The 72089-nt window shown below is 44.8% G+C and overlaps 1 pseudogene; it reads left to right on the forward strand.

Annotated features, from left to right (window-relative positions):
• The first annotated feature begins 43973 nt into the window (after positions 1-43973).
• Positions 43974-44438, forward strand: LOC114602563 (small ribosomal subunit protein uS19 pseudogene; annotated as a pseudogene).
• The last annotated feature ends 27651 nt before the right edge of the window (positions 44439-72089 follow it).

Genomic DNA, 72089 nt, shown 5'->3' on the forward strand with positions numbered 1-72089 from the left:
CTAGAGTGTCCAGGCAGCAGAATTCTAGCTTATCTTTTTCCCCTGACCTGCTGGTGTTTCATGCACATGAAATTACATTTTTTTAAAAAACAAAACAATGAAGGATCATTCACTTAACACGAGTCTAAAGCGGTATAGCACAGGGAGAAGTTTACTTGCTCGGTGGCAAGTAACCCTGAGATAGCTAAAGCAAGAAAGGACTGAAGCAGGGGTGTGAAACAATACAGGTGGTGCATCCGCAGCAGTGACCAGAGGGAGGAATGATGGCTGGGGAGAGTGCAGAAAGAACAAACGCTATGGTGCACCTGCAGCAGCACGACGCCTTCAACTGCCCCAGCTGCAGCAAAACATGTCCCTCCCGTATTGGTCTCTAAAGGCTCTGCAGGTGCTGTAACTCTCCAATGGTTTGACTTCACCCACAAAGACTTCACCAATTGTCTCCCGAGAAAGACGCCTGCCAACAAGTACAAATGAGATACAATTCAACCATCTCCTGCATCCAAAGAAGGATTCGTCTTATCGAAAACCCTTTTGACTTTTGTCAAAATCCCTTAAATGTTGCCTCCCGAAAAAACCCAAACAAATCCAGAGGAAGACCTGAACTTACTTGAATTTTATTATGAGTGAAACTCCAGTGACAAGTGTGGACAGAATTATAGGGTTGTATCCAGCATTAGCCCTATGAAGAGTACACCCTTTGATGTTCAGGGGCATGACTAAATTAGGTTCATTAAGTTCAATGGGTCTACTCAGAGTAGGGCTTAGTTTGAGTCAACCCATACTTCTTTTCAGAAAGAGTACTAGGGCTGTTATTGTACGAGTCTCTCCACATGCACACTGCAGAAGCGCAAAGACACTTCTGCACTCCTTCGAAGCCTAGCTGTAGATGTGCCCTTAGGGGGTCGATAAGCTTGCGTTTCCTTACAAGCCACCCTAAGCCTGCCTGCCACCAGCACCTCTTCTTCTCCCACTCCAGATATGTTCCGTCTGTGTGGCAGCTGCAATTTACCTGTCATTCATTCTGGCTGCTAATTATGACTACCCAAGATGGCTTAAGACACTGTATCATGCTGCCTGGTGCTTTTTACAAGCTGCCTACGAAAGATTTATCCTAGACAAAATTGGCAGGCGTGAAGATGGTGCCACCTCCACCTGGCATGTGCATGTCGCAGAACACACACTTCTCCTCTCGCACGCAAACTCTCTCGTCCACATGCATGCCCAGAAAAAAATAAATGAATAGATAAAGCCCGTCAGACATTCTAGGCATCCATTATTGCATAAGTGGGCTGTGTACAGTAATTTACTGTAGGAAAAGCACAACTCGATGGTCACAAAACATCACCATCATCCGTACCAGAAAACCTCAGGAGATAACGTCATCTCATCTGAGTGACTCTCCCAAACGCAAAATCATATATCACCAGCAGCAGAAACCACACAGAAGTTGTTATAAAAGCAAGCACGCATCCTTTCAACATTATCCCTTGGCACAATACTTGTTCGGAACCCAAACGCTGCATCTCCTGTGGGGAAAGTTTGCACGACATGCTTGAGAGATGCTACCTTGACAGCACCTAGGAACAACTCCACCACTGCCCCAAATCTGACAATGAGTTCTACTTCCCCACATACTCCAAAGCCCCAGTATTTGAACTCTGCTTTCATTATTTTCTGGCTATGAATGGGATGTGATTTACCAGAGATACATGTTCCGTAAAGCAATCAGCAAAACAAAGCAAAAACAAAACACCTCTCCCCAAACCACAAGTCTTGTTCTGAGGAACCTGCTTCGGAAAGGAACTATTCATCTCTGATCAAGAGGGAAAGCTTCATATTTTTCCAGGCAAAGAGGTTCACATCTTGATAACATGAGTCACTGAACAGAGCAGAGAAACCAATGCACACATACTTTTTACCCAAGATACATATATATAAATAACCACAGCTATCAACCTTGGCAAAAGCAAGGGAGAATAAGTCTGCCCTAGTTTACTCGCAGCCTTCTCACTTTAAAAGAAATTGCAGAAAATCTACCATGAGAGAGATTAAATCCACCTACTGTGTTTCTGCGGTAGGGTTCCTAAATCCATTGTCTTCTTAAAGCGATAAGACTTTTTTGTTGTTGTTGTTGTTGTTCAATTGCCTAGATTAGAATATAAATACTCCAGGCATTATCTCTCTTTTTTTCCTCGCTCGCTTGCTCACTTTCCCTTGCTGGGGCTCGGGAGTCAGCACTGTATGAGAAGGTAGTTTAAATTTCATCCCATTTATTAGCTCAGCCACTGAGGAGTCGCTGTCAGCTCCCCTTCTCTCACTCGCTCTTGATGTTGCATGCGTCTCTGCGATGCACAGCACTGGAGGAGCAGAGGGAGTGGGGGCTCAGCAAAAACATTTCGGCTTCTTCTATATTTATTTTGTTGTGTTGATTAACACTTTCCGAGCAGCGAGATGCTTCCTTTGCCCCAGCGAGTTGTTATCAGAATCTGCCACTCAGGGAATGTAAGCCCTGGGAGAATAGGAGGCTGCTTTGAACTGAGTTAGACTATTGGTCACAGAATCATGTAAATGTAGGGTTGCAAGAGATTCCAAGGGCCATCTAGTCCAACCCCCTGAAATGCAAGAATCACAGCTAAACAACCTCTGACAAATGGACATCCAATCTCTGTTTAAAAACCTCCAATCGTTGACATAGCATGGGGACGGTTGCCCTAGGTGCAAAATTGTTAAAGGTAAAGGTAAAGGGACCCCTGACCATTAGGTCCGGTCGTGGCCGACTGTGGGGTTGCACACTCATCTCACTTTATTGGCCAAGGGAGCCAGCGTACAGCTTCTGGGTCATGTGGCCAGCATGACTAAGCAGCTTCTGGCGAACCAGAGCAGCGCACGGAAACGCCGTTTACCTTCCCGTCGGAGCGGTACCTATTTATCTAATTGCACTTTGACATGCTTTCGAACTGCTAGGTTGGCAGGAGCAGGGATGGAACAACGGGAGCTCACCCCGTCGTGGGGATTCGAACCGCCAACCTTCTGATCGGCAAGTCCTAGGCTCTGTGGTTTAACCCACAGCGCCACCCGCATCCCTGCAAAATTGTTAAAGGTAAAGAGACCCCCGACCATTAGGTCCAGTTGTGACTGACTCTGGGGTTGCGGCGTTCATCTCGCTTTATTGGCCGAGGGAGCTGGCGTACAGCTTCCGGGTCATGTGGCCAGCATGACTAAGCCACAATTGTTACGGGGGTGCAAAATTTCAACACCCAGTGCTGCCTATCTCCAGGAAGGCCTGTGGCTGGTGACCCTGACAGCCTGTCCAGAGTTACACTTGCCATACCTCTGTCCATAACACAGGGACTTGAGGGTCTTCTTTTTAAATCACATAATTAACAGACAGAGGTGTCATCAAGCAGAGCAAATGCTTAACCCCCTAAGAACTTAAGAAGAGCCCCATTGCATCAGGATAAAGGCCAATTTCACCCTGAGCCCCTGGAGTGGGGGTTTGGAAGAACTCTGGAAGCCTGGATAGCTCAGTTGGTTAGAGTGTGGTGCTGATAATGCCAAGGTTGCAGGTTCAATCCCCGTATGGGTCAACTGCATATTCCTGTATTGCAGAGGGTTGGACTAGATGATCCCCAGGATTCCTTCCAACTCTACGATTCTGTGTTTCCATGATTCTATGCATCTCTGCCCACAGCTCCCACTGTAGGTACTGGGAACCAGTGTGCCAATTGTCCTAGTCAGAGGCAAGTGCACATCTCCACATCTGCATTTTGGGAATGACACCCCAGCAGAGAAGACTTCTGTTGTCTCCTTAAGTGAACAAATTAGAAAACAATTATTGCTGGAATGAAACCAAGCAGTTTAAACTGAATCGACAAACAAACATTCACTGATCTAATATTAGGTGGGTTTTTCTCTTCTTTTCTTTTTTGTCTCATAAGCATCTGCTCGTAAAAATATTTTTTCCTTCAGAATAAAAACAAGGCAGAGCTTGGAACCAAAACACTCCCCCTTAGTCTTTGTGATCTTCCTGGCTTCTAGAGGAATGGTGCTGCCTGAAATCTAAAATGCACACGATAAAAGGTTCTTGCAGCAATTCAACCAGGCTACCTGCCCCATTGATCATTGTGCATCTTGGATCATAAAAGCTAGCAAAGGTGGCGTGACTAGGTGGGTCCACACTGTGATTAATGCATCACTGCATGATGAGGAGGTTCCTGATGCTCTGAAGGAGGCAATAGTGAGGTCCTTCTCGAAGACTCTTTGATTTATAACAACAATTGCAAAGGTATTGAAGAGGGGGAGGCATTGGCTACCAACAACATACCACACCTGTGTTGAGGGAGCTGCATTTTCTGCCTGCACACTACTGAATTATCCTCACAGTCTTACTACTAGTCTTATAAACCCCTGAACAGCCTTGGGCCAGGGTTCTTAAAAGATCCTTTTAAAGTAGAACCTCGGCTTACGTTACCCTTGAGTAACATAAACTTTGGGTTGCAAAAGAGGCAAACCTGGAAGTGTTTTTCCGGGTTTTGCTGCTCGCACATGCGCAGAAGCTCGCTACGCACTGTGCGCATGCACAGAACAGGCATCTCCAGATGTGGAAACCTCATGATCCTACCAGAGCTCCGGAATGGATCCAGTCCGCAACTGGAGGTACCACTGTATACGCTCCCTTCTGCCTAGCAGTGTCAAACTCTCCTCAGCTAGAGGTTGTGCATTTAGTGTGGTGGCGCCAGGGCTATGGAACTCCCTGCCTCATGAAATTGAGCTAGTGTCATCTGTAATGTGTTTTAGGCACCAACTGAAGGGCTTGGTTATTTCATCAAGCCTGCTTCTGAAAACAATTTACTGTTTTTTTTATAACCTTCTTGGTCGGATGACCCATTCTGTGCTTGTGTTTCTTTTGATGTGTTTTGCTTTGATTTTACTTGTTACATTGCTTTGGTTTTAAATGAGGTCTTGTACACTGCATAGACATATTTAAATGAGCCTGCAGAAAATAAATGAATAAATAATAACAGATAGCTATGAAAGCTAGTCATGGAAGCTTCCTCTGGGTTCTCGTTTAGGACTCAGCTGATCACTAAAACAGAGGGGTTTTTAAAAATATATTATGTGGGCAAAACGTTTTGGTGCCTGCCTTCGTCAGTTGCTTTGATAAAAATGAACTGATGTTGTTTCCAAGGTGGAAGCTGTAGAGCTTTAGGGATAAAATGTTGAGAAGAGCTGAAGCTAAGTGAGGCTGGTTGGGGCCATGCACTGTAAATGAGCCCAGTGTGTATATCCAGAAATTCTCTCTCTTTGCTAACATTGTTGGACCTGTTGGCATCTTCGTAGCAATAATCAATAAGTTCGTCAGACTGTGGTTCTCAGAACTGAAGTGTTTAGTAACTCCAGGTTTTTTTGGTTGGAATTGCACATTTGTGGTCTCTGAAACGTGTGCGTAGGTCTGTTGCAGTTTTACCTATGCACTCTGGAGAGGTGGGCTTTGCGCTCAGTGATATAGATTACACTGCAGGATCTGCAGGTGAAGTTCTGTTTGATGTAGTATGTTCCACCTGGCCAGTTGGTTTTGAAAGTTACCGCCTCTATGTGATACACACAGGGGACACAACATTTGCAGTTACAAGGATGAGATCCTGGATGGCTAAGAGATGGCTTAATTACAGCTCTCATTGATAGTTTGCATAGATCTGGAAGCTGGTGAAATGCTGTAACAGGAGGCTTGTTGACAACTTTAGCAATATGTCCAGAGCTGGCTAACAATGGGGAGCTTTCCTTGGCAGGTGACAGGAGATGTTGTGTTGTCTACACAGACTGGCATTGGCTCTCCAGGGGTTCAGGCAGTGGTCGCTCCCAGCGCTGCCTGGAGACGTTGGGAACTGAATTTGGGACCTTCTGCATGCAAAGCACTGAGCAGCAGCCCTTTTTCGAGATGCATTTGCATGTAAAAGGTCCCAGGCTCCATCTCCAGCTTCTCAAGGTAGGAAAGATCCCCTCTGAGACCCTGGAGAAGCCCTCTCTGTTGGTCAGTACTGAGCTAGGTAGACCAGTGGTCTGACTCAGGATAAGGCAAGTTCCTTATGTGGTCCATAAGGATCAGAGATTGTGGGAAACAATCCTGTTCTGGGTGCACAAAGATGTGGTAGTTCCAGCCTGCCCCTGCTCCACATGAATCTTAAAGTTAAAGGGACCCCTGACCATTTGGTCCAGTCGTGACCGACTCTGGGGTTGTGACGCTCATCTCGCTTTATTGGCCGAGGGAGCCAGCATACAGCTTCCGGGTCATGTGGCCAGCATGACTAAGCCGCTTCTGGCAAACCAGAGCAGCACACGGAAACGCCGTTTACCTTCCCGCCAGAGTGGCACCTATTTATCTACTTGCACTTTGACGTGCTTTCGAACTGCTAGGTTGGCAGGAGCAGGGACCGAGCAATAGGAGCTCACCCCATCGCGGGGATTCAAACCGCTGACCTTCTGATCGGCAAGTCCCAGGCTCTGTGGTTTAACCCACAGAGCCACCTGCGTCCCTCCACATGACTCTTAGGTCCTGAAATAAAGGTTGCGTCTCATGCTTTGCATGCAGAAGGTCTCCAGGTAGGGCTGGAGACCTTCTGGGGAAGACTCCTGCCAGCATCTTAGGGAGCCAGTGCCAATCTGCGTACATAGACAATACCGAGCTCAATGGACCAGTGGTCTGATTCACTATAAAGCAACTTCCTATGCAGCAGCTTCTGTTTCTCTTTGATGCTTTCAATAGGTATTTCTCTGCTAAAATGAATGGTTGGGGTTTTTTACTCATAGGTTGGTTGGTTGTTGTTTTTTGAAAGAGAGGGACCTTCCTCTTTTCTCCAATGGTTTGTGCTTAATCCAATGCTCTCTCGCTCTCCTGCTCTCTATGCTGCTTCTCCCCTGAGCGAAATGGCTGGGCAGGACAATCTGTTTCTCTTCTTGACCCATTTTCCCCCTCCTGCAATTCTCCATAAAACCGCACAGCAGAAAAAGTGTTACCAAGAGATAGAAAGTGGTTTGTTTGTTTTCAAGAGCATCCTTGAACACTCAGGAGGTAGAGGGGAGATATACAGATAGAAAGAATAAGAGAGAGATGCTGCGGGGTTTTCATGAGGACTTTTCTTTCTTTAATTCCAAACTGATGTAGAAACGGGGGGAACTTAAGACTGGAATAATGAGAAACTGGGAGAATGCAAAACTGAAAGGTTCGCCTACCCCCACTAGAGCCCATAGCTCAAAAACTATACTAAAGTTATGCAGGGAGCACACCTGTCCGCTCCCTCTGTCCCTCCACCCACCAACTGCGAGGATTCAACAATATGATGTAGCTGCATCAACAGAAGTACAGTGTCCAGATCAAAGGACATAATTCTGCCTTGGACAGACCTCACTTGGAGTACTGTGTCCAGTTCCAGGCACCGCAATTTAAGAATAGCATTGAAAAGCTGGAAGGTGTGCAGAGGAGGGCAACCAAGATGATCAAGGGCCTGGAAACCTAGCCTTATGAGGAACGGTTGAGGGTGCCAAGTATGTTTAGGCTGAAGAGGGGACTGAGTGATGATAGGATAAGGTAAAGGTAAAGGGACCCCTGACCATTAGGTCAAGTCGTGACTGACTCTGGGATTGCGGCACTCATCTCGCTTTATTGGCCGAGGGAGCCGGCATACAGTTTCCGGGTCATGTGGCCGGCATGACTAAGCCGCTTCTGGCGAACCAGAGCAGCGCACGGAAATGCTGTTTACCTTCCCGCCGGAGCGGTACCTATTTATCTACTTACACTTTGACGTGCTTTCGAACTGCTAGGTTGGCAGGAGCAGGGACCGAGCAACGGGAGCTCACCCCGTCACAGGGATTCGAACCGCCAACCTTCTAATCGGCAAGTCCTAGGCTCTGTGGTTTAACCCACAGTGCCACCCACGTCCCAATGATAGGATAGCCATCTTCAAATATCTGAAGGGCTGTCATGTGGAAGATAGAGCAAGCTTGTTTGCTGCTGCTCAGAGGGTAGGGCCTGAACCAATGGATTCAAATGACAGGAAGGAGATGATGACTAAACATGAGGAAGAACTTCCTGGTGGCAAGAGCTGTTTGATAGTGCAACAGACTACCTCAGAAGGTGGTGGACTCTTCAGTGGATGTTTTTAAACAGAGGCTGGATGGCCATCTGTCAGGCATTCTTTAGCTGTGAATGCTACATTGCAGGGGCTGGAGCTGTTGACCCTTCCAACTCTACAGATCCACGATTCTATGAAATGCATTTGTAAAATAAAATTGTGGTTTTCCAGCCTTGCTTCTTGCACCTCTCCTTACACCAAGGTCTCCTCACACCAAGCTCTTAACTCTGTGGTTAAGAATCTGCCTGCCATACAAAAGCTCTTCGGTTTGATCCCAAAAACCTCCCCCTACCTGATAGCCTGGAGAGCTGCTGCCAGTCAGTGTTGGAAATACTGAGCTAAAATGACCAGTGGTCTGGCTCTAACCCTAAGACTCTAACCTGCGGCTTGACTGGTTTACAGACATCGCATGGCTCATTCATAGCAATCAAATGGCAGCTCACAAACTTCGAAACAAGCCCTTAATTTTTGCTGCGGCCTCAATATGCATGATGCTGCAAGAGGCAGCCGAGCAGGGAGAAAGCCTGTGATGATTCTCAGATGCATTACATGGGTTATCCTGTAACATGACTGAATGAGGGAAGCTTGTTACTCCCTGACAAATTTCTGCTCAGCTAGCATTATCTCTAAGGAGTTGTGAAGATCTTGGTCATTAAATGTGAGTAAGTCTGTCAATCAAGTCTCCTGGCAAAACAATACAATATTTAGAAACATTAAACAGGGAGAGACACCCTTTTGCTTCTCCTCTCTCATACAGTGCCTCTCGCATGAATTATTCGTGTCTACTGATAGTTCTGGTGAATTTAGCCCCATAAAGTCGCCGAATGCAGCTATAACCAAGCTATTCTTAGCAAATCTGCCTTGTGACATAGACTGGTCCCTGATTTACATTTAAACTCTGGTAAATAGTGTTTTTGATCTCTCTCCGCCCTCCTCTCCCCCCCCCCAACAAAATATGTGCTGTATTGAACAAAAGCCAGGGTCTCAAAGGATCACTCGTTCACCAACGGCCTTTTCTATCCTGGAAAGACTTTTCCCTGGGCCAGGCTTGTGCCAGTCATCATTCATCACAAAGGTAGATGAAACAAGGAGCTGCCTTATTTATTTATTTACTTTCTTGTTTATTTTTAAATTTGTATGCTGCTTAATATAGTAAAAGGTCCCTGTTTACACAAAAACACAAGCAACATTTAATGAAGTTTCCCAAAACAAAACACAACTCTATGACACAAATAAAAAGAATTGTTGGGCAGTTCCTCTTTGGGTTGAAAAGAGTCTGAAAGATACCAGACTTTACTGCGCAATCCGTACCCAAGATCTTCTAGGATTTGCAAGTTTGCAAGAGGTGTATCTCCAGCTGAGCAAGATAGCTCAGTTGGTAGAGCACGAGACTCTTAATCTCAGAGTCATGGGTTCAAGCCCTACGTTGGGCAAAAAGATTCCTGCTTTGCAGGGGGCTGGACTAGATGATCCTCGGGGTGCCTTCTGTGATTCCAGGTTAGCTGAAGATACATTGGGGTAAGGCCCCCATTCCAGATTATCTGAGGAAAGTCCTGGAAAAGGGGGTGGGGAAGGGCAGAGGGAGAGGTATGCCACTCTCAAACCCCTTTCAGCTCAGCCTCAGGACCTAACAACCCAGCGAAAACTACACTGGTAAGAAAATTGGTACGATTCTGTTTTAAAGGCTTGTTTTCTCTCTGTCAGGCTCCTGAACATAGTTTGGAATAGGGGTAACTGCCGGCTGCCTGTAGTTAGGGTTGCTTTGCTCAGTAGCAAATTAAAATCAAAGCAGAACACTATCTTGGAAACTATAGAATACACTCAGATCAGAAGCAATTTCTTGACTACTATTGGACAAAAACAGCCTTGCCTCTATGAATATTCAGCAATGGATTTGCTACACATCCAATAGCTTTTCCCGGTGTTCAAAATTCCACTTCGTACCTTTCTCCTTCCTCGCCACCACATCCGTTCGTGGGAACTGATTAATAGAGAGCATTCCTAAATGTACTTGACTAAATTTCAAAGTGTACCAAATAAATTACAGCCTATACATAGACACTAATCAATTGCTCAATTACATTAACCAAAGCACAGCAAATGTGGAGAGAATTTAATCTTCTGTTGCGGGAGACCCATTACTGCTCCACTGACATTAATTTATACATATATACATATTGCAGCTTGTCAGCTACATGCATGCATGCAGACTTACACACACACATCAGGCATCCCAATGCCTTAAGAGCTTCCTAATGGTTTATGGTGCTTTAATGGCACCCCATGCAACCAGTTAGTGTCACTCTTGCTCAACAAACCCTTCAAGCTGCTAATAACCATAGAAACTGCCAATAAGAAAGAAAGAGGACCTTTTGGATAAGTGTGTTTTAGTGCAAGATTGTCTGGATGTGAGAGAGTCTAATATCCCCCGTTCTGCCATGAGAAGTATGGTCTAGTGCAGGCACGTCCAACAGGTAGCTCATGATCTACTGGTAGAGCACTGTTCGTTTGTGGTAGATCACTGGCAGATCACCAGCTCCTCTAGAAAAAGCTCAGCAACTTTGACCTGAAGCCCCCTGAACTGCCAGTTTTTAACTCTGTGAGTAGATTGCAGTCTCTTGGGAGTTGGCCACCCCTGGTCTAGTGATTAAGAGTGCTGGACTCTGACCTGGGAGACCAGGGTTCAAATCCCCACTCAGCCCTGAAGCTCACTGGGTGGCCTTTCTTACACTGCTGAAAATCTCACCATCCTGCTAAGCTGATTGTTTGCTTATAATACTTATCCATATATTCAATAAACAGTATTCTTATATCCTTCGTCATTTTGATTTCTTATTCTAGTTGTCATCCCTGCTATTAGACCATCTCTGCATGGACTAATAATTCAATGTGCCCTTCCTCTTTTGTCAGTACCTAATCTGTTCTCCCATTTTGTGCTAATAACATACGGGCAGCTGTTGTCGCATATAGGAACAGATTTCTCTCTCTTTTTGGTGACTTCTGCTGTTATTAACCCCAACAACAAGGCTTCTGGGTTTTTAGGAAAGGATTTCTTAAACATTATGGATCATTCCATCATCAAAGTACATTATGGATCATTTCCCAATAATTGTTAATTGATCATTTCCCAATAATTGTTACATGACCACCACATGTGGTAGAAGGTACCCTCTACTGTCTTGCATTTCCAACAATTACCTTTTAATGATTTTTACATTTTTGCTAACCTATTAGGTGTCAAATACCACGTATGCTGCATCTTCATAAAGTTTTCTCTTAACATGTAGCATGCTGTAAACTTTATAGTCACTTTCCACAGTTGTTCCCATACTGCAAAATCAGTATTGTATCCAACTTATCATTGATGATTTTACCATTTCCTCCATTGTGTCCCACTCAAGTAATAAATTATACATTTTAGATAATATTTTAATCCTGGATCCTAATACAGTGGTACCTCTAGATGCGAACGGGATCTGTTCCAGAGCCCCGTTCGCATCTAGAAGCAAACGTAACCAGCGACGGCACGTCTGCGTATGTGCGCATTGCTTTTCGCCGTTTCTGCGCATGCATGTGACGTCATTTTGAGCGTCTGTGCATGTGCAAGTGGCGAAACCCGGAAGTAACGCACTCCGTTACTTCCGGGTTGCCACGGAGCACAACTCGAACGCACTCACCCTGGAGCACATTCAACCCGAGGTATGACTGTAACACCATTTCAAACTGCGAATTTTATTCCGCAAATCCATGTTTTTTTATCTAGCTTAAATATTGCACTCAACTGATGATAACCTAACCAATCTGTCACTTGATATTTTATCTCTCCATACTCTTTCAGTCTGTAAACCTCCCCAGTGACTTTTAGCAAGTCTCTATAAGTACTCCTTGTCTAACGTTTGTCTGTATGTTAATTTTTTCCCTTGCCAATGCTTCTGTTGGTGACAGCCACATCTTTCCTTTCTAATAGGTTTTTATATTTTTCCCATGCCCTATACAGATTTTTCCTGATTGTGTGGTTTAAAAAGCACATATGTCCTAGCCTTCCCGTACCACAGGCACACATGCCATACAAATTTTAGATTGTGCCCTTCAAGGTGTAACAAGTGGCTGTTCTCTTTAGGGAAGTTTTTAATGACTGATGTTTTAATGTCTTTTTAATCTTTGTTGGAAGCCGCCCAGAGCGGCTGGGGAAACCCAGCCAGATGGGTGGGATGTTAATTACATTATTGTTATTGTTATTATTATTAATAATAAAATCCATTCTTTCAACCAACATAAACACGTTGCGTCGAAATATAATTGTAATTCAGGGAAAGCAAAACTCCCTCTCTCTTTGGTATTGATCATAATGTTATGTTTTATCCTGGGTTTTCTCCCCTGCCAAAGAAACCTAGATAGATGTTTCTTGCATTCCTTGAAGTTTCAAATGTTATTAACTATAGGTACTGCGTGGGATAGGAATAGTATTTTTGCGAGTATGTTCATTTTTATAGCCGAAATTTTACTCAACAGAGACAGTTGCATTCTGCTCCATATTTGCAGATCTTTTTTGATCTTCTCCGATGTGGGAGAAACATGTTTTGTTGCAGCTGGGGCAAATGAAGGTATTGGTGCTACAGGAGCACAATGGTGTTTCTTCTCTCTGCGCTCCTCCCAGCGGTTGCTCCTCCTCTGGTCACTGCTGTGGGTACACGACCTGACTGTCTGTCTCCAGTATCACATGTTCCTGTACTAACAATGGACTAATCCCCCTGGTTAACATCCCTTCAATGAAATTGGTCTTCTTCTTTTGTAGAAGCTCTGATTTATATGAACCTTAATACCAACAGTCTCACACTTTTCAATTAACATCTCTATAATTATTACTAGTAACTATCAGCAACACTGCCACAGAAGTTCTAATTATGAACTCCGGTCACCATGCAGTGTAACATCACTAATTCTTATCACTAATTACCATATCTTAATTAAATATGTGACTGGATGATGGAATGCCACTGAGTGACAAAGAGCACCAGAAAGAGAGACACTATTCAGAACTCTGACCAACAACAAGTTAATTACTAGAGGAATTTCAGCTTTTGCTTTATCTATACTAATTACTGTCCTCTTCTCTGTTATTACATAAACTGACTAATTATAATAATGTTGATGCTGGCTTTAATTTTAGGTGTTTGGGGCAGTTTAATTTTTACTAATTGGGTGGATTATGGACTGCGATGACCTCTCTTTCAATGTGGATGGCTGTTAAAATTTACTAATTGTGTGAAATCACACAATTTACTAATTGTGTGAAAGCAAGGAGCCCAGCAGCAGGTGGAGCCAGAGCCAATGGCAGGCATCTCATTCTCATTTTGTCCCCATCCTCCTCCCTGCTGAGTTCCACATAGCCAGTACTGAGACTAAGGAGGAGGTTGGCAGCCAGGGCTACCCCCTGTTAAGTCAGAGAGTAGGCAGGTGGGGGCTGTCTGAAGACAGAATGAGATTGGTAGAGAAGTCCCCCAATCACCAATGGGCTAACCTCCACTGGAGGTATTCTAGTTAAGCAAACATGGCTTGCACCCATTTTAGATTTCCATTTAAAGGAATTATTATGATTGTTTAAGTCCATTTCTAAGATGTTGCACAATTAAAAAAAAACCAACCAAGCAAACAGCTACACAGTCCTTGCCAGCAGGCTTACAATGTAATCGAGATAATACAGAAGAGGAAATGAGAGGGGGAGGGAACAGTAAAAACTGGTAGGAGTCGGCCACTAATTACAGCCTCACAAACCTAATGGTATGGTGAGGCATGTTGAATTTTTCAGCTTTCAAATTCCAAAAATGAGGGGTGCTGAAAAGTTGTGATGTGACTTGGGAAGTCAAAAGATATTTTGGTTATAATTATAATTTAGTTTTGCTTGGTAAGTAAAAAAAGAAAATGCGTAAAATTGCACAAGAATCATTAAAAATTATTACCAAGAACTTGTAGTTATATTATATATGAATGATGTTCTTGTTGCTGTTGTTGTTTATTTTCATCATTATTTAGCATTACCTGACATTTTCAGAAGGTAAGATCAAAATTCTTTGGTTTTCCGAAAGCAGTTTATGTGCTTCTTCATCAAACGTTGACTTACCAAGCTAAATGTTGTCCAGTCACAAAATAATAGCAGATTTCGATTCCTCACAACCAAAAACATATTTTTAAGACTCTTCACTGGGGGGGGGAGGAATACACTCCCTAAAACCACATGCCCCATTGGTATGGGATGGTATCCAGCTAAGGCCTGAGTCCATTAACTTTGATGCGATTACTGTGAGTTGGACTCGCATAGGATGCAACTCATGACCTCTATAGTGGTCTCCATCCACAGTTCATGAGAAACAAACACAGGTGCATGTGTGTGCTCATACACACACACTTGTTCCTTCTAAATTTATAAAACCATGGTGGCAAAACCACTTTCCTCTTCCCCTGAGGTTTCACAGTCTCAGCGAAGGATTTTTGCCTTGCCGACACCACCACCTCACACAATGCCTCAAGTGTGTGGGAGGGTTGCAAAAATACCCACTATTAAGTGTACCAAATGATGGAAATCCACGCTCAAGGGTTCAGAAAGTGGATTTGTTTATTTTTCAGGCAGTCCTACGACATGGCGCAAGCCTATTCTTCTGCTTTGAAAGTTGCGATACGATTGCCTACAAGAGTCAACCTTCTGGGGAAGGAAAGGGCAGGCCCCTTAGCTGAGCAAGGCGTTGAATTTACAGCTAAACACAGTGCTTTCCTTTCCAAGCCTTTCTCTAATGAGGTCAAAACAGCACCAAGCAGGACAATAGGGACTCGTTCGACGGTCTCTAGAGTCAAGGCATGTGATGGCAGCATCCTTCACTCACTGAAGAATGTAGCACTTCTGTCCCCTGTTCATTCAGGGTTCCTTTGCTGCAATTATCCTCAAGGGTGGGAGGCTGAAGCAAATGAGTGGATGAAACTCCTTCCTTCCTTTTGCATTCCAGAGGTGAGGGTGTGCATTTTGAGGCTTTTGTTGTTTAGTCGTTTAGTCGTGTCTGACTCTTCATGACCCCTTGGACCAGAGCACGCCAGGCAGTCTTCCACTGCCTCCCGCAGTTTAGTCAAACTCATGCTGGTAGCTTCAAGAACACTGTCCAGCCATCTTGTCATCCCCTTCTCCTTGTGCCCTCCATCTTTCCCAACATCAAGGTCTTTTCCAGGGAGTCTTCTCTTCTCATGAGGTGGCCAAAGTACTGGAGCCTCAGCTTCACGATCTGTCCTTCCAGTGAGCACTCAGGGCTGATTTCCTTCAGAATGGAGAGGTCTGATCTTCTTGCGGTCCATGGGACTCTCAAGAGTCTCCTCCAGCACCATAATTCAAAAGCATCAATTCTTCGGCGATCAGCCTTCTTTATGGTCCAACTCTCACTTCCATACATCACTACTGGGAAAACCATAGCTTTAACTATACGGACCTTTGTCGGCAAGGTGATGTCTCTGCTTTTTAAGATGCTGTCTTAAAAATTGTGAGGCTAGGGGGGCACAATACTCATAAGTGCTCCCTCCCCTCAGACTGGCCATTGCCTGCTTGAAATGGTGCCACCCTTCTAGGGATAAACAACTCTTTCAATTTCAGTCGCTCCCCATTTCTCTCCCCCTCCCCCAACTTCCCCCAGTTCTCCACATTTCCACATCAGTCTGTGACTCTCCTCACCCCCCCAAAAAAAAAATCCTCATGAAAATTCATCAGAGTTTCAGTGCAAATTTATCCCAATATGCCCCATTTCGTTTGCCGCTTTCCCCAACGTACGCAAAAGTATAATGCATTTCTATATGTTGTTTTTTCACTAAGGTATTCATGTATATGGACACTTCCCCCCACCCCCACCCCGCCAGTACATGAATTTTTGCACACATTTACTTGGCTGGAAAACCGCATTGCAAAATTCAAAGAAGTGCAAACCTCAAAGGGTGGCTGCGTTCCAGCTCGCACACTGTTTCACAAAGTATGGATTAGGTAAATTTCGCCTTTCAGTGTGACCCCAATCAAATTTCTTCCCCATCTCTACCACCTGACAGGGCCTCTGCCACCTGACAGGACTGGGGTGCTGTGATTCTTAAGGTGTTCTTGAACTTCCTTCCTCCTTGACCAGTGGCCACATTACGTTGTTGTTGTTGTTGTTGTTGTTGTTGTTGTTGTTGTTGTTGTTGTTTGCATCTGGCCAGAATGACACACTTTCCCCCCACTTCCAAAAACCCTCCCCAAAGGGATCTGGTTGCCATGGTGCCGTGATGCTGTGCCATTTCTGCAGCCCACAAGCCATAGTTTTTCACAAAGCCTGGTGTTAAGAACAGGTTTTTTTATTATAATAAAAAAAAACCCATGTGCTGACATTTATTTATTTACAAACTCCTGGGATTCTAAGTAGAGCTAATTAAAATTAATCGTTGGGGGGGTGCCTAATGAAAGCCCTTGTCCTCTAAGTCCTCTGGATATAGAATCGAGAGAGAAAATAGACCGATGGGGGTGAAGGAAGAGCATTTTAAACAGGAAAAGCTAATAATGCACTTTACTACTGTACAGAATGATGCTTAATGGAAAGTTAGTCTCAGGTTAGGTGGCTTATTTTTAAATTTCTAGTACCTGTTAAGATAGAAAGCTGTCATTGTAGCGGGGCAGGGAGAATCATAAAAATATTCTTCCTGTGAAGGATAAACAACTAATCTATCATGATCTCTGCAAACCCTCCAGGGTTCAGGAATGTGTACAAGGTGCTTGGAGGAGGGATAGGCAACCACCTGCGTTCCTGACCCTCATGGCTGAGGGTCGTCTGGCAGAAAAAGGGAATACATGCAGGGACAGGGATGTAATTAAGGCCTCTCTGAGAGAGGGAGTGGCCACAGGTCACCAGAAAGACGCTGCAGTGAGACTGCTCCATAAAGAGCGCTCCTTGGCCAAAGAAGGCCTGAATAAATATAGACTGGTTTCTTGTGGAGGTGGTCACCAAACCAACTCCAGGTACAGTGGTACCTCTAGTTACAAACTTAATTCGTTCTGGAGGTCCGTTCTTAACCTGAAACTGTTCTTAACTAGAGGCGTGCTTTTGCTAATGGGGCCTCTTGCTGCTGCTGCACAGCCAACACTGGGGCAAAGTTCTTAACTCGAGGTAACTCTTCCAGGTTAGCAGAGTTTATAACCTGAAGCGTTTGTAACCTGAGGCGTTTGTAACTCGAGTTACCACTGTACTCTCAAAGAAGCTGGTTTTATCGATCTATTTCAATCAGAGATTGTAACCTGAGGCATTTGTTACTCGTGGTACCACTGTACTCTCAAAGAAGCTGGTTTTATTGATCTATTTCAATCGGAGATCAAAGCTCGCTTGGACGCTAAGACTACCCTGTATCAAAGGCACCACTTCTGGAAACGATTGTGGGGAGGGTGACACAACGTCCTGATGTCATGCAAGCAAGGTCCTGACATCATGAGGGCCAGGGGGCGGAGTCAAACATGGCAGCAGCCAATGGCTCCTGTCCTCCCCCTCCTGTTGCCTCACAAGGGAAAGACGGGGAAAGCCACCTCAGGCCAGTAAGGAAGGAGCAGGAGGCAGAGTCGCCAGCCACCAAAGCTGCGCTACAGTGGCCTCCGTAAAGAGAGAGATAAGGGGGAAGATTGCCTCAGCTGGGATTATGGCTCCTAGCCCTTATGGTTCTGAAGAGATGGTTGAAAGGCTGTGGAGAAATTACCAGGGTGCCTCAAAAGCAAGTGAGGTGGGTTTGAATCTTTCCCAGTGGCAGGCTTGTGCAGTTTGTTACTTCCCTCACAATAAAAAGAAACAGGATGAATTACGCTAAGCCTGAAATATTGCAGAATTGTTAAAAGGAACAGAAATCATGCTGGAAAGCATATGTACAGGTTGGCACAACATTTTCTGAGTGCAGAGTACTAGTAGCCCTGACTGTGCTTGTTTCCTTGCTTCCATGTTATGTGGGTGGAACTGCATGCTCATATATAGCAGAGTAATTTTAAATGTGTGTGTGTGTGCACGGGCTGTGAGGTGCATCCTTATTGTTGTCATTTTACAGATGTAGACTGAGTCTAAGGGCTACTTGCCAGAGGCAAAATAACAGCACCCAAAAACTCTGTGCATATAGAGCTCTAGTATACAGTGGTACCTCGGGTTACATACGCTTCAGGTTACACACTCCACTAAGCCAGAAATAGTGCTTCAGGTTAAGAACTTTGCTTCAGGATAAGAACAGAAATCAGGCTCCGGCGGCACGGCGGCAGCAGCAGGAGGCCCCATTAGCTAAAGTGGTGCTTCAGGTTAAGAACAGTTTCAGGTTAAGTACGGACCTCCGGAACGAATTAAGTACTTAACCTGAGGTACCACTGTATTAGAATTCAGGCTGAATCTTTTCCCTGATGTGCTACTTTTGTACATGCAAGGAGATCTATCCATAGATGACTACCACAATCACAGCTTGAAATATTGCAAAATGTTTGATTAGTTTCCTGCCTATTGCTTTTCTATGCATTTGCTTCCCTTGAGAAGTGATTGGCTGGTGGATCTCTGTAAGATGGATTGCTTAGGGGAGGGGTTGCATGGGGAGGGAGGTCAGGAGAGGGCACTTGCTTATGTTGTATCTTTAAAAATTGGGAACATTTCAATGCAACTATAAAGAATAAAAACCGAGCCTATTGTGCACTAGATTACATGTTATAGAACGTGAAATATAAAGCAGAATCACAGCACGGTTTCCAAACTGCACAAATCCATCCAAAGTTTAGGTTCTTAGCAGATTCACCGAGATGTGGGACTCAGGGCAAAAGAGCCTCCAATTCAGCAGCCTTGAATTGAATTCAAGGCCTCCAACCAATGCAGAACACCACTGCCCTCTAGTGTCCACTTCAAGCCACAACCCTCTCATGCAACATTCCAACGTCTCTGTGCAAATTGTGACAGTGCTTGAAGGTGCATGAAAACCAGGGGCTGGAGGATGCACCTCCCACACATCTCTGCAGGTCCAGAACAGTGTTAGGGTTAGTCCATCTAGCTCCCTATCGTCTACAGTGGTTGGGAGTGACACCCTAAGGTTTGGGGAAGGGCTTCCGCCCTGCTCCCACTCTTTCGAAGCCAGGAGATGTTAAGGTTTGAACCTGAGATGGTCTTCATGCAAAGCCAATGGTCCACAACTGAGCTATGCCCCACCCCTCCCCTGAATACTTAAGACTACCATACAGTTAGAAACACAGGATATTGCTTTCTTTTATCCTTGGTAGGATCACATCATCTGACTCTGTATTGCTTACACAGACTGACAGAGCCTCTTTGTGATTTCAGGCAGGGGTCTTTTCCAGTCCAACCTGGAAATGCCAAGGATTGGAGCCTAGGACCTTCTGCACACAAATTGGGTGCTCAACCACTGAGCTGTGGCACTTAGGTTGAGGGAACCTTATCCCAGGTGAGGCCATTGGCCCATTCAGATTGTCTACACTGGCAGCGACTCTCCAGCAGTCCAATAGGTCTGTTTCCTGGTCCTACCTGAAGCAAGCAACTCTGCTAGAGTCTAAGTTTCTCCCATACACCTGCTTTGGAAAGGCAGGAGAAATCCACTCTCTTTAAGCATTCCTGGGTGGAGGGGAATCTCCTGTGAATGTTCAGTAGTAGCTAAAACACATTAAGTTGACCTCTAGTTAGACCAGACAAAAAGGTTCCCCAAACTACAAATTTTGTAATTGTAACTTATGAATAAACACAGCTCCCTAAGTAGCTTTGTCTGTCTTTGACCAGCCATGGGAGGGCTGACGCTGACAGGGAGTTAGATTTTGGACGTGTGGAACAGAGGACCAAACCAGCAGGATGTAGCCCACCAAGTGTGCTTCCCTAGTCAAGAACTCTTGCCTTCAATGCTCACCCCACCTCTTAACCAAATTTTTAGTGGCTTTTCTTCCTTTGATCTTTGGCAAGAACTACCCAGGCTCCTTACTGAGTTTCTTCATTCTAGAAGCCACCTTCCCTCACATTTTCATAAACTTTGCTATACTTCTTTAGAGGTAGGGGGGAAGGGTTGATGTGGAGGAAGAATTTGATTCGCATTTCCCAAAACAATACCTTAACCGAAACACAGCCATCCATAGAAAAGCACACTTCTTTCAGTTTTGCAATGCGGTTCAACAGCCAAGTAATACATACACAGACACATAAGAAATGTGCAAAAGAATGCACATAGTATTCAAAATAATACAGAAATGTTTTATATCAGGGGAAATTGTTTTGCAAAATTTTGTATATTGGGCAGAATTTTGTACAGGCAAAATTGCATATTAGAAGAAAGTTTCACTAAACGGATGCTGAAGAATGTAGAGAACTGAACCTAAAAATGGGGGAGGGGGGGATGAGAAACGAAAAGAAAGTGAAATTGACAGATTCGGCCATCACTACTGTACATGTTCATTAAGTCGGTTTGGGAGTTGCTGATTTCTAAAACTGCAAGACTGTTCAGAAGTAGAGCCTGTGATACCACAAATACATTATCTTAAAGGTAAAGATACCCCTGCCTGTACGGGCCAGTCTTGACAGACTCTGGGGTTGTGCGCCCATCTCACCCAAGAGGCCGGGGGCCAGCGCTGTCTGAAGACACTTCCGGGTCATGTGGCCAGCGTGACAAAGCTGCATCTGGCGAGCCAGCGCAGCACATGGAACACCGTTTACCTTCCCGCTGGTAAGCGGTCCCTATTTATCTACTTGCACCCGGGGGTGCTTTCAAACTGCTAGGTTGGCAGGCGCTGGGACCGAGCAACGGGAGCGCACCCCGCCGCGGGGATTCAAACCGCCGACCTTTCGATCGGCAAGCCCTATGCGCTGAGGCTTTTACCCACAGCGCCACCCGCGTCCCTCACATTATCTTAGTAATGCTTATAAACAATCTTCACATTATCTTAGTAATGCTTATAAACAATCCTGTAAGGTCATCCCTATCATCCCTCATATGGCAGAAGTGGAAATTGTGGATGATAAGAGAACATGGTTCCTGCTATTTCCGGTGTCCGGACTGTGGGTGATGTTGCTTACGTAAACAAAATAGAATTGCCCATGTACAAGAGGGATCTATTAGAAAGCTTGAAAAAAATGTCAAGGTCTGCAGAAGTACACAAAACAAAATCTATTGGAGGTAAACTGGAAGAAGCTGGAACACACACACCCCAAATAAAATAGCACAAGGAGGACAAAGCTCGTGAAATGCTGACTGACTGGGGCTTTTTGTGAGGGGGGAGACAGAATGCGAGTACTTGGATCCCTGAAGTGAAGCACCCCACGCTGCAACGTTTTGTTACAGCTCCCACTTGTAAATGAATTTATGGCAGTGTGAAGACTTGAACATTTACTCTCCACACTCTCAGGCAACGTATCCTACCTGCTGTGTTTCCATACCATCACAACCATCCTTCACATTCAATTTCTTAGCTGTTCTTAACATTATTTCCATCCTGCCAGCCGCATGTGTAAAGTGGAAGGAGATTCAAGCTTACTCATAACACTCACACCACTGGTCCGTGCATGCCTGAGCTTTTTATCCCTTGAGCTTACCTAACTTATAATTCTCATATCCTTTTCATTCTCCGGATGCGAATCTGGTTTTGATGCTCTGCTCCGATTATTATTTATCTAATTTCACTACTTGGTTCTGGTCCCTAACCTTGTAATCTCCATCTGTGATCCTTCTGCGTAAGACCTTTATTTTTTATTTCTCAATCATGGCCTCTCTGATGGCTAAAACTGCAAACTCCTTTTCAGGGAATAGCTCCTGGGCAACAGCAGCTCAGTGAAGAAGGGTGAACCTTATCATATCACATTTTTATCTCTGCTGCAGAAATCCCTAATCTGATTCTGCTACAATCTTTAACCCTAACAAGTTTTACCTAAACAAGGGGTAGAAATTCAATCCAGTTCACATTTAAAAGGCAAATCTACCTGATTCACACTTTGCAAAAGCAATATGGAAATTGAGACACAGCCATCCTGCAAAGTTCACACTTATCTGAATTTTGCTATACAATTCTGAATCCATATTACAAAAATAGATACAGCATGGTACAGTACACAAATACATGCATACAATAATGGATTGTATTTGGGGAAATTGCATACAGAAATGTGCATATTAGGATAAATTCACAATAGAATGCTGAAGAATTTTCATGAGGCAGCTGATGTGGAAATGAGAACTGAGTCTATGAATGGGAAAATGGGAAGCCAAAATCATCATATTCACCCATTCCTAGTGATAACATTGAGGCCGTTCCCAGAGTCCTCATCCTGCAAAAACCCTCATCATTCACCTCCCAGCCCCCAAGCAAGTCAGTGGGGAAAGAGGAATTAGAGTCTGAATTATTTCTGTCTCCCGGGCTCAAATGGAGTTCATCAAATTTCACGCCATCTCTCGCAGTTGTTAGCGCAGCTGACAAAAAGAGCGAGTCTGTTGCCCTGTCAGATTCTTTACTTTAAAATTATTCCTAAATCTTGACAGAAATTAACAGCTTCTTCTTTGCATTCCTAGCACAGCTCCTTCCTTCTGAGCGTCAAACTCCATAGTTCTAAGCTACACAGCCTGTTTCCTAGGATACGTGGCCGTGCGGGTTAAACCCAATCTCTGCTCTCCAAAAGGAGCTATTTGATTGTGAAACCAAGGTCAGGGGGCTGTGTTTGCAGAGACACCCCTGTGTTGGGTTGGAACCGCAGGGCTATCCAATTGAGAGGGTGAAAGTGCTTTAATTGTTTTATCAATCATCAAGATTTATATACAGCTTTTGCAGAAAATAGCCAAGGTGGCTTAAAATCAGGATATATTACTTACACACAACAATAATAACTAAAACAAACAACATTGGGCCCCATCCGTGAAAACAGTTTAAAAGCTAAAAGTCTCAAAGGCAACAGGAGCAAAGATAAGATGTGTATTAAGAACTGCAGCCAATTAAGTTCCACTCAAAGCAGACTCGCTGAAATCAGTGGACCTAAGTTAATTGTGTCCATAGATTCATAAAGTTTGAAAGCACCCCAGGGGTAATCTAGTCCAACCCCCTGCAATGCATGAATCATAGCTAACTAATCCCTGACAGGTGGCCATCCAACCTCTGTTTTAAAACCTCCAGTGAAGGAGAGTCCACCACCTTTCGAGGTGGCTCATTCCATGGCCAAACAGCTCTTACCTTCAGAAAGTTCTCCCTAATGTTTCATCAGAATCTCCTTTCTTATCATTTGAATTCATTGGTTTGGATCCTACTCTCTGGAGCAGTAGAAAACAAGCTTGCTCCATTATCTATGTGACGTCCTTTCAGATATTTGAAGATGGCTATCACATCGCCTCTCAGGCTAAACATACCCAACTCTTTCAACTGTTCCTCATAAGGCTTGGCTTCCAGAACCTTACTATATTGGTCACCCTGCTCTGCATACATTCCAGCTCACCAATATCCTTCTTAAACTGTCAATATCCTTCTTAAATTATTCAAATGTGTCTGCTTTAAATAGGACTAATGTTGGACATAACCCACAGTCTTCAAAGTACTTCCAAACCAATGTAGAATTGTGTGAGCCTGCAGGAAGCCATCTTCATTGCATAAAGAGTTTCCAGCATGGGGACTGGAATCCTAGCCAATCAGAATTAGCCCCTCATGCTCCCACAGGCTCCTTTTGCGATGAATGCCTGAAGAGACCTAACATGGGCAGGATTGCCGCTAGTAGTAGTAATGGCTATGACAAACTCTACATAACCCCACCCATTTTCATCCAACAATCTTGCTCAAGTTTCATAACATGGTGGCAACAGCTGGAGTATGACATAATCTTTATTAGGGCCAGGCAAAACCACAAAGTTATCAGCACCACACTCTAACCAACGGAGCTACCCTTTGGTATGTGTAAAATAGAAATCACTTCCCGTTCCCTTAGTGTTTTGTAGATAATCAATCTAAAAACTGGAGAGATGAGAGAGCTAACCCCTTGAATAGGAAACCTTCCCCAAGTTCAGACTGATAGGTCCCAAGAGCTATTGTGCTAAGAGGTTTTACTTTCATTATTAAAAAACAAAAATGCTAAAAAGGCCACAGTTCGTTCTTGACATCTTTCTCCCTGGAAACATCATCCATGAAAAACAGAGGTCGCTTCCTACTGGAAGGAGCTGACTGGGAAAGACTTGTGTGCTCACCAGTCCCCTTCCCTTCTTGGAATGACCCACTGTGAAGATAAAAATCCTTCTGAGGCCCAACTTTTGTGTTTGCTGGTGATTCACACTATCTGAGAAGTGCCCTCCAACAGATAGCAAATCTGGCAGGTGCATTATTTGCAAGGCAGTGCTTCCCAGAATTCACCTTCAGACCATGGATAAGAGCTTGACACAGTCAAACATCTGCCAGGCTTCTCTTATGCAACCCTCCTGTTCCCCTTCAAAACAAACTTGCTCTTCTTACAATGTAAAAAAATCCTACAAAATGTCATGAAAATAATGTATAGATGGTATATTACACCAGTGAAGTTAGCAAAAATGTATAAAGTCAGTAATAAATGCTGGAAAGGTAAGGAAAAAGAGGGAACATTTTATCACATGTGGTGGGAATGTAAAAAGGTGAAAGGCTTCTGGGAGATGATATATAATGAGTTGGAAAAAAATGTTGAAATATACATTTATAAAAAAACCAGAAGCATTTCTCTTGGGTATTGTTGGAAACGATATAAATAGAAAGGAATGTAAGCTTTTTCTATATGCAGTAACAGCAGCAAGAATACTATTGGCCCAAAAATGGAAGCAAGAAGAATTACCAACGATGGAAGAATGGAGGATGAAATTAATAAACTATGCGGAACTTGACAAACTAACGGGAAGGATCCGAAACCGGCGGGACTAGAAGTTTACCGAGGACTGGAGTAAATTTACGGATTATTTGAAAAGTATTTGTGACGATCAGACGACGTTTGTAAGTTTGCAAGAAGCTCTCTGAGGAATAATATTAGAAATATTGCAAAAATGGAGGAGGAGAAGTGATATGTTAAGAATGCAAAGGCAATATTAAGTTAGGAAATGCGTAAGAAGTGATTAAGACAGAGGATTATCAGAGGTGCTGATGGAAGTCCAATAAGAATGTATTTGTGATAAATTGTGTGGTATGTTTTATAATTTTGTATGTTAAAAACCAATAAAAAAATTATTTTTTTAAAAAAAAACTTGCTCTTCTTACAATGTAAAAAATCCTACAAGGATTTTGAGACACAGCCACTTACTCTGCCTAGAAGCCAACTAATACTTCCCTGCTGTTAATCACACTGCATTGAAGAACAACATAGGAACCTAGAAAATTGCCTTATAGAAAGTCAGATCCACTGGTCCTTCTTGCTCAGCTCTGTGTCTAGACTGATCGGCAGTGGCTCTCCCAGATTTCAGACAGGGAGTCTCTCCCAACCCTACCTGGAGATCTGGGATCTTCTGCATGCAAAGTAGATGCTTTGCCCCCTTTTCTTTAAAATAATAAAAAAGTGCAAGCAGGAGTTTCCTAGCCTACAGAGCTAGCAGATGTCATTAATTCATTTTCTTTTGTTAATTAATACAGCGGGGTTATCAAAAGAAGTCACCCAAGACAGTTTACAGCAATGAAAATTGTTAGAAACAGAACCATTTAAAAAACAACCTCCTTGCAATTTAGGCATCTCTCGAGGGCAGAAGATTAGCAAATCCTCGCGAGGGAAGGCTATGCCGAACTGGCTGCTACTAATTTAATTTGCAACGTTGTTTTACGGCTTTCATCTTCTGTAAGGTGGGCCATTTGATATGTCCCTTTTGCAAAGTGGGGGGGGGGGGACATCCAAAGCCAGCTGCTTTCATCCACTGCTGAAGCAGCCTGCACACAAGCTCTTCACACAACCACATCCCCTCCTTTGGGTGGGAATGAATGTACATAAGGCCAACTCCCAATCCGCTCCTGCCATTACGGGGCTGATTTTCTCCCTTCACCATCATCACAACTGCTGTTGTGTCCTTAGGGAGGCAGAGGCTCCTGTTCCCTCCACGATGAATCACATCTGATAAAACCTGAACTTCTCATTTGTCAGGTATTAGGTGCCTCATTTCCTCTCCTAGCTTTGCCTCTCTCATCTCTTGCATGCCAGAATTTGCCAAGTCTAAAAAGAAACAGAGCGATGATGACAAATTAAAATAAACCCATTTCTCCAATGTGCCCTGACATGTCAGGCATCCCCTTCCTTGGCACCGCAGAGGCTACAGAAGCCTGCACTGCAAGTGGAACTGCAAATCTCCTGCTTCCTCGAGAACCTTGGAGTACAGTATTAGGGAAAAAAGAGAGGTTCTTCCAAGATAGCTCTGGGCTGCTGTGCAGGCACAATTCTGTTAGCAGAAGGGACTGAAGCTTAGTGGCAGGACCCATTCTTTCCACCCACAACGTCCTACAACCACCCCCAAGACTGGGAAATACTCCTGACTGAAACCCTGGGGATCTGCTGCTGCTGCTACTGCTCAGTGTAGACAACACTGACTAGCTTTATAAGAGGTCTGACAGCCTCCTATGTTTTCAGGGATTACCACTCATGTACAGTGGTACCTCTAGTTACGAACTTAATTCATTCTGGAGGTCCGTTCTTAACCTGAAACTGTTCTTAACTAGAGGTGTGCTTTCGCTAATGGGGCCTCTTGCTACCACTGCGCCGCTGGCACACAATTTCCATTCTCATCCTAGGGCAAAGTTCTCAACTTGAGGTAACTCTTCCAGGTTAGCGGAGTTTGTAACCTGAGGCGTTTGTAACTCAAGGTATATTAGGCCTGGCTGGATGGCATACCTCAGTATTACAAATAGGGTTGGGCCAGATTTCATCTCTTGGCGCAGTGGGTCCATGCATATGGCTATTAACCAGAAAGTTGGTGGTTCAAGTCCACCTGGGGATGGCTGTGGGCAGGGTTCCTGCATTGCAGTGGGTTAGGCTAGATGACCCTCAGGGTCCCTTCCAACTCTATGATTCACGTTTGGGATAAAAAATATTTCTGCTGGACACATATGCTGAAATCAAAAATTCATTGCTATTTTTCATCTGTGTGCAGGAGCCAAGGAACACTTGACTTTATTCCTTATGAAAATATGGGAACTGTTTCCACACTGAAAAGCATGCTTGCATGAATTCCCTGAGGAATACAAGAGGCTGTCTTATACGGAACAGGACTGTTGGTTCATCTAGCTCAGTTTTGCCTTCATTCATGGGCAGAGACTTCCTAGGATATCAAACAGGGGTCTTTGTGAACTATTTCTCCAGATCCCATGGATTGAACCCGAGGTCTTTGGTTTGCAAAGTAGGAGATTTGCCACTGAGCTTCAAGCCTTCTCCTGGTAGATTGCTTTAAATCAGAAGACACTGCTCGTGGGAGGACGTCCGAAGAGCCAAACTCTTGTGGGTGCTCATAGCGTCGCAGAGCAATGTGACCAACAGATCCTGCTGAAAGAGGCTGGCTGTTCCTGGCCTGCCCCCGTGGCCCACGTTTCATGGAATGTGCAGAGAGACTGCAACAACAAAAAAGTCTTTTATGTATTCCCATTCATGGGGGCCTAGTTTATAATCCAATTCCTACACACTCCGCCTGCACCCCACTGGTTTCAAACAGACCATTGAAAAATATTTCCATATATCTGAAAAGGTGCTCATCCTTCCAAAATGACACATCTCTCACACACTGTGCAAATTTAAAACTTGGAGACAATCGGAATTAATGCGGGAACCAGTGGAATTGCTTTTCTTAAACCTCATACTCAGTAGGGAAGCAGAATGTGGGAGAAGTTAGGCTGTGTGTGAATATATATATATATATATATATATATATATATATATATATGAGCTCTAAAATGTATATGATCTTATTATCTCTTTCAAATCCCTTCCAAACCCAATTTACAACAGAGAGAGAGAGAGAGAGACGATGAGGGTAAGCTTTGCAAGATCACAAAAAACTTAATTGGAAGAGAACATTTAAAAGAAACTGCTAGAAATGACAGATAATATAATCATCTAGCTTTGACTGCATAACTCTGATCTAAGGCTTGCTTCCTTTCAGAAGCAAAAAACCTGAGATTTCTCAAGGAAAATTTGGCCTCTTTCCTTTGGAGGAAAATAAACCTGAAGCTGATGTCCCTGAAGCGAAAGGAACGAACACTAGAATGGGATAGGGTAGGGAACGTGCTTTGATTTATCTATTATTGCATTTATATTGTTCCATTATTATTATTATTATTATTATTATTATTATTATTATTATTTAAATTTGAATACTGCCCTTCATCCAAAGATCACAGGGCGGTTCACAACACAAAAATACAAAATGAGAACACAAAATGCATACTACATAATAAAGCAAAAACCAAAACAAATCAATAATCCCCACTCTCACAAACATGTTTTAAAAGCCAGGGAATCAGTTGGTAGCTGTGTTGGTCTGATGCAGTCAAAATATATTCTAAAAAAAATTAAATTGCCCAGTAGCACTTTAGAGACCAACTAAGTTTGTTCTTGGTATAAGCTTTCATGTGCATGCACACTTCTTCAGATACACTGAAACAGAAGTCAACAGACCCTTATATATAGTGGGAGGGTGGGGTGGGGTTTTTCTCAGGAGGGTAGTAGGAGATGGGCGATTGACTCAATGGGTATGGTAAACCTGTTGACGACTGTTAATGACTGTGATTAGTCCTACAGGAAAAAGCAAGGGATAGTATGCGGATGATTAGCATAGCCATAGAATGTCAGGCAGCCCAATGCCTGGTTGAAGAGAAATGTATTCAACCAGCACCTAAAGATATGTCCAATCTTTCCTCCAAGGAGCTCAAGCTGGTGTACACAATTTCCCCTCTTCCCACATTATCCTCATAAGAACCTGGTTGGGCAGAGAGACCAAGGGTGATAAGTGAGCTTTCATGGCCGAGTGAGGATTTGAACCCGGGATCCCAGCCCAAAACTCAATCCACTACACGACACAAGCTATCTTAAGCCTGCTCCAGCCTTCCCAACCAGGTGCCCTCCAGGTGTTCCTGGACTACCAATTCCCATCTTTCTGACCACCACCCATCATGGATGGGACTGCTGGCAAGTCAATCAGGTTGAGGAGTTGTGGTCTACTCTCAACAGCAGCAGGAATTCTCAATAGCCCAGATGTCTAATTACCTACTTTTCAGCAGTTTTCAAACTTTCAAATCAAATACTGTAACTGGGCTTGAATCCACGCATTATATACCAGAAGTGGTCCATATAGTTAAAGCCATGGTTTTCCCAGTAGTGATGTATGGAAGTGAGAGCTGGACCATAAAGAAGGCTGATCGCCGAAAAATTGATGCTTTTGAATTATAGTGCTGGAGGAGACTCTTGAGAGCCCCATGGACTGCAAGAAGAACAAATGTATCCATTCTTAAGGAAATCAGCCCTGAGTGCTCACTGGAAGAACAGATCGTGAAGTTGAGGCTCCAATACTTTGGCCACCTCATGAGAAGAGAAGACTCCCTGGAAAAGACCCTGGTGTTGAGAAAGATGGAGGGCACAAGGAGAAGGGGACAACAGAGGACGAGATGGTTAGACAGTGTTCTCGAAGCTACAAACATGAGTCTGACCAAACTGCGGGAGGCAGTGGAAGACAGGAGTGCCTGGCGTGCTCTGGTCCATGGGGTCACGAAGAGTCGGACACGACTAAACGACTAAACAACAACAACAACAATCTGCACCAGCAGCTTAATCCTATGGTTGGGCTAGCAAAGAATGCCAGGTTTAATCCCCAACATCTCTACAGTCGTACCTTGGTTCTCGAATGCCTTGGTACTCATACGTTTTGGCTCCCGAACACCGCAAACCCAGAAGTAAGCGTTCTGGTTTGCGAACGTTTTTCGGAAGCCGAACGTCTGACGCAGCTTCTGCTTGAGTGCAGGAAGCTCCTGTAGCCAATCAGAAGCAGCGCCTTGGTTTTTGGGAGTCGAACAGACTCCTGGAATGGATTAAGTTTGAGAACCAAGGTACCACTGTAGTTACAAGGGTCAGGTACCAGGTGATGGTGCTTGGAGTGTCTCTGCCACTCAGAGTAAACAAGACTAGCCTAGACAGGCAAACAGACTAAGACCCTGGTATGAGGCAGCTTCCTACAAACATAATGTACAGTTCGTCACAGTATTCTGCAACAAATCATCTATGAAAAATGCTACTGAATATACAGTATTCCCCAGGGAATAGCATTTTAGCATTTTAGCATTTTAAGTAATCTGCCAATCAATTTAGATCTGAGCATAAATTTAAAAGACAGAGAGGATCATTATTACAAAGGCTCTGCTAATGGGGAAAATTGGGTGAAATTCTTCTGAAAGGGAAGGCTCTGTTTAGTCCTCAGCAAACAGATTTAGCACACTGGCTGAATCAGCAAAGCAGGGCGCTCTTCCTAAGAATTGGACCAGTTGTTTTTGTCAATACTCAGTGCCATATCCGTATCTTGTTTCCGTGCCTCTTGTTCCCGTGTCAATAATACAAAGTTTTGTTGGCTTTCTGACCCTTCTTCTAATCCTCCTTCTAGAAAGGGATTATTAGCACACTTACTGTCAGACTCCGAGTTCGCTTTTGTAAAAATAAATAAGCAGGGTGAACTTGTAGGATCACAGCCATTCAGCAAAGGAAGAGACCGATTTCCATTATGGAACATTTAAAGCAAAAGTGGGTTACACTGCTGTTGATGGCAGCCACAATGCACAGAGAGCAGAAACAAAAACCCTGCTAAAATTATGGCTGCAACAATGATAGGGTAAGATAATGAGGGCAAAATAGCTTGCGGAAGGGAACATGAGTAGCAGTTGTATTAGCAATGGGGCATTTCTACAACACACACTTAAAACGGATTGAAGAGTCATCACTTGTCTCCCTGGGAACTATAGTTTCATAAAGGAAGCTTAGGCTCTCACCAGACTGCTAGTCCCAGGAAACGTGTCCCGTGCTGGGGGGGAGCTTCTGTCAGTTCAACTGGTATAAAACTGATACAAAATGTGCAGAGCTGCCCTCTTTGTGTCTTAAGAAGCCTACAAACCTTGCACCCTCTAAAAACAGCAGTTTCTGGACCCTGACCAAGACTTTTCATTCTACTTTAGAAGTTCTGGCATATGCCTGATTCCCTCCTGCAAAAATACTCTGGAGGTGCCCTGTGAGCCTTCTGAGTTCTGCATTCCTAGCAATGCGATGGTGTCCTGTGTGTGCCTTTATGCGCATGCTCACATACCCTCCAAAATTTCTCCGACGAAAACAGGGATGGCCTAAGGAAAAGCAGGATCAAATCAGAAACTGGAATGGCTTCAGTAAATCCGGGACTGTCCCTGGAAAATAGGGGCACTTGGAGGGCTTATGCTCAGAGGTTCTCATATTCCACAAATAAAGTACAGCACTAGCATAGGTGGCTGAGGCAAGCCTAGAAGCAGACCAGAGTTGAAATAGAGGGGAAATGTCCTTTCTTTTTCGCCGAGTTAACTTGCATGAAATGATAACCCCAGAATTGAACCAGCATGAGTTGCAATATTACATCTGACAACCCAGCGCCGTTCTCTGCAACAAAATCATGGCTTGCCACCCTCTCTCTCCCCTTCCAAGCATGGCAAACTTTCATAAACGGCTCCGCAACGCACATTCAATTTCTCCCCATTCCACAGAACGCCAAGATTAAGCCCAAGGCCAGAAACCTGATGCTGCGCTCCCAGCACCAAAGGCTGCACTTACTTGCTTCCCCCCCCCCTCCTTTCTTTTTTAAAGGCAATGCTTAGCTGCATCCTTTAGTAATCTGTTTCCATGGTGACCGTTAGCTTCAAAGGGAAGTATTGTCATTGTTTAAAGAAATGGAGAAGGGCAATCTAAAGCAAGGAAAGGGGCAGTATGTTAATAGGGCTCGCTTACCCACTTGCTCTCAGACACTCTCTCTCTCTCTCTCTCTCTCACACACACACACACACACACACACACACACACACACAACTGGTCTATTGGTTTTCCTGCTTGGGAGCAAGGCAGAGCTCATCACAAACTCTAAATTCCCATTTCCTCCTCCTCTTCTTTTTGCAAAAAAAATATAAACGGCTTTTCAGCAGAACTTCAATATCTCTTGGGTTAGGTGTTCAGGAGCCAATGGCCTATGAATTTGTTCATATAGAGAGAGTGGCCATCTGCCATGAATCACTGCCAATTAGAGAAACATCTTTGACATGTGCCTCATCAGGGTTGCCTGAACTAACCAAAGTACAGCCTTGGTCCTCAAGTTGCAGCTCCGTATTTTTCATTACTTAGAAATGTATATCCCCCATTCCTCTTCATGAAAAAAGCAAACTCAAAGGCAGCTTACAAGATAAAAGTTCATATTATTGTTATTTATTCATGAATCTTTTCCCACGAAGCATCCAGAATTGATTTGCAGTGTAGTAAAAACATACACAGAACAATTGTGTATGTAACAAAAAAAGCTTAAACATTTGCATTAATAAAAACAGAATGTGTATATGTCTCTCTGTGTGCATACAATTTAACCCAATTGTGTGTGTCTGTGTGTAATAAATTCACACCCAATGCAGATATCAAGTGGCCTAAACATCTCCACTTAGAGGGTTTGCTGAAAGAGGAATATATTCTGCCCCACCTGGGCTCCAGCTCCATAGACCATTAGCTCTGACCCCCAACTGACTTTTCTGCGGATCTTTATGAGAATAAAGGTTCCCTATTCCAAACTAAGCAGACGTGGTGAAAGCACTATGAAAATCCAACTCATACTCCTGGCCACAGGAATCCACAGCTGCCTGCTACACTTTGCAAGGAAGGAAGCTAACGGATAAATCTCTCAACAAGAACAAGTTTCATTATTTGCTAACTGACTTACTTTTTCAAGGCCAGGCGGATCTGACAGGGGGGAAAGCAAAATCCCATGCCACCACCTGAAGGCTTTCAGCAACTAAAAATCTTGTTTGAAAGAAAGAAAATATCCTGAAGTTTATTTATTGTTGATGTTTTCCCAGGATTCCACCTCCCCACCGCAGCAAGATAAATTTGCCAGCCTCCAAAAATGAAGCCAAAACAAAACACACCACCGCTTCTCTGTTACCCAAAGTGTTGGTGCTAGAAGCATCCCTTTTAGCATGGAGCATATTCACACACAGCCAAAATGAGAAAACCTGGGGATAAAACTAACTGATCAAGTTGGACATGTCACACTGCAGTTGACTTAACTGCTCAAACTACTCCATCAACACCTCCAATAGACAGACAGACAGACAGAGTACAGTCGCACGTACCTTGGTTTTGGAACAGCTTAGTTCCCAAACGTTTTGGCTCCCAAATGTCACAAAACCAGAAGTGACTGTTCTGGTTTGCGAACTATTTTTGGAAGCCAAATGTCCGACGGGGCTTCTGCAGCTTCTGATTGGCTGCAGGAGCTTCCTGCAGCCAATCAGAAGCAACGCTTTGGTTTCTGAATGTTTTGGAAGTCGAACGGACTTCCGGAATAGATTCCGTTTGATTTCCGAGGTACGACTGTGTATATATATATAGAGAGAGAGAGAACATTTGCACAGAATATGAACTCAGAACCAAGCTATATGTTCAGAAATGCAATTTCAAATAGCATTACATTGGAGTGCTGGAAGGCTGCATGGTTGAACATAGATGAAAATCTGCCCACAGAAAGGTAGCATGCCAAGAAGCTGAGTTATGGATCAGAGGTGCTGAGATTGCTAGATTTGCTGGTGAAAAAACATACAACTTTAAGTGTACAATTTCCCTTTTCCAAAAAAAAAGTACTTATGCAGCATGTTCCGCATTTTTTAGAACCATGGTGTCCAGATCAACATATTCACCATTTCATCTTAACATAGTTAAGAGGGAGAGAAACAGCATTTTAAATCAGATCCTCTACATTTCTCAGACTTGCAGGCTTTGACAAGGCTAATGAACGCTGCTGTTTCCGGCTAAATTTCTCTATCCAAAGGATATCAGGTAGAGGACTCCATGGGGATAGGAACCCAACAAACCAAGGAGTAGTCTTGGTACAGATCTACAGGACAGAAGAACACATCCAGCCGCTTCTAATCTGAAAAGTCAATTAGATCCAGCCATAGAGTCTGAACACCAGAAATGAACTGGGCACAAATCTTGTCATGAAACTCAGAATAAGATTACAATCCTGTACCCTCTTATGTGGGAGGAAGCTTGTCTGAACACCATGTGGTTTACTTCAGAGCAGATATAGTTAGGACTGCACTAAATGGTTATTAAATTCTAAGGCAAGTGGCTTGAAATTCACATTTTGTGTCAGCCTATTGCAAACATCTGGAGAAGTGTGTGTGTGTGTGTGTGTGTGTGTGTGTGTGTGTGTGTGTGTCTACATACAGAGTCAAGCAAAAACAGATTTCTTGGGTGGCAATAGGAGCATAGTACAGCACTGTGGACATAAATATTGTATCTGCTCCAATAAAAGATGCCTCAGTCAGTCGCTATGAAAGGTGGAGTCGGTCAGAATGTAGCTCAGAAGGAAAGGGTGGGTGCATGAATACCCTATAGTGTTGGTAGCAAGCTTGAGGTCCACTCACATATAGGCCAAAACAGTTTATATAGTCAACCCCCTGAAGAGATATGCTCCCATTCTTATGCACTCTGTAAGAAAAAGTCTCTAAAGTACTACCTACTAGTCTGGAAACACAAGACAAATCATAGCCTCCATGCATTAATCAGGCAAGCAAAAGAACAAAAAAAAAACAGACAAACCCCTGTGGATTGTATCCAACTCAGTCCTACACAGAGTGAATGTAATGAGTCTCATTTAGCCACAGCCATTAATGGGTTTGCCAAGAGCTGGATGAGCACTGGATACAACTCTATATAAGAACACGCTCTATAGAGAGAGATCATTCCTTCTGTTTCGGGGTGAGTTGCACAATCCAAAACTGCACCAACCATGTACAAGAGGGAGATACCAGCAAGGTTGGGGGAACCTTAGAGATGCAGAAGCACCCAAAAACAAACCCCCAAAGCAGCTCACACAGGACTAAGTACACTCAGACAGCAAACCAACAGGGAGGGAGAATGGAATGGGACATCATGGAAGAGCATTCCATGTTGCAGCCTTCTCTTGCAGTTCCCACCTGTTTCTTTTTACACTCTGCTTTTCAGGCCCTAAATTGCCATCCCAAAGGCAGCTTAACATAATGAATACATGTCTGATAAGAAGTATAGTCCAAAAATAAGTAAAATTGCAATCAAAACCAAGTGCAAGATGGAATCAGTGAAAATACTCCCAATCTGCTAAAGGGGGGTGGGGTTAAAATTATTCTGTGCCCACAGCAAAAAGAAGTCATAACAGCTCATCTAAAACTCAAAAGGGACCCTCCACACGCCACTCCACTTCACTGGTTGTTCTGTGATCATTCTCCAATGTTACCAAAATTACTGCTGTTCAGAGGACCACTTTTGCACTACAGCACAACAAAAGAACAAGGAAAAAAACTTGGAATGCTTACAAGATTTCTGAAGCAAGTTGTAGGACATGCACAAACTGGGAACAAAGCAGCATGTCCACCTTGAAACTTTTGCAGGTGCAAACAGTATTGAAAGCAAGATCACATATGACCACTCCAACACCATCAATGAGCACAAATCACCCATAAAAAGGATGTCTGGAGGGGTCTTTCCACAATCTGGGCATCTAATCTGAGAAGGCCCAATCTCACATCAGTCAGCTGCAGCTTGTAAGGCAAAAGGACACAGAGTTAAGGCCTTGGTTCTCCAGCTGTTATTGGACTACAACTACCCATCATCCCTAGCTAGCAGGACCAGTGGTCAGTGATGGTGGGAGCTGTAGTTCAAAAACAGACAAAGTTCCACATGTGGAAAAATGAATCTTCTGTGCTATTTCATACCTTGTGCTATAGAGCACCAAGAAAGAAAATTAAAGCCAAATGCAACATTGTTCTTCCACTTGCCCCCCAAGCTAATGGAATCTCTTCTGGAAACAAAGTACCATGGAACCTCTTGTGCAACAGCAGAACGAAATGTTTCCCTTCCAGCTCCAAAAGCAAGAACGAAACAAAACCACAGTGTATAATGCAACAGCTTTACAATTATGTCCACAGAAGTCGATAGCCCAAATGTAGTTAAAATTATTACCAGCACCATCCCTCCATCAGCCCTCAGAACGCTAACACAAGTCATTTGTGGCACTTCGACAACCTGAACATGGCGGGAGGCCACCCAATCTACACATAAATAAGTCCTGGAGGCAGTCTTTGCTTCTCCACAGACAAATGGTAGTTTATAGGCATACAACAGAATGCTCTGTTTGACTTACCTACTGTGATGACATTTGTGGAAAGGAAATGCTGGCAGTTTATGCTTCCTGACAAGGAATCTTCCGGTTGCCCCAAATCAGCCAGCATGGCTTCCAGAGTTGCCAGAAGCAAAGCAGAAGACCTCGTCTTTCTCAACCCGTTCAAGATGTGAGTGTATGCAGTTGTCAGGAGACACCACCAGGAAACTTCAGGTATATGAAAATCAGTTCTAGCAGTAACATAATCCACTGCAATTGATTTTAGAAAGCTATTTCATGCCCATTGGTCCAATTAAGTCCAGTATTGTCTGTTCTGGTATTTCCTGACCCTGTATCAGAAAGACTTCTAATTGAAGATATCAGAGAGGGAACCTGGGATTTTCTGCACACTGAGCAATTGGTTCTCCTGAAGCTAAGTGAAAGGCGGTCTCCCAACAGCTGGATAAAAGCTTCCTTCAAAATATCAGCAGCCCAGGATTCAACAAGCCCAGTGTCTTTCGTCAGTGCTATTCTCTGGCACGATCTTCCTCTTAGGAGGGTGAAAACTCACGAGTGGGCAGTAACAAAAGGTCACATTGTCATTGTCTTCCAAACCAGGGGCCTTTGAGTACTGTGTGTGTTCACTGGGTATTTAAATGCAAAGGATTCTTCTTCTTTTTCCCCTTTCCCCTGGGTCAAGTTGCACACCTGTGAACAAAACATAAATGCATCAGTATTGCTCATTTGGGCATTTCATAAATATGTTCTTTATCTTTTAAAAAAAAATATGATGGCTACCTTTTTATTATCTACACTACACTTCTTTTGCCTGTTCTGTCTCTGTGGTAGAGCCTTTATTATGCGGTGAAAAGGATAGCAGCTTCTTAAATAGAACTCTCAACAGTCACAGAGTTCTTCAGAAGAATCAGGGCTATAGAACTGATGTTGTAACAAAAAGGTGGACTCCTGAGGGGTGACCTATTTCAGTTTATCTTAGGGACCTTTCCTTTAATTCTCAACTCTTCTTACCATCTCTAGTCCCTTTCAGTTGTGGAGAGACTGGAGAGAAAGTATGCAGGCAAGAGTCTTCCCAGTTGCTCATCAAGAAGCAAACCTCCTCTCCCTTTCCAAAGTTCTAGCCCAGGGTTGACTCCAGGTGTAAACTGCCACCTTAATCTCTCACAATCCCCCCTGCCCCAATATAGTATTAATTTATTTAAATACAGTGGTACCTCAGGTTAAGAACTTAATTCCTTCTGGAGGTCCGTTCTTAACCTGAAACTGTTCTTAACCTGAGGTACCACTTTAGCTAATGGGGCCTCCTGCTGCTGCCGGAGCACGATTTCTGTTCTCATCCTGAAGCAAAGTTCTTAACCTGAGGTACTATTTCTGGGTTAGCGGAGTCTGTAACCTGAAGCGTCTGTAACCTGAAGCGTCTGTAACCCAAGGTACCACTGTATTAGTATTCTGCCCTGCTAACTCATTCATATTGCCGCTGCCAAGCGATTTCTGTTCTCATCCTGAAGCAAAGTTCTTAACCCGAGGTACTATTTCTGGGTTAGCAGAGTCTGTAATCTGAGGTAGCACTGTATTAGTATCCTGCCCTGCTAACTCATTCACATTGCTGTGAGTGCAAATTTCAAAGGACAGCTGTTTTGCTGTTCACAAATTGTTTCAGGACGTGTGCATGGGTGGATTTGCCATTAAAATGCGGGCTGGATTGAATTTCTTCCCTTCCCCCCAGTCCCTGTTCTGCACCCACACATCTTGCCTGTATCTCCAGGTGTGCATCTGCCTACCTAGGATGCCACAGAAGGAGGCAGGGACGGGGAAGGGCAAATCCCAAGGGATTTGTCAGCACAGTCAACTGTTTGCTTAAGGGTTTGTTCTCAAGCAGGAGATTCCATCGGAATGAAGTATTGCAGTTCAAGCGCCCATCCCAAACAGCCGTGTTTTCCAAACGGGGGGTTGGAGCCAAGTTGTAACAATAGCAGTTCTCTGAGCACCAGGGGTGGGTGGAGAGAGATCGTTATACCAACTCCCAATTCTTGCCATCCCCAGAAAAAATAAAAGCTTCTTATTTGGTCTCCAAGGAAAAGCAAATGTTGCATTTTGAAACATCACAAGGGGCCCAGGGATAGGGAGGAGTTGTAGGCAGCTGCTGCAGGGGAGATAAGGGGGCTTATAACAACAATAAGGGGGCTTATTATTTGTACCCTGCCCATCTGGGTGGCTTGCCCCAGCCACTCTGGGCAGCTTCCAACAAATAAGTCAAGGGGTCAGCTAAGCTTCAGAACTAGGACAGGTTGGGAGGAGATAGAGAGAGATAAAAAGAGTGTGTTGACTTGAACTCACCACTTGAGAATCCCCCACCCCCAAAATGCAAAATGTTTACGAACAAGCGACAATAGAATTGCAAAGTCAAGTGAAAGGAGTAGCAGAAGGATTTGACAAGAGAATTCAAGACACTTGGTTCTGTCAATAGGGGAGCTCTCTCCCTCCTCAGCTCAACTTTCAAACACCCAGCTCAGCACTAGGAGAAGCCTCTCTAGCCCAGCTGCCTCCAGCCCTAAAATAAATAATTAAAAAACTGATTGATTGATTGATTGATTGATTGATTTTATCCCGCCCTTCCTCCCTCTTGACTGAGGCTTGCTTCCTGTTTCCTTCCCAAATCCTTCATAGCTGCTATATCCCACAAGAAGGGGAGCACATCTCCATCACCTCCTAAGATGGTTGGAGCTCCTCCTGTCTTGGTATCTGTTACCTTGTTGATAGGGTGATGAGCTCCTGCCCGCATCCCCTAGGAACAGGGGAAGCTGAACATTTGTCTAATCCAGCACTGACTGGCAGCAGCTCCCCAGGATTTCTGAAAGGGAGTCTCTCCCAGCCCTACTTGAAGATAACAGGAACTGAACCTGGGACCTTTTGTATGAAAAGCTCTATGTACTTCCCTACCGCTCCTTAATGCCATTGTTTTTCACCCCCTAAAAATGGCACAACTTACCAACCATGTTCAAAACACAGCCTCCCATCTTGACTCCAGACAACAGTGCCTGGGGGAAGAGGAATGAGGCCTTTGTGTCCCAATCAACAAAGATGTAGAGGCATATCTAATTACCCAGCAGCAGCCCGACAGACAATCGCTCTTTCATCAGTGGAAAGAAAATGTTAGGAGACTTGTGTGTAAAGATGCCCATTTTGTGTTTCAACATTTGCCGTATAGAGGCTAGTAGGGGCCTGGAGTGGCTCCGGTTTATCTTCTCATTGTAAATTAGCAATGCATAGCATGTACAGAAGCAGCGGGGGAAGGAAGGGAAACCACATGGCATATGCAAGTTATGAGATGAAGAAGCATATCAGATCAAAACCAAACAACATACTTTGAAAGCCAATCAGAAGCCACAAAAGCCGCGCCGGACATTTGGCTTCCAAATATAGTTTGCAAACCGGGACACTCACTTCCGGGTTTGGAGCGTTCGGAAACCAAAACATTCAAGAACTAAGTTGTTCGAAAACCAAGGTACAACTGTACTACAAAAAATGATGTGATGACCACCAACTTTTAGGCACCTTTGAAAGGGTGTTTAGACCAATTCATGGAAGAAGAAAAAGAAAAGGTTATCAATGGCAACATTGCACCAGGCCAGGTGTGTAATCAGTTCAGCCTTTTAAAAGCTGAACCTTAAATAGTTTAAGATACTTCCCAAACCACTGCTCTAAGGGTCAGATCAATAGAGCTATTTTTAAGAAGAGAAGCCCCTTTAGATGCCTTTATGTTTCTGGATATGTTTGTGAGGCTTATCAACCAAGGTTGCTTGAGGACATGGAGATGCTAACCCATCCCATAGAGCAGCATGAGCAAGTGCAGCACATATAAACTGTTAAAATAAACACACTTGTCCTGCACATTTTTTTTAAAAAAGCGCTCCCTTTAATGTAAAGCATGTGTGCTCCGTAACAACACATTATCTTTTCTCATAGCCACAGCCCGCTAACCACAGAGCTGAACCACTTCGCGTCCACATGTGTAAATACAGGGCCAGCTACAATTTTTTTTTGGGGGGGGGGGGAGGGAAACTAACCAACCAGCCAATCATTCTCTCAAACCAGAATACAAATTAACAGCATGAGAACACAGAAGCAGATGTTCACCTCTCCAGCCACTTTGACACAATGCACCTCGAGAAATTTACAGTAGCAAAACGTGGCAAATGTAACCAAGGCAGAGGCCCATAGGTAAGGGTGGACATCTGTTGATGTTCACAGGCATTACTCGTTCTGAAACCAATAACCAACCCACCCACCCCCACCCACTGTAGGTGTGGTGTCACATTTTTCCAGTTACACACAAACACACAAGTTGCTCTCATTTGGGGAAGCTTGGACTAAGGGAAAGGCCATTTTACAAGAGGCATTCTTACTTTACACCCACAGTGGAATATCTTTTGGGTATGTCTAGTTTCCTGCATGCACTACAGTTCCTAGACATCCTTCTGTGGATATGTCTACCTCCTGGGGCTCCTTTGTGAGGAAGGGTTGGATACAAGTGTAATATAGACTAGACTAGACTAGACTAGACTAGACTAGACTAGACGTCCTGTATACTACGTCACATGGGCCCCTTCAGCCATAAAAATCCAAGTTACCAAAAACAAACTACCGTACTTTGTTCTCTTTCCCCACCCTGCAGCAATCTATTGAAGGCAGCTGCTCTTAATTCTGGTCTCCTCTCCATGTTCAATTATGCCAGGGTGATGCAGTAGGTTTTCTCCTTTAAGAAAACAAACCCATTACGGTCCTACGAGCTTTGAGAAACATTTACATACAGATTGTGCCAGCCGTTCCAAAACGAAACAAAAACTTAAGGAAAGAATATATAATCAAGTCTGTATGTTCAAGTCTTATGATAACACAGAAGCCTTTTCAGGTCCAAATTATAATGCTTGACGATAACAACATCAGGGAAGATTGTGTTTACTCAACTTCGCCTAAACTTAGCCAGCTGCAGGAATTTTGAATTTAACTCTCAGATGCTCAAGTGAGGAGAGCGTGGCGGTGCTTAGGTGTTTGTGGGCTTCCCATAGTCATCTGGTTGGCCGTTATGAGAACATGATGCTGGGCTAGCTGGGCCATCAGCCTCATCCAGCAGCTTCTTCCTTTGAAGCTTGGTTATTCACTGACAAAACTGGGACAAGCAGCACCGAGGCTTCTTATACAGAAGGGGGAAGCTGTAGGGTCGTTTCAGGTTCTAGGTACATCTTCTTTGTGTCTGATTGGTGGAGAAGATGTAGCTGGGCCTGTTGGCCAGCTGGTACTTGTGGGAAGTCATAAGGAAGCCAAAAGGGACTGCAGAAAACCCCACCATTAGGGCTACCAAATTGATATGGATTGAAGAGAGCATAGCAGAGAGAGCATTTGAAGAGTGCGTAGAGGGTGTTCCCTACTTTAAACGATTTCATTTATGTGCACAGGGACACGGATCATAACCCCCGTGTTAAGGGGGTGAGGAATGCCTGTACTCAGACACTAGGAGACAGGAATGAGGGTGGATTTCAGATGGGAAACTGGTGTGTGGCTTCTCTCCAGATTGGGAACACATTCCAGATTAAGGCTCTGCACAGCTGCATCTCCTTTAAAAAAAAAAAAAAAGTCTGATGCCAGAAACTGTGTGGCAAGAGGGCTCAAAAGTTGCAGGACCACGGATAGCACCAAGGGTGCAATTTGCTCCCACAAAAGTTGAGAACAGACCAAGGGCTTATCCATACTCATCTTTTGTGCTGCTCTTTTAGGCACAGGTCCGTGCTTAAAAGTTCTGTGTCCGAGCATGCGTGCTTTGTGCCCCAAAGTTTTCCCCACCAAAACCTGCTCTTTAGCACTCAATTGGAACAAGCATCAATTTGGATTTTCTGTTGACTGCTGTTTGCTCTTAGCTTTAAGGAGTGGGTTTTTGCAGGGAAAGCTATGGTGGGGGGGTCACCCAGACACAGAGCATTAAAGCACAGACCATGCATGAAAAGAGCAGAAGAGTGTGCAGAAGCCCCAAGCCTTTTGGAACCTTCATCCCCATGTTGATAGCGGTGGATTCTTAAAGTTTCATCTCTCTGGCCTGAAGATGGTCACTCATCCTCTCTCTAATGGGTTCCCTCCTAGTTTTCTCCCTGTGCCATTGGACCAGTGAGGTCCTGTGGGAGGTGCCCGACTCCTCAGGCTCCAGGGAAGCTGAGCACGAGGACAGAGCTCTGGCCCTATGGGCACAAAAGGACATTTTGAGGGTTCATGTCCATCAGCTTCATTGGTCTGAATCCCAGCAGCAGATCTGGTTCCTTAACTCAAGACTCTGTATCCTCTAACTCTTGATTGCTGCTAAACAGTGGCCAGTTGGTGTCATATCGCACCAGTTCTTAAAGACTTGCACTGCTTGCCAATATAGTTACCCTCTGAATTTTCAAGGCCTTGAACAACTCAAGATCTACATACCTGAAGGAGTGTCTGTCCGAATAGACCTGTCTAGGTGTTAAGATGGGACATGGACACCTTCCTCAATGTCTTCCCATAACCAGGAGGCATTCATTGTGCAGTGATGCCAGAGAAGAGCACCTTCACAGTGGCACCCAGACTGTGGAACTCACCCTGCCCTCTGAAATTCATCAGATGCCAGCTTACAACACAATTTTATTGTGACCTTCCTAGAGCACTTTGGCTATTGAAGAGGCTGTAGATATGTTAAGTCAACAAATGAAGCAGGCCTTTAAAAAAAACAAAAACCACAAAAACTGAAAACACCATAATGTGTAATTTTATCCCTTAGTAATTTATGCAAAAGTCTCGGTAACTTAATATACATGTATCACCACTGTCGATTATGAACTCTTTTTAATTGCTTTGTTGGTTAATAGCTTCCACTGTTATGGAACATGAGCATTAATTCATTTAGGTTTCTTTGGTATCAACAGACAGGAGGGGTGTGTTTTATCCCTCCCTGCTGTTCAAAACCAACTCCGTCATATCATACGCTGCACAAGCTGTGTTTATAGCAAAGCAGTTGCAGTAGTTATCCATTTGTAAGGTTTCATTATCTGTCGCAGCAAAGCCTTTGTCATAAAGCAAAGGAGAAGAAAATGATAGCAGCTTGTAAAAATGGGAGCTCAAGGTGCCCTGTGTTTTGTAGTAGACACGTGAAGTTTACAGGCACATACACAGAGGCAAGTATTATTTACCATTCTGTGATGCTGCCCGTCAGCAACAGGGAGAGTTAAAAGTTTGCTGCAGGCTACTAGGAGGAAATTCCTACAGAGCAAAAAAGATAATGAATGATAGCAATGTTCTGCAATTATTCAGGAAGTCTTTTGTGGCAGTTAGAAGAAATGAAAGAGTCAGGTGAGTTATTTGCAATAATTCTCTGTAAAGTTCAGGGCAATACATTGCAGACTTTGTAAAAGAAGGAGAAACATTATGTGTGGAATTGTTGTTGGCATCTGTCTGTCTCAAAAAACAATGGAGTGCACAGAGGAGACTGCGGCCAAGATGGCGGAAGTGGAGCAGAAGAAGCATACTTTCCGGAAGTTCACCTGTCGGGGTGTTGACCTTGACCAGCTCCTCGGCATGTCCTACAAGCAGCTGATACAGCCATACAGCGCCTGCCAGCACCAGAGGCTCAACCGCGGCCTGCGCCGCAAGCAGCACTCCCTCCTCAAGTGGCTGTGCAAGGCCAAGAAAGAGGCCCTGCCCATGGAGAAGCCAGAGGTGGTCAAGACCTACCTGTGACCCATGATTATCCTTCCAGAAATGGTGGGCAGCATGGTTGGCGTGTACAATGGGAAGACCTTCAACCAGGTGGAAATCAAGCCTGAAATGATTGGCCACTATTTGGGAGAGTTCTCCATCACTTACAAGCCCGTTAAGCACAGCTGACCTGGAATCGGGGCCACCCACTCCTCTCGCTTCATTCCTCTGAAGTAAGGGGATTTGGGAAGAGTTGTCTCTCTCATGTAAATAAAAGGGTTTCCCAACAACAACAACAACAAAACAATGGAGTGCACCTCCAGATTCTCCGGATTCAGCATTGTTATTGATTAGCATACTATAGTTCTACTTTTATTTGTTTTTATTAATGGCTTGGGGAATGCACAGTATAACTAAAGTAAATCAGAGACACCCAGGAAGCCTATAACCCTAGAAGATGGCTCTTTTGTGACCTCACAGGCGCTCTTGGGTCAAAGGCTATCAATTATGCAATCCAGTCAACCTTCCAGTTTGACAGGCTCAGTGCTTCTGTTCAACACTCTAAGTTGCGCCCTGTAAATGCACATGAATTTTTTAACTGTAATTTGCAATTAGTTTCATTGTAAGTCTGCTCCACAAAATAAGGCTCTAACAAGCCGCCAACAGGGGTAGTCATCACTTCTGTGACTTCAAGCTACTCTTGTGTATTTTAGACCCCAGGTGAACTAACTTTCTCCTGCTTGTGCCTGGAAGCAACTTAGCAACAGCATCAGCTTCGAATGGCATTAATTCTCCTCATGCTGTATTTAAACTGTGAAGTGCTGTGCTAATTTCTTCTTTAATTTGAAGAGTGTGTGAATACCATCATCAAGGCAACATTAATTCTCTCGCTCCTTAGGCTCAAGGGGAATGAATTCTCCTTAGTCTCGCAAAGCAAAGATTCAGCCAGGGCTATACAAAGGAATGTAAATACTGTACAGCTTCTCAAGCATTTTTGGGAAGCAAGATGACAACCTAAAAATGCTGGGAGGATGGCCTGGTTCTGCACACTTACTAGACTTTCACCACTTGGTATTCCATGGTCATAAAAGAGGGCCTTTGAAAAGCATTTCAGCTATTCTGAAACTGCACCCTGCAATATGTAGGGGTTGAAACCTAGAGAAACACTGCTTCCATTCAGAATTGGCATATACAAATGAATAGATACGGTGGCTAAAGAGGCTTGAATGTTTTGAATGATTAAGCAGGAAACTCAAGGAGAATGTAAACTAATAAAATGCACTGAACCAAAGAGGCCTGGAATGGCCTCAAGGAGATTCAAACAGTCTGGCTTATCTGCCCCTTTTGAAAATATAATGTTGGATTTCCTCACCATGATGTCCCAGATAAAGCTACAGAAATTTAAATGTACAATATTAAAATCAGCTTTAAACAAATTACAGCCAAGAGACATGCGTAGGTCCTAACACACGCATGCGCACACGCACACACAAATATATATGTATCAGGTGTAAAGAGGTCTGTCTTTGAGCACATCAGGAGAAGAGTTAAATCGCAGTGTCAGTTCCCATGAGGCTGGTCCCTCTCTAAGTCATTCAAATGTTCCCACAGCCATACAGGAGCTTGCTGATATATAAGCAGTTCCTTATATACCCGTGTGAAAAATCTAAAGCAGCCTCACCTCTGCCTTGACATGTGTGACAAGCATGGTTGTTTTCTGGTGCATTGTTGGCCTTACTTGCCTTTGGGGGGGGGGGAATGGGGAGATGCTCTTAAAAAGCATCTTTAGCACCGATATACCCATGATACTTCCAGGTTTGAACACATGTCTGCAAGAGGTCCTTCTCAGTAACAATAGTGGTTCCCAAACATTTTTCCAATTGAAAATGGTTGGTGATCTTGGAGGGACCACTTCATGATTTTTCTACAATTGCAATGCACTGTGCTGGATGCCGCATGCTTTTTAACTGTATTTTTATTGTTTCTTTCATTTTCTTACTTTGAAATTGTTATGTACCAAGCTTGGATCCTAGAACAATAGGCAAGTAGGATTCTAGAATGCAACAACTGACTGGCTTACAGGAAAAGACCAGTCAGGCTCCAGGAGGGAAGCAGAATCAGCCAATCAGATGGAACTCATTGTGTAAATAATGTACAGTGGTGCCTCGCAAGACGAAAAGAATCCGTTCCGCGATTTTTTTCTTCTAGCGGTTTTTTCGTCTTGCGAAGCAACCCCATTGGCGGCTAAGCGGATTAGCGCTATTAGCGATTTAGCGCTATTAGCGGCTTAGCGGGCTTAGCGGCTAAGCTGTTAAAAGGCTATTAACAGCTTAGCCACTTTGAAAAAGGGGGGGGAAGCGGGAGGGAAATGGCGAGACTCGCAAGACGTTTTCGTCTTGCAAAGCAAGCCCATAGGGAACTTCGTCTTGCGAAGCGCCTCCACGACGGAAAACCCTTTCGTCTAGCGGGTTTTCCGTCTTGCGAGGCATTCGTCTTGCGGGGCACCACTGTATATAAAAGCCTGAGGTTTGGGGGGCAATCCAATCACTGTTTTACAAGCTGCAATAAAGAGCATGAAATCACTACAGGACTCTGAGTATATTTCAGCAATTTTAAAGGTAAAGGTAAAGGACCCCTGACAGTTAAGTCCAATCATGGACAACTCTGGGATTGCCGTGCTCATCTCGCTTTCAGGCCGAGGGAGCCGGTCTTTGTCCACAGACAGTTTTTCCAGGTCATGTGGCTAGCATGACTAAGTCACTTCTGGCAAAACCAGAGCAGCGGACGGAAACACCATTTACATTCCCACCAGAGCAGTACCTATTTATCTACTTGCACTTTGACATGCTTTTGAACTACTAGGTTGGCAGGAGATGGAACCGAACAACAGGAGGTCACCCTGTCGTGGGGATTCGAACCGCTGACCTTCCGATTGGCAAGCCCAAGAGGCTCAGTGGTTTAGACCACAGCACCACCCACATCCCAATTACTTTGCATTTTACTATATTACACTTTGTGCTCCATAGATTTCAAACTGCAGTACAATAAAATGCAATATAAGAAATAAAAGAAGCAGTACAAATACAGTTTAAATAAATATGAATATTTAATGTGTACACACCATGGACCACTTGACTGACACTCACAGACCACTTGTGGTCCATGGACCACAGTTTAGGAACCCCTAGGTTACAAGCTGGGTTCCCATTTGTGCAATGCTTTCCTCTCACACAGAATCTACATTGGGGCCTTTCAAGCAAAGACCATTTTCATTTCCCCCAGCTTGACTTTTCTGAGCTTAATGCGGTATTTCAAGCCGATGTTCTTTATTCAGCTCTTTCATTGATTGCTCTTTTATATAACGTATCTCTCTTTTTATGTGAACCATCCTAGAAATGCTCATTCATTCATTCAGTGAATGCCTTTCCTATTAATACATTGATTAATGAATCGAGTTTCAGGGCCATCTCCTGAGTCTCTGGAAGTCACATCTGCTCGCTGGTGGTGAATACAAATTGTTCCTAACATCCATCCAATTAAGGGCATATGAATAAGCATTACATCTGAAATCCTGTCCATGCTTCTTAAGAGCATTTATCTACAGCAGGATGCACAGTTGGGTCCCCAGATAGCCCTCCAACACCATTATTATTATTATTATTATTATTATTATTATTATTATTATTATTATTAGCAGCAGCAGCAGCAGCAGCAGCAGCAGCAGCAGCAGTAGAAGCCATTTCATTACAGTAAACGGGGCACTGCTCTACCCTGTTTTACATATCACTTGGGAAGACAGGCAAACTAACGCCAGTGTAGTGGAAGAAGCAAAGAGCACCAGTGTTACAGCAATGATTCTTCAACATCAACTTCGTTGGACTGGTCATGTTGTGCAGATGCCTGATTATCATCTTCCAAGCAACTACTCTATTCCGAACTTAAAAATGGAAAGCGTAATGCTGGTGGTCAACAAAAGAGGTTTAAAGACTGTCTCAAGGCAAATCTTTAAAAAATTGTAGTATAAACACAGACAATTGAGAAACACTGGCCTGCGAGCTCTCCAACTGGAGAACAGCCTTTACCAAAGGTGTCATGGGCTTTGAAGATGCTCAAACTCAGGATGAAAGGGAGAAATGTGCTAAGAGGAAGGGACGCTTGGCAAACCCTCACAGTGATCAACTCCCATCCGGAAGCCTATGTCCCCACTGTGGAAGGACATGTGGATCTAGAATTGGCCTCCACAGTCACTTACGGACTCACTGTTAAAATCATGTTTATGGAAGGCAATCTCACTCGGCTACGAGTGATGGCCAAAGAAGAAGAAGCTCCACCAACCTCAGTCTGCCCTCAGCTAGCCTCCCACCTGCCCTGCCTTTCTCACATATAATCAAGGAAGGGGTGGTTCTGCCTGTTATTGGCTCTGCCTTCACCTCCTGTTGCTCTCCCTGCCTTCTGCCCTTCCCATCCCAAAGGGCACCAGCCACCACTGATCATAGGCTATTATAAAATAGGCTTCTAAATGGCTTATCTACCAGCAGTGGCCAGATTTGGGGAGCCACCCACTAAAGTGTGTCACTTGATGTAGCCTTTCCTTGCAAGGAAGAGTCTCCAGTTTCCCCTTTGGTCTAATTATGATTCCTGCTCATGCTAAGGGCCACGTTTTATGTGATCTGGTTTGCCAAAATCTGGGGCAATCCACACACACACAAAAAGCTCAGTAGAGACTAGGACTCCTGAGTTTCTGGTCCTTGTGCTTAATAAATGTTCTAAATAAAGGGAGCTTCACCGCTGTTCTTCATGCAACACGCCTTCGGTTCAGTCAAGCCACTTCCCCCATGCCCAGCTCCACAAATACAATCAAAGCTGGATCAGAAAACACAAGATAGGCATCCGGCAGGCTGTTTATTCAGTAAACAGCTGCAGAGTGGTTTGCTCTCCATTCTTTCCAGTGACACGGCTTGGCAAGAAGCCGGGCCAGCAGTAAGCACCATGCTATTACAACAGGAGAGCAAGGTAAATAAGGTGCCCTGAGGCAAAAAGGCCTCGAGGTCAGACGTGGAACAACGGAGACACAGATCTATGCTTTATAGAGACAAAACCATTTCAAGGGATGGATGAATCAGTTTGTTTCCTGTCAGTGTCACTCATGTGCTTATTCATAGGTCTGTTTCACCCTGCTCCACATTAATCTGTTTTTTTCCTCTCTCTCTCTCTAAAAGATCATGAAAATTCACATTTACACATCTTTGAATTTACAAAATGCACCTTTATCTAAAAAAAAAATGCTTTCATAAACATATTTTGCTACAGTTTATGAACTACAGAATATGAACCAGAGACCTTCTACATACAAATCATCTGTTCTGCTGCTGTGCTCTGCAGATCTCCCATCTTCTCTCTTCCCCACCCTAACTTAGCCAGGCACATATCTGGCACACACACACACACAAAAATCAACATGGAAACTTTTAATAGGTCACAGCAAATATGCCACCATTTTGCTATTCCCCCCACTCCCCTTTAATTATCATCAGCACTAAATAAAAAAAATAAATGGCACGATGCCAGACTCCCAGAATGAGAAAATCCTAATCTACAAATCATTCCAGGAGGAAGTTAATTTAATGGGAAAAACTAGTGGGTGGCAGTAGGTGGATAAGGGGAACTTAGTTGAGTTGGTTACAGTGTGGTGCTGATAACGCAAAGGTTGCAGGTTCGACTCCCATATGGGACAGCTGCATATTCCTGCATTGCAGGTAGTTGGATTAGATCAGGCATAGGCAAACTCCCGCCCTCCAGATGTTTTGAGACTACAATTCCCATCATTCCTGACCACCAGTCCTGTTAGCTAGGGATGATGGGAATTGTAGTTCCAGAACATCTGGAGGGCCAGAGTTTGCCTATGCCTGGATTAGATGGTACTCAAGGTCCCTTCCAACTCTATGTTTCTATGCTATTAGGGGCAGAACATGAGAAAGTGTCCTAGGAACCTAACCTGCATTCTGGGCTACGTGAACACGACACACTAAAAAAACAACACATTGCTTCCCCAGAAAGAGTGCTGGGAACCTCGTTTTTTCAAAGGAACTGGGAACTGTAGCTCTGTGGGGGTGGGGTACAGTTTACAGGGGAAAGTGGCCTGCTTTAAACATATGCCTTAGAGAGTCACTTCACCAAAGAAATATGTAAACAGTATTTATATCCTGCCCTTCCTCCAAGGAGCTTTGGGTGGCACACATGGCTCCTCTCTCCATTTCATCTGCACAACAGCCCTGCAAGATTGGTTACGCCGAAAGAGAGCTGGTGCCAAAGTTGCCCAGCAAGTTTTGTGGCCAAATAGACACTTGAGGCCAGATGTCCCTGATCCATGCCGAACGGTCAGCAACCACACCATATTGGCGCCCATGTGCCATTTGATTTCCCTTTTGGCTGCATTCAGGGCCTCACCCTGCAAAATCACACCAGCTCGCCTGACCCTGCAGAACCACACCAGCATCGATTCTCCTGTTACCAGTTTTAAACAGGTTCCCGTCCCCTTAGCAAGTGCTGTCCAGACTTTCCTTCCTTTGGGCACCTTGAAGGCCAGCAACTTAGGACTCAAACAAGCAAGTCATCAGAAGATCTACTGATAAAAAGGTTGCGTCTTACCTAATCTCTCTCTCTAGCTTTTGGTTTAAAGGGTTGCCATGAACCCAAATGCTTCAGAGGACTCCCAGGGAAAGCAACAGAACATCAGAGATCCTCTTTGAGGAGAAGGAAGCAAGCGCGTTTAAGAAGGGAAGGATCCACCCAAGTGGAACTCCTCGGTCTTCTCCAAGTTAGAGAACCAAAAGCGATGGTGTTTTCAGCTCCTTGTCGTACTGCTTTCCGTGTTTCATTACGTTTCCAGATAAAGAGCAAAGGCCAGAGACAGAAGGTTCTGTTGCAACCATAAACGCTACCGAGCTGTTCCTGTAGGAGCTTGTTAGAGGTTGCCAAACTCGCTTTTGCTTCAAAGAGGGGAAGAAGTGCTAGCAGTACAAAAACCAAAAGACATCTAGAGAGAAATTGGTGGCGGGGTGGGGAGAGAAATGTACAGAGCACATACCTCAGTTTCCACTCTTTTTCATTGGACAGAGAGTGCAGCTTCAATGATTCTGTCTCCTGTGCATACACGGTGTCTCCCATGTAGAAATCTCAAAAGAGAGAGAGAGAGAGAAAGCAAAAGCTCCTCCCATGTATATTTTGCATAAGGAGGGCCCGGAGATTACAAAGCAACTTTTTATCGTCCTTGTTCCAACAGCTCCAAGGTAACAAGTTCTGACGGAGGAGGAGGAGGCCAAAGGCAAGCAGAGGGAGTTTACCGGCCTTAGGTGGACTTCATTCTGCCTCTCGCTCTCTCTTGTTTTCAAACAAACGGGAACTTGTTCTTCAGGTTGGGAGCTGAAAGAAAACTGTTTGTGGCTATATTCGAGCGCGGTGCTGCCTTGTGCACCGGCGGGCTGGGGATGATAAAAGGCATGTTCTGTTAACTCGCAGGCTCCCACGTGGGCGGTCAGGTTAACCATTAGCACACAGACGGGATGGGCTTGGAGTTTTGGACTTCCTCATCCCGCTGCCAGGGGTAGTCGCTCCTTCGCCAGGTCTGTTGTAGCAACAGCGAAGAGAAGGAAAGAAACAAAACAGGTTTTCATATCTGCAGTAGTTCAACGCAAACATCTGGCATTGAAAGCTTATTCTGCATCCTTATTATACATTTATTATTTTAAGGGGTGTGTGCGGTGCTGCACCATAATGCTCTGCATGTCGAAAAGCCCAGGTTAAATCTCCCAGTGTCTCTAGTTAAAAGGATCTCAGGTCCTGCCAAGACTTTGGAAATACTTTGCCAGTAGAAGCAGACGAGACTGAGCTAGACGTAGGCAGTACTGCATGCAAATCATGTATACAAAGTGAATATGTGCAGCTTTATTATATCTGTATAAAAACCATGTGTTCAGTTCATGGGGTAGAGCCGAAGTTTAGTGGTAGAGCATCTGCTTTACATGCAGAAGGTCCCAGGTTCGGTCCCCTCAATTTCCAGGTAGGGATGGGAATCTTCCCTGCCTGAAACACTGGAGACCTACTGCCAGTTAATGTAAAGGTAAAGGGACCCCTGACCATTAGGTCCAGTCGTGACCGACTCTGGGGTTGTGGCGTTCATCTCGCTTTATTGGCCAAGGGAGCTGGCGTACAGCCTCCGGGTCATGTGGCCAGCATGACTAAGCCACTTCTAGCGAACCAGAGCAGTGCACGGAAACGCCGTTTACCTTCCCGCCAGAGCAGTACCTATTTATCTACTTGCACTTTGACGTGCTTTCAAACTGCTAGGTTGGCAGGAGCAGGGCCTGAGGAACGGGAGCTCACCCCGTCACAGGGATTCGAACCGCCGACCTTCTGATTGGCAAGTCCTAGGCTCTGTGGTTTAACCCACAGTGCCACCTGCATCCCTTGCCAGTCAGTGTAGACAGTACTAAACTAGATGGCCCAATGGGTCCAAGGCAGGTTCTAACATTCCTACAGGGACACCAGTTGTCTCAGAGCTTCATTCAGGTGGTCTCTGTGGTTGTGGTTCAGGCGGGGAACATATTCATATTGATTTTCAATTACCTCTTTTATATTTTATATTCTGTTTCACTGTGTTACCATTTTAATTTCACGGCATTCAAACTGTAATATGAGAACACACATAAGAAATAAAAGGATATATTTAAAATAGATGAATAAATGAGTAAATTAAGTTAATTCAGAATATGCAGAAAATATTTTTAAAAAACCAAAGTTAAGGACCCGCAGAAAGAGGGGGAAGGAAGTCGAGTTTTGAAATGTTAATATGATTGTAGAATTATTGAAATGTATAAAACTGAAAGCCATAAATAAAATTAATAATAGTAATAGTAATACTGTAGAAAGGATTTTGAAGGTTGGCTGTGTTTCAGTTTGTGTACCATTTTGCAACGTGCAGATTTGGCAGGTTCATCATGTGCACTAAATTGAATTTTCCTAATTCTCACAGACGCACTGCTCTCAAATAAAACTAAGGCCCAGTTTCCGCTTGGGCAGGTGGATACATGACTCGCATTCCAGGTACATTCTTTTGCCCATGAGTGCCCATTGTCAATATCCAGGTAACACAAAAAGCTAGGCTGCATACATACCATACATTTAAAGCACATGACTTCCCCCAAAGAATTCTGGGAACCATAGTTTACCCTTCCCTAAAGTATCATTCCCAGCACCCTTAAACTACAGTTTCCAAAAATCTTTGTATGGAATGTACACTATTCTAGAAAGAGTGAATCCACTGGCAGAACAGTAAAGCATAGCTTTCAACATTGGCCATCTCCATAGTAGGGCATTATCTCACGACATATAACTCTGGTCTGATGTTTATTTGTGGGTGGCCTGGAATACAGACTCCCATTCTCCCCACCCCCGGTCATCATCTTCATTGTTATTCCACTGCTTGCCACCCACACCAGCTGGTGGAGCATTGACAGAAAATATTATTGGTGTGTTGTTTTGCCCTGGCCCTCCCCAGTCACTCCTCCCTCAGTTAGTTTTGGGGATTAAACCGCAGTTTGCTTGTCTGCAAGATCTGGGGTTACACAGTGCTCTGAGTGGGGTGGGAAGGGGCTTCCCAGTCTTTCAATACATTAAAACAATTCCCAGCCTTCATCTTCCAACTGATACAGAACTTCAGCTTAAAGCATCCAGGGATCAGATTGCATTGCTGAAGGCAGGGGAGTCCTGAACCCCTTCTCGCTTTTCACCAAAAACAAACCCATCCAAGAGTCCCTGCAATATCAAAGGAGGTTTTGTTTTTATTTTTTTAATAGCAGGAAGCAACAGGGAGACCCTTGTTTCTTCTTTATCCACAGTACAACCAGGAGCGCTGGGCACCATGAGTTCCTATCACCACATCTGCAGATCACTTGGATGCAATGCTTGTTCAAGACAGAGCTATAATTTGCAATGAGGTTTGCAGGGGGATCTGTAGCACAGCAAGAGGAGATCTACTTATTGCAACGCCTGGACTTGGGACCATTTCATATTCCTTCCTGCCTGCTGCAGCAAACTCTTGGAGAAGTTTTAATTAAAAAAAACAGTGAAAAGAGGCTGAGGAATAATTTGGCATGCACGCACCAGCAGCACAACAGGAATTATGGGTGCTTTAAGTTGAGAAAGCCGAGGGTAAGAAATTATAGAAGGACTGAAGGGGAAAGGACAATAAACAGACCCTGACCCAGACATTTATTTTATTATTACAGGTCTCGTGCAAATCTCATATGAGCGGCAAACAGAAGCCGGAGTGTGGTAATAGAGGACTTTCTGATCGGAAGGTTAGCGGTTCGAATCCCCGTGATGGGGTGAGCTCCCGTTGCTCGGTCCCTGCTCCTGCCAACCTAGCAGTTCGAAAGCATGTCAAAGTGAAAGTAGATAAATAGGTACCACTCCAGCAGGAAGGTAAACGGTGTTTCCGTGCGCTCTCTGGTTCGCCAGAAGCAGCTTAGTCATGCTGGCCACATGACCCAGAAGCTGTACGCCGGCTCCCTCAGCCAATAAAGCGAGATGAGCGCTGCAACCCCAGAATCGGTCACGACTGGACCTAATGGTCAGGGGTCCCGTTACCTTTACCTTACTGAAACATGACCACTATGTCCATTTCAGTTTCTCTGTCTTTCATTTTCCACCCCAATGTTAAGTTCAGTTCTCCACATTTCCACAACAGTTTGCGTTACACACACACACACAATAATTCAACGGCAAACTAGTGTGAATTTTTCCAAACGTACACAGTTCTGTATGCAACTCTCTCTAACATACGCGTTTTTGCAAAATGGTTTCCCAGACATTATATAATATTTTATATGTCTTTTTTCCCCACCAGATAGATACATTTTCATGTACGCCTTACCCTACTGTGTACATTTTTGTCTGCGGTAGTTGGCTGGAGAAACTGCAATGCAAAATTCGAAGAAGTGTAAATTTCAAAGGATGGCTGTGTTTTGGCTCGCTTATTGTTTCAGAAAGTGCCAATTTTGAATGCAAACTGGATTGGATTTCTCTCCCCCACCCTGCCATTCCTAGTCACTCGTGGCACATGACAAACTGGCCACCCAAAAAATAATGTGCTACGGCCTGTCCACAGTGGCAGGGACTGCCAAGGTACAGCAGGTTGTTTTTTACTTTTGGGATTTTCTGCGGAAAGGTGAAATTTGGACAAAATGTAGAAAAAGCACAAGATGCCATTTTGATGACGGCAACATCATGTGGCCAGTACAAAAAGAACAAAACATTAGAGCTTAATCGGCACCAAGTCCATAATAAGCTGCTGTGTGCAAGCGCGTTCCCCACTCCACAAATGTCTTAATTCATCGCCTGGTAAGGAGGACTACAAGAAAGCCCCAGTTCCTGGTGTTGCAACAAGCAAATTGCTCATCAATCAGGTTCCCTCTCGCTGCTACAGGTTCCCTCTCACTGCTACAGAGCCCAGAAACCTCTTTGCAAATTATAGCTCTGCCCTCACCTAGCATCAGGCTGAGCATCCCATAGACAGAGCTGTAAATCATCCCGCCTCCAAGTCAGAGCACTGGAGTTGCTTAACAGCTTGGAAGTGGCAGCCTGGGAAAGTATACGCAGAAGGTGTCCAATTAAAAAGAGAAATTGCTTACAACCAAATATATTGCAAGAACACCAGAGAGTTATGGCCCCGCTTCCCCTGCCAATTAAAGGAAGGAATTTCCTAAAATCGGAATCCATTTTCAAACGAACCTCTAAGACGTCATAATTGTGTTACATAGGAGGTTGTCTTCTGCTGATGGGGCCCATTGGTCCATCTAGCTCAGTATTGTCTGCACTAACTGGCAGCAGCTCTCTGCAGCTTCAGGCAGGGTTCTCTCCCAACCCTATCAGGAAATGCTGGGGATTGAACCCGGGGCCTTCTGCATGCAAGGCAAATACTCTACCACTGAGCTACCACCCTTCCCTTTCCCCCCGGTTTTTCGTCGAACGCTCACTGTTTCCCTCTGCCCTACTTCCCCTGCTGCTCACATCATAACTAAAATATCAATAGGCAAGAATCAAAAGGGAGAAATGCAAAATACTTGGGGAGGGGATCTAAAGGATGCAGGATTCGCATCAGCACTCAGCATCCTTTAGAGGCTGCCTTGGCCCGAAAGCCCAGCAGGACTGACGTCTGCCTTTCTTCTCTTTTTAACACAGTAAATCTCATTGGCCCCTGCTATCTTAAGTTTCGACAGCGCCCTGAAAGACAGCTCAACTTAGATCCCATCTGCGTCTTGCATGTGAAACAGCATCATGCCACTATAAACACTCATGGCTTCCCACCCCCCAAGGAATCCTGGGAACTGTAGTTTGTTAAGGGTGCTGAGAGTTCTTAGGAGACCCTTATTCCCCTCAGTGAGCGGGAATTCCTATAGTGGTTTTTAAAAATCTATCCATCTTCCCAGGGTACTTTGAAAACTGTAGCTCTGTGGAGAGAATATGAGTCGCAGCACTCCTTAAGGAACTACTACAGTTTGCAGGATTCTTTGAGGGAAGCCATGGCTGTTTAAAGTGGTGAGACACTGATTTAAATCCATATTGTGGATGGGGCCTTACAGGACATAGTCACGAGGGGGGGTCTTCTGCCTGGAGGTGTTGACATCAGTATAAACTAGGTTACCAGACATCCCTGGATTTGCAAATCTGTCCCCAGACAAATTCCGTCCCTGGAATGTCCCCAGATTTGCAAATCTGTTCCCAGGAAACGTGGCAGTGGCAGCCTCAGCAGCCCGGAGCCAGCCTGGTAGTGCAGTTGGCTCTGGCTGGCTTCAGGAGCTGCTTGCTGCTGCCACCACTGCCAAAGGCGAACCGGGGACATCCAGCAGTACAGATCTCCTTCCCCCTTCCCCCTTTGTTTTGACTGATGGGGGAGGCTCAGGAGTCGTGGGCAGGTCGCCGTTGCCCAGGAAGGGCACAAGGCACACAGTTTCTCTGCCAGGCACGATGCAAAGCCCTTCTTTCGCACCCTGTGAAACATAAATGTGCAGAGTTTTTTTAAAAAACTGGGCAACGACCACCCGCCCATAACTCCCGATCCTCCCCTGATCAGTCAAAATAAAGCGGGAAGGGGGCAGGAGATCGGGGGAGGCTCAGGAGTCACGGGCATGCAGCACACTGTTGCCCAGTTTTTTAAAAGCTCTGCGCATTTATGTTTCACAGGGTGTGAAAGAAGGGCTTTGCACCTTTATACAATATGCATGTGTGCTTGGGCCCAGGGTGTTTTGCCTCACCATCCCCACTACTGACTCCCTGTTGCTACTCAGCTTCAAAAAAAAAAAAAGTGTCCCTGGATTCACTGAAAAAAAATCTGGTAACCATAGTATAAACACCCATCAACCCAGTGTCCCCAAATATGGAGGCAGTCCTGCTTAAAGCATGCACCAGATCTCTCCCACCCACCCGCCAACCCTCAATCTTGAAAGGAATGCCGATGCCTCAGCCTCATTCCAGAGATGTGTCAACAACACTGATTATAAAATCCCCAGACGAAACACGACCCTGAGAAGAGTGAGGTGTGAGAGTCATTGACTGATGCAGAGCTTTTGCCCTGGAAGCGGGTGGTGAATGCTTTAGCTCCAGGTCTAGATACTTAAAGGATATCCCTTCGTTCCTGGGGAGTTTTAAACCCCAGAGCTGCAGAGATTCACCAAAACTGTGCCACGTCCCCAAGGTTTCCTTGTTTTTTAGGAACTACTGGCATAAAATAGGTGTGCTGGCATTAAGATGAGCCAGCTTGGTTAAACCAATGCCCCATCTAGTTCAGCATCCTTTTCTTGCAGTGGCCAGCCAGGTGTGTGTCAGAAGTCTGCAAGGAGGACTACTGACAGCACTCTCCCCTTCTGTGGTTTCAAGCAACCAGGATTCAGAAGCCTGCAAGCAGGACATGAGTGCAAGAGCCCTCTGCCCACCTGCAATTCCCTGTTAACTAGGATTCAGAGGCATAACGCCTCTGACAGTGGAGGTAAAGCATAGAGGTGATGTCCACTGCTTTCAAGGCTTCTACATTTGGACATAAGCTTTGCTTGTGCAGGAATTTACACGTTCAGCCACCAATTCCACCCCCCACGGTTGACATTAAGTAAATAGGATAGACTCATAAAGTGGATTTGAGATCAATGTGTGCACCGGCAGAACAGCAGCACCCTGGGACTGAGTGAAAAATGGGCACTTGAGATTTTCCACCCTATTTGTAGGCGGCAAAATTGGAAAATGGAGAAGGGCGCATTCCACTGAATATATATACCCAAGGGTGCAAAATCTGTTCACAAAAGAAATTTTGTTTCTCAGTTAATAATGAATGAAAATACTGTCTGTTTGTACCAGAAGAAGTTAACTGCCCAGCCGATTCCTTTCAACAATATTAACTATATTGGTTTGGACTCAGAATTGTGTCCAGTACCCAACACTATTTGCCAGACAAAAAAAAAACCCCTTACATACATAGGCAGCTACAAGCTTCTCTCCTTGCTGTCTCTGATTGACAGCCAAAGCTAATAGGAAGTTGCCTTATACAGAGTCGGACCATTGGTCCAACTAGCTCAGTATTGCCCACACTGACTGGCAGCAACTCACCCAGATTTCAGGCAGAGCTCACTCTCCCAGCCATACCTAGAGATGCTGGGGACGGAACCTGAGACTTTCTGCATGCACATATCTTCCAACTTTTCTCCGATGAAAATAGGGACATCCTATTCCATGATGATGATGATACCCCAAACATCTGATTGAGCTGCTTCAGCCATTCTGGGTGGCTTCCAACATTTATTAAAACACAGTAAAACATTAAACATCAACAAAACTTCCCTATACAAGGCTGCCTTCAGATGTCTTCTAAAGGTTGTATAGTTATTTACCTCTTTGGCTCATGGGTGGCATAACTCCTTACCCTCCAATATTTCTCTGATAAAAATAGAGTAAAGGACCCTGACCATTAGATCCAGTCGTGACCGACTCTGGGGCTGTGGCGCTCTGGGGCAATGGGAGCTCACCCCGTCGCAGGGATTCAAACCGCCGACCTTCTGATCGGCAAGTCCTAGGCTCTGTGGTTTAACCCACTGCGCCACCTGTGTCCCAAAAATAGAGTAGGGATGTCCTAAGGAAAAGCAGGACAATCCGGGATCAAAACAGAAAACAGGACAGCTTCTGTAAATCTGGAAAAATAGGAACTCTTGGAGGGTCTGCATGCAGAGGAGATGTTCTAAAAATAAGATTCTAGTCTCCCATTATTCTAAATTAAGAGAGTTTTTTAACAGGAACAAAGGAAGTTGCCTTATAATGAGTCAAGACCATTTAACTCAATACTGTCTACATTGACTGGCCGTGGATTTCAACAGATTTTGAGAGGATACGCATTGCTTGCTGCTATCTTCTCCTTAATCCATTTGCTGAATAGCAAAGTTTAAACCTAAAGGAATCAGCATTCCCAAGTCACAGGCCCAAAGCAGGGAAAGGATAAGGGAAACATCCTTCTTGGAGCATAAAGCTACAATCTCAGCTGACACCACAGCTCGAAAGAAGCAGCTTAGCTTCTCTGGTTCATTTGATAACTGTAAAATGGGGCCATCACGGTATTACTCACTTGCTGTTGCGAGAATCACCAAGCCTGCAGCTGATTAACACCCTCAGTCCTATATCTGTTAATCCAGAAGTAAGGCCGAGATCGCCGCTTACTAAAAACAAAATAAGTATGCATTGATAAAGAACATTTCAGAGGTGAAGAGTCAGACAGCTAAAAGATTCTGAACAGGACTGTGCTTCGAATTGATGAGCATAATCATGCTCCAGAACAGCAGAAGGCAAAAACCTTAATCCTGGCAGCTGTTCTTTCCTGTGAGAGGTTGGGAGTCTTCCTCCAAGGTCTCAGTTTGAACACCATTCTAGGCAACTGTTGTCAATTCTATTATGATTAGGCAGGTGTTTATTGGCTAACAAGCTACACCTGTTTGGAGTTCCTTCTGCTTCACAGAGTCCTACTTTTTATTACAGAGTAATTTATTTCTCAGCTCTCTAGGGTAAGAGCCATAGCTCAGTGATAGAGCTATCTTGCAAGCAGAAGGTCCCAGGCTCAATTCCCAGCCAGTGGCGTCGCAACGGGGGAGCAGGTGCCATGTCTGGGGGGGTGACAAGAAGGCACCCCACGGGGGCTCACCCCGCCGCAACCACATGTGGAGGATCCTCTGTTCGTGGCTGCAGCCGTGAGCAAAGGATCCCAGCGCCGGCGGCAAACCACTATGTAAAGCGCATGTGTGGTGGCACCTAGAATCCCGGCACCGTTCGTATTGCACTGGAGCGGTAGCGCCGGCAAACCGCTATGTACAGCACATGTGCAGCGTCGCTACGTACAGCACATGCACTGTACGTAGTGACACTACACATGCGCCCTACGTAGCGACACCCCGCCCCAGGTGTCACAACACCTTCATTCGCCCCTCCTTCCCAGCATCTCCAGGTAGATTTAAGGAGATACTTCTGCCTGAAATACTGAGGAGCCACTGACAGTCAGTGTAGACAATACTGAGCTAGATGGACCAACGTAGTCTGACTCAACATAAGGCAGCTTCCTATATTCCAATGTATATGCAGCTTACAGTTTAAATCATAATTATTGTTATTATACAACTCAAGCAAAGTACAGTGAAAATATGCCAAACAGAACAACACAAAGTACAGATAAAACATCAATCTGCCCAGAAAGACAACAGCCTTCCAGAATTAATACTTAAACATATTCCTGTGTGTGTGTGTGTGTGTGTGTGTGTGTGTGTGTGTGTGTGTGTAGTCCCTCCTGACTTTTTTGTTGGCTTTTTTCTTTGTGTGTTCCAGAACATGTTTTATTGGCACAATAAAAGTGCGTCAGTGGTGGTTTTATACTGGATGGTCCAAACTTTACAGAGATCACAGAACTGTAAAGTTGGAAGGGACCCCAGGGATCATCTAATCTAACCCTCTGCAATGCAGGAATCTCAACATGCAGCCTCCCATCCAATTTGAAACCATACCGGACCCTACTCCGCTTTGGAAATCATAGAATTGTAGAATTTGAAGGGACCACAAGCGTCACCTAGTCCAGCTCCCTGCAATGCAAGAATCCTTTGCCCAACGTGGGGATCAAACCCACACCCTTGGGATTAAGAGTCTCGTGCTCTATTAGCCATCCAGGAGTGTTCTAGCAGTTTTAATATTTGCCCCATTATTCTTACCCTGTGTTATTACATTGGGAGGGGCACTCTTTCATCATCTGGAGGTGCGCTCTTGCAGGATACCAGGACAGAAAAACCTTGCAATGTTTTTGTTATGAAAAGCTACAGGATTTCAGCAGGGAGCTATAGGACATGCACTGATTGGAAACAAAGCAGTATGAGTGCCCTAAAACTTTATTAGGTGCAAACAGGATTGAAAGTGGGGTGCCCTTATACCATCATGAGCACAAAATGACTGTGGGTTGCACCCAATCCTAGTCCGATTTATAGTAGACTAACTGAAGTTAGTTAACTGAAGTTGAAGGGGAAATGACTGTGGGTTGTACCCAATCCTAATCCAATTTAGAATAGACTAACTGAAGTTAGTTAACTGAAGTTGAAGGGACGCGGGTGGCGCTGTGGGTTAAACCACAGAGCCTAGGACTTGCCGATCAGAAGGTCGGCGGTTCGAATCCCCGTGATGGGGTGAGTTCCCGTTGCTCGGTCCCTGCTCCTGCCAACCTAGCAGTTCAAAAGCACGTCACAGTGCAAGTAGATAAATAGGTACCACTCCGGCGGGAAGGTAAACGGCGTTTCCATGCGCTGCTCTGGTTCGCCAGAAGCGGCTTAGTCATGCTGGCCACATGACCCGGAAGCTGTACGCCGGCTCCCTCGGCCAATAAAGTGAGATGAGCTCCGTAACCCCAGAGTCGGTCACGACTGGACCTAATGGTCAGGGGTCCCTTTACTTTACCTTAACTGAAGTTAAGACCTAGCTTTAAGAAGAGGTAAGCTAGGATCAAATTTGTGAAAAGAAGACAAACAATAATTTTTTTAAATCTATTTATAATCCAGTGTTTATAATCACTATTTGCACGAGCTAAACAAGCTACCGAGATGATTAGCATAACAACCCAGACAGCTGTAAAAATAAAATCACAGTTTTTTTGTCATTGGGTCACAGGCTAACCATCAGAACTGCCTTGGGGGAAGAGGAATGAAAATCCAGTTGGTTAAGGCTGCAACCATAAGCAAACTTCCTTAGTCATTGAGATTATCAGGATTTACTTCAGAGTAAATATGCTTAGGGCTGTACTGGAAGTCTTACATCAAAGGACTAGATTATAAACATTTCCTTGCAACTCAAAAGTGTTATGGGGTTAGAAGAGAAGATGACGGACAACTAATTATTGTGAGAGATCGTCTAAAAGGTAATTAGTTCATTGTACAATATTGGACAAAGGTCACACGAATATGCCTGCTACACATTTTCACAAAAGGCTGATACCCACGGTGCATATGTTGTCCATAATATGCAATGCTAGGGGTTCTCATTATAATTATCTGCTCTCCTCAGTGAGTACAAACTTTAAAATAATAGCTTACTACAAGATAGAAAGGGTTCTGTCTTACTCTCAGAGAAAGAAGTGGTTCACAAACGCAAGGGCTTACATGGTGCAAGTCTACCACCTAGTGGTGTTCTTTTTCTTTGGAGAAGACACTTTAAAAAAATTAATCTTAATGACAATGAGAAGAACCAAATAACTTTTCCTCACAGATACAGAACTTCACTTGAGCTACAGAATGTAAGGTGTCTCAGGGGGAATCCAGCTGCTTGCAGAATCCAAAATAAGGGCCAAGCTTAAAGACTGTTTCCTCTTTATTCTTGTGGCGTGATAGAGAAAAGCAACCTGGTAAGATGAGCCTGCTGGATAAAGCCAATGGCCCCGTTAGTCCGACATTCTGTTCACACAGAGGCCACACAGGCGCCTCTGGGAAGTCTGTAGGCAGGACCCAAGTAGAAGAGCAATCACTCCTCCTGCAATTCCCACAACTGGTACAGTGGTACCTCAGGTTACAAACACCTCAGGTTACAAACACTTCAGGTTACAGACTCCACTAACCCGGAAGTAGTACCTCAGGTTAAGAACTTTACCTCAGGATGAGAACAGAAATCGCACGGGAGCCCCCATTAGCTAAAGTGGTACCTCAGGTTAAGAACGGTTTCAGGTTAAGAATAGGCCTCCGGAACAAATTAAGTTCGTAACCAGAGGTACCACTGTATTCAGAAAGATAGTGCCTCTGACCATGGAAGCAAAGTACAGCCCTTGTGTGACTAGTAGCCATTGATAGCTTTATCTGCCATGAATATGTCAAATCATATTTTATAATCGTCCAAGTTGGTGGCCATCACGGCCTTTTCTAGGAGCAAATTCCATAGTTTAACCTGCTTCCCAAAAAGATTGAACTGATGCAGAGGGATGGGGGAGTGTGGGATGTTTGCACTGATGTATCTCCGTCTAGCCTCCCCACAAACAAATCAGGTTAAATGTGCTTTAAATAGCCAATGTTGTCTAATCACCCTGCAAACAAATCAGGATGACTGCTCAATGAGCAGGCTGTCTGGAAGCAACCGCAAAATGGTCATCAGGGTTTGGAAAGAGATTACCTAAAGAACGAGGAGATAAATGTCCTGATTGTCATCAGTGTATAAAATGGACTTAAACATGATGTCTGAGCTCTTAAGAAACTTCAAGATTGTACCTTTATCTTCCTGCACCCCATTCACAAAAGTGGTTTTGTGAATAATAATAATAATAAATTATTATTATTATTATTATTATTATTATTATTATTATTATTATTATGCCGGGTTTAAAAACCCTCAAAATATACTTTTTTCTGTTCCCTTTTTTGGTTAAAATTCCTAGCCTCTAACCTTGTACAGCATACCGTTAACCCACATTTGAAGCACATCCCAACCCCACAAAGAATTATGGGCACTGTGATTTGTTGCGGGTTGCTGGGAATTGTAACTCAGTGAGTGGGAAACTACGGTGTCTAGAATTTTTTGAGGGGTAACTCTTGCGACGCGTAGATATTTTATAATGAAAAACTGCAGATTGAATTTAATATACATATAACCCAAAACCGAGATGGAGGGAAGTCAATTGTTAATTGTTTGTAATGTTTGTGTGTTGGTTGGTTGGGGGTTGTGATTTGGTTGATGGTCTTGTTTGTTTTTGATATGTGACTGTTACCTCATTTTTTCTTTTTATGTTGTTGTTTGTTTGTTTGTTTGTTTTTCCCCTGTCATCGTCTGGTAATGAAAAATGAATAAAATAAAAAAATAGAATTTTTTGAGGGGAATGTGCTTCAAATGTACTTTAAAAGTACAGTGTGTACCCAGTGGCATTATAAACTCTGGCCACTGCCTTTTGTCTCACCTTTTTTCCACAGGTGCTTCTTTTTTTTCATCACAAAGTGCCATGTGAGCTGATGGAGATAAACAATAAAAACAGTATATGCACAGAGTGCTTCATAAGCATTATCTCAGTCACCCAAAAATAATCCTGTGAGGTAAGTCTACATTATCCTATACTGTAGGCAAGTGCTGCTGTTTCTGAGAGGTAGTGATCTGCCCAGTAAGTTTATAATTGGTTTTTGTTTTGTTTGTAACACACACACACACACACACACACACACACACACTCCGCCCAACTGTGACAAAAAGATTATTGTCCCCGTAAAATACACAGAATATTGTATTTATATTTAATATAATATAGGAGAGGCTCTAGAGACCCTATTTTAGTCCTCTTTGTAGTCTGTAAGGCCCAACTGAGGCCTTCTGGGTTGTTGCTCCACAGCTGCAGTTGCTATGGCAACTGATCCATCACCTGAGCCTGTTGATTTCCCTGGCACTGTCTGGTGTCTGTGGGACCCAGCTAAGTCCCTCCAGGGGAATTGGGGTTGGGGGAGCTTAAGACCCACACCACCCTTAATTCTACACCTATGCTGTGGGAGTCTGCCCACCAAAGAGCTTCAAAACAAGGAGCTAATGGGAAGCACCTCAGAAACTGACCTGACTCTCTTTTCATTGAATTGTGCCACCTCTATGAGGCCCTGCATAGGAAGCGATCATTCATTAATAAGAATAAGAATAACAAAAACAACATTGTGCTCATCTAGGACAGGCATAGGCAAACTCGGACCTCCAGATGTTTTGGGACTACACTTCCCATCATCCCTGACCACTGGCCCCGTTAGCTAGGGATCATGGGAGTTGTAGTCGCAAAACATCTGGAGGGCCGAGTTTGCCTACGCCTGGTCTAGGAGATTGATCTGGTCTCACCTTTTGCCAGGGAAGGAGCTGCTGCATGGAGCTTGCTTCTCTCCATCCCCACCAGGACAGAAAGGGGCTCCAGTCAGCACTTGCTCTGGGACTGCAGGGCTGAAGCAAAGCATGTTCAGTCCCCCTCCGTCGGCCAGGGATGAAAGGCTGTTGGGTTAGCTGCTGCGGCGCTGTCTAAAGGCAGCTTGGGGCATGAGAAGATCAGCTTGGCCCCAGCAAGACATGGACATCTCAAACCTTCCTTTGGGCATTGTTAAAAGCTGTTCTTCCCCCACATCCCTTCTGCCTTTTGAACTTCTTACTCCAAAAATCCCTTCAAACTGGGTGCCTTGACCTTTTCTTTTTGGCTTTCAAACCTGAGGACAGGACTTGTCTCCCCTTTTCTGTCTGGAAAGCAGGATTTAAAAAAGGGAACAGAAATATCAAACTGTACATTTCAAAGAATATATACCGTCCTTGTAGTGTGTGGAATTAAATTGGCTCCTTGCTGTTCTGCTACGGCTCAAAGGAACACTATGCTTTCCTATGGGAAAATGAGCAGGTGGCCGTGACAAATCTATTTCCTGAGGAGCAAGACCCAAGTATTGATCAACAGGAAATAATCCTAGATACAGGAGAGCAGGGTAGGCTCTGTTGAAACAAGTCTGCTTCCTTAGGAAGCTAGTCTGTTCACATGCAGAATGGTGTTTAAGCTAAAACAAAAGCTTTCGATCTTACAACTGTCTTCCAATTCAGGCAAATGGGAAGTGATATTCTCAATCTGGTTGTACAACCAAGAACAGATGAACATCGAGTACAAAATTACTGTGGAAGGAGTACTGTGTGGCTGTTAAGTTTATTGATCTGCTTATGACATTTATATCCTATTTTTCCTCCAAGGAGTTCAAGGTGACATACCTATTTCTCCTTCTCCCCATTTTATCCTCACAACAAGGCAGGTTAAGCCAAGGGCTGAGGCTCAAGGTTGAGGCCCCGGGGATTTGAACCCAGGTCTCCCAGGTCCTAGTCCAACACTCTGCCCACTATGCCACACTGACTCTCCTAGAACCTTGGCATGGTGTCCATGCATTTGATGTCACCAGTGGCCATTGTCTAGCAACTGAATGTGCGTCCGTTTGAACTGAAGTTCTTGAGGTTCTTGCATCCTCAGCAAGTAGAGGTGTGAAGAGATCTACTGTGGTGGTCTTTGCTGATTTTGTTGACAATATGGCATCTGAAAAACTCCTGACTGTAAGCGAATGTTGACATTTCTACTGGTCCTAGCTCTAGGGTGTAGAATACTGGTTTCACAAAGTTTGGCAAACAGCTATCCAAGGTCAAAGAAAGGCAAGTTTTTGGCAAAGAAAAGTGAAGGTTCTCTAGGATGTTAGCATTATATACAGTAGTAGACAATAGGAACCGGCTCCTAGGGGCCGAGGTCCCCTTGCCCCCCCCCCCAAAATATTTGAGGGGGTCACCCCCCAAAAAAAGTTGATGGGCATTGTCATTCAAATGCTATGCACGTCTTGTGACTGATTGTGTGGGGCGGGGCTTACCTCCCCCCCCAAAAAAAAATTATTCAACTTGGCACCCCTGTAGTAGGTTGGATATTATGTTAAACAGGTAAAATTTTATGCTATGTGCATACTATACTCTGTTTTAAAGAAACATTGTGTGTGAATCCTATAGTACTGTTCAGGGGAGAATTAATTTATATTTATACATGATTAACGTTAATTTTGTAATATAGTTTGACATGGAAAGGGGGGGGGGACAAGATACGTATATATATTTCCAGCCACTACTGACACAGTTTAGGGGTAGGAAATGCTTTATGGAGCTGGTCTTTCAGCAGAGCTGATGGAAGAGCTCTACTTTCACCCTCTCCCACTGAATGAGTCTAATGTAATGGCTGCTCCCAGGTGGCAGTTGAAGGAAAGGAGACCTAATGGAATTGTGTGTGTAGTTAGGAGAGCATATGCCATCAAACTGCCAGGTGGATTCTTGGTGCCAGTCATAAAGATCCTAACTGTGGATTAGAGGTTTGGGTGAATAGATGCTGGGATTGACAGTAGATTCTTTTTCTGGCAAAGACTGTGTGAGAAGCCATTCTCAGATGATATGGAGGGCAGAGAAATCCATATTTTTTCCATTTTAATGTATACCTACCCCCAGCTGCACTTCCCAGATCAACACACAAACAGAATGTTGCTTTGAAAGTTGCCTTTCCCCCATTTTGCAAAGAGATTCCCCACCCCCTAAATGCACATATTAGCAAAAAAGCATGCATATAAAATGCATAAACTGGTGAAAATAAAATTCAGAAATGCACCAGAGAAGGCTGCTTTCAAAAAAGATGACATTTAGACAAACTTGAACACAAAATTAATATATTAGGAGCAATGCACACTAAAAATGTGGGAGGATTTTTATTAGCACTTAAAAAGAGAAATTCCCAAATTGGTACAGCCAAAGGGGACACTAAATTTTCTTCAAAATAAGCACAGTGTGTTCATATGGGGTGGGGGGAATGTGCAGGTGGCAATGCAAGTTATTTCCAAAGGAGCAAGACTCAGGTATTGATCATCATGAAATAATCCTAGATTATAGATGCTTCCCATGCATAGTGCAGAAGGGAGCTTTGATGCCTTCAGGGATTTCTCTAGTTCCAAGGAGCTCTAGCTAAGGGGATCAGCATTTTGGGTATCAAAAACCAGCCAGCCCAGGACCACCCAGTGGATGGTCTACCAGCATCGGCTTGACTGCAGGATTCAGATCCTTGTCAGGGTAGAGGCCAGTGAGGAGTAGCTACCCCGGGCATCCTGACATATCAACAAGACCCTATCTAATCCTTAACCTTTCCATTACAGGGATGCTGAAATGGATAATGTGGGGCCTAATGCTGATTATAATGTCTCAGTGCATCCTGAATACAACCAGTGGACCAACTCCACCCGTATTCATCAATACACATTTGCAAGGGTAAGTTAGTACTGAATATCAATAGGTTTCAGGGTGCCATGCAGCCAGTGATAACTCCAGCAGAGCTATATCACTGAAAAACAAACTATCCAAATAAATGTGAAATAGGATTTTTTTCAATGAACAGTAAAACCTTTCTGCTTCCAAGCAGTTTAGTCATGCTGGCCAAATGACCCAGAAATCAGTATGTGGACAATCGCCAGCTCTCTCGGCCTGAAAACGGAGATGAGCTCCACACCCCAAAGTCGAATTCAACTAGACTTAACCATCCAGGGGTCCTTTACCTGTGCTGGGAGTGAGGGAAATAGCTGTGGTGGGTTGGGAATCTGTGGGGCTTGCTCAGAAAGTTTCTCTGTGAGTAGGGAGGCCAGGAGGAAGAAGAAGAAGAAGAGGAAAAAGAAGAAGAAGAGGAGGAGGAGGAGGAGGAGGAGGAGGAGGAGGAGGAGTTTGGATTTGATATCCCGCTTTATCACTACCCAAAGGAGTTTCAAAGCAGCTAACATTCTCCTTTCCCTTCCTCCCCCACAACAAACACTCTGTGAGGTGAGTGGGGCTGAAAGACTTCAAAGAGGTATGTGAAATATACTCAGAGTCGCAAAGTGATTTCATGCTCTTTATTCAGCTCATAGTGGTGAGGAGGAATGAATGACTGTCCCCTCAAAGTATCTGCTTTATATACATTATTTACACAATGGGCTGCACATGATTGGCTAATTCCAGAATTCTACTGTAAGCCAATCCGGTTGTGGATTCACTTCTATCTGGAGCATGATTGGGTAGTTCCTGCCAACCAATCATACTGCTGCATTGTTCTAGGACCAATCAGACTGCTGCATTCTGAATCCTATTGTTCTAGGACCAATCAGACTGCTGCAGTTTGGATCCTATTCAACTCAGTACATAACACCCCTCCCCTCTAAGTTCCAGTCCTGCCCGGGAGGTCACATTCATAGTCCTTGAGGTATGCCGGCGGCCTACGTGTGCGTTGCGGCCTGGGGTGTTCCCTGGTCCGGGGTTCAGGTTCTGGCTCATGTTCCAAGGATGCTGGCTGTGATGGGGCTGTTTGGTCTGGCGCAACCGGCTCGCTCAGTCGTGGTTCTGGCTCCGGTGTCCTTTCGGCCTCGCAGGTCCTCTCTGTATTTACTGATTCTGCCTCTCCTGCTGGCCCCTCGTGCTCTATGGGCCTCACTGCCCCTCTGTTCCCTTGGGACTCCTCTGCCCTTTCCTCCTCCTGGTTTTCTCCCGGGAATCGTCGCCGTATCTGGTTGCAGTGGCGGCGCCAGCATTGCCCCCCATCCGTTAGCACCTCATACGACACGGGGCCAGTGACCCTGGTGACTGTGGCGGGTACCCATGCTGGGCCTGCCCCAAAATTCTTTGCGTACACTGGGTCCTGAGCCTCGAAGGTCCGGGGGTTCTTGCCTTCCCCCACCACTACCTCATCTTGAGCTCTATCGGGGTGAAGGCGGTCCAATCTGATTGCAAGGCACCGACCCATTAGTAGTTCAGCGGGGCTCCGGCCAGTCGTTGAGCTGGGGGTGCTGTGCTGTGCTAGAAGGAATGTGGCAAGGCGGTACTCCCAATCCCCTTGCGTCATGCGGCGAAGGGTGTCCTTGGTGGTCCGCACCATGCGTTCTGCTTGGCCATTGGTGGCAGGGTGGAATGGCGCCGAACGGATGTGGCGGATGGCGTTCTGCGCTGTGAAGGTTTGGAATTCTCCTGACATGAATGCAGTCCCGTTGTCTGAGACGAGAGTGTCAGGGAGCCCGTGGGTTGCAAACAGCCTGCGTAGTACCCGGATGGCTGCGGACGTAGAAGTGGATGGTACCAGTGCGACTTCCAGCCATTTGGTGTAGGAGTCCACCACTATGAAGAATGTTTTCCCCTGAAAGGGGCCAGCGAAGTCCACATGCAGGCGTGACCATGGTGCTCGGGCGGACTCCCAGGACTGGACTGGGGCCCTTGGGGGATCTGGGCGGGATTCTTGGCAGGCCTGGCAGTGTTTGACCCAGGCCTCTATCTCTCCGTCGATCCCCGGCCACCACACATAACTCCTGGCAAGGGCCTTCATTCTTACTACCCCTGGGTGTGTCTCATGTAGGGCTGTGAGGACCCTTTTGCGGAGGGGCTGGGGAACAATGACCCTGCTTCCCCATAACAGGCACCCCTTGTGGGCCGACAGTTCATGTTTGCGGGTTGTGTAGCCGGCGAATTCTGGCCCGGGGCTGCTGCTGGGCCATCCCCTCCACACCCAGTCCAGGACCCGGGAGATGACCCTATCTTTCTTGGAATGGTGTGCAACTTCTTGTGCCTGAATGGGGCGGTCGGGAAGCAGCTCCAGGCTCATAACCTCTTGTGCAGGTGCTGGGTCGGGGCCTGTTTCCGGTAGTGGTAGCCTGCTGAGGGCGTCCGCATGGCCCATCGCCTTCCCCGGACGGTGAATCAGTGCATACTGGTAGCTGGCAAGGAAAATTGACCACCTGAGGACGCGAGGAGACAGCACTTGGGGGGTCTGCTTTTCAGGGGCAAACAAGCCAAGCAACGGCTTGTGGTCAGTCACCACGGTGAAGGGCCGCCCGTACAAGAAATCATGGAATTTTTTTACTCCCTTCACGATTGCCAGACCCTCCTTGTCGATTTGCGAGTAGTTCCGCTCAGTTGCGTTGAGTGTCTGGGAAAAGTATGCCACTGGTACCTCTCTTCCATCTGGCAGTTGGTGTCCCAGGACAGCGCTAATTCCATAGGGCGAGGCGTCGCATGCTAGCACCACCGGCAGCCTCTCGTCGAAGTGTGCCAAGACCGAGTTTGAGACAAGCAAGTCCTTGACTGCCTGGAATGCGGCCTCCTGGCGCTGGCCCCACACCCAAGGGGCCCGCTTGTCCAGGAGTCTGTGTAGGGGCTCCGCTACCGCCGCCTTGTGGGGAAGGAAGGAATGGTAAAAGTTCAATAGTCCCAAGAAGGCCTGAAGTTCAGTCTTGTTCTTGGGCGCTGGGGCATCACAAATGGCCCGTACCTTGTCCCCAGTCGGGTGGACCCCTTCTGCGTCCACCATAAATCCCAGAAAGTCCACCTGAGGCACTCCTAGTAGACATTTTTCCCGCTTCACCTTGAGACCCGCCGTCTGGAAACGGTGCAGAACGGTGCGGAGGCGGTCCTCAAACTCCTCTGGTGTGGGCCCGGCAATCAACACATCATCAAAGAAGGGGGTGACGCCAGGGATCCCTTTAAGTAGAGAGTCCATTAGATTCTGGAATATGCCTGGTGCCACGCTGACACCGAATTGCAGCCGCTTTACCCTGAATGCTCCTCTGTGCGTCACAATCGTCTGTGCCTCTGCTGTGGCCTCATCTACTGGCAGCTGTTGATATGCTTGGGCCAAGTCCAGCTTGCCAAAAATTTTCGACCCAGCCAGGGTGGCAAGAACATGGCTGACCACTGGCACTGGGTATGCATGGGCCGTGAGGGCCTTGTTTATGGTACATTTGTAGTCTGCGCAGATGCGGACCGAACCATTAGGCTTGACGGGTGTGACGATTGGGGTTTCCC

Source organism: Podarcis muralis, chromosome 7 (assembly GCF_964188315.1).
Source record: "Podarcis muralis chromosome 7, rPodMur119.hap1.1, whole genome shotgun sequence".
In the NCBI taxonomy this organism is placed as follows: Eukaryota; Metazoa; Chordata; class Lepidosauria; order Squamata; family Lacertidae; genus Podarcis; species Podarcis muralis.